We start from the raw sequence: 70,310 nt of genomic DNA, 5'->3' as shown, positions 1-70,310 counted from the left end.
AATCAAACAGGAATACAAAAGGAGTTGAACCCATTGAGACTTTGGCAGTCAGGGATTCATCCGTAGTAAGACTAAGAGGGCAGCAGGACCCTAAAATCCAAGGATACTGCCTGCATCTCTGGCAGAGCAATAAACAGAAAATAGAAATTCTCTGAAAGTAGTATCCAGCACTGAGCATATTCTTTTCCACACACGGCACAAATTGCTAAATGCAGTACTGCATGAAGAAGAGCAGTCCCTGAGACTGAAGAGAGAGCAGGACAGCACCTGTAGTTACCTGGGTTGTGGCTCCTATAGGGAATGCTGCTATGGCCAGTGCATTCCTTACTAATTAAATACAGTCCCTTGGCTGCCAGCCAATTACCCCTGTAACCCTCCCATGGCTATGTTTGAAAACCTGTGGTCAAACAAGGGATACGTGGAGAGCTTGGAAGGTAAGTAAACTCAAATTTAAAGCCTTGCTGCATACCAGATAAAACCATAATATTTCTCTTACTCATCTACTATTTTCAAAACAAAAGCAGCAAAGGATATCTGTTATCAAGCTGAACTCTTACTTCCTATCTTGCAAAGCTACAGCTTGCTTGTAGAGACTCAGAAGCCTGTCCCATTGCTCCTTGCATCCAGGCTCTGGTACCAGCACGGTCACAGGATTGCAGACTAAGGCAGCTGGTGATGTGGCAAACAGGGAGGGCAGTAAAAGAGGGTAGGGCAGTGTTACAGCAGTGCTGCTGAAAGCTGCTGCACTTGCTGCAAGTATAAGATGTAAACTCTTGTAGTCAGTGCAACTCTTTATTGAAGTAGAAGATGAAAATCTTATATTTTTCAAAGCTATTCTTGAAACGCTATACAAAGCTGTCTGTGTATAAGCACTATATTCAGCTAGTCTCTTTCCATTAGATAGTCAGAAGAGTGCTATCTAATTTCATAGACCAGGTCTACACTGTGGCTTCTTTCTCAATTTTTTTTTTTCCCTAACTTCATTAAGATTAATGAAATGTGAGGGCAATGAATGACTTATGAGCTTTAGGGTTTTGCTAACTGTTCCTTCCTACTGAGATTTACTTTCTCATCATAGCCTAATCATTAGTTTTACAGAGGTATAGAACACACACACACCTGTTCTACAGGCAGCTGGCAGTGGCCATATCCTGACTCCTGCCAATCCACTTATGGGAATCTAAATAGGCTTGGTAAAAATCCTCACTTTGTGACCACTCTCCAACAAAGAAAGCACGCAGGCATGATTCTCACATCTAGGTCTTTCCACAGATCCTGTTTTCATGTTAATTTTCGCTTATTGGTACACAAGAGTTTCCTGTATCTTGAGCTGGAAATTGCTTCTGTTACATTTCCAAAAGACATCAGAGGATGTCAGTATCAGTCACCGTGTCACAGAGACCATAAACCGAATTTTAATGTGCAATAGCAGAAAAAATCCTGAACCAAGAACTAGCATGACAAAGCAACTCAGTCCTCCCTCTGAAAACACGATTGCTTATTGCTTCCAAGGTCAATGAAACTATAAGCAAACTGCTTTAGCAAACCCCATGAATTTACATATGTCAATATTCTGCATTGTTAGTTCAGAAGATATTTGAAGAATGATTAAGCTTAGAAGTAGGCATGCCTCAAATACAGCAGCTGAATGAAAACTCAGTGAGCTTGTGTGGCACCAAGGCCAACCTGCTGCTTCTCCACCAGGCTCCCATGCTATCTGAATTTTAGCCAGGGGATTAAACATGACAATTTTCAGGGACCTCAATGGAGAAAGTGTAGGGATTTCTGGCTTCAAGGTCTAGAGGCTATTTGCTGCTCCCTCCAGAGGACCAGACCTTTTTCCAGCGGCTAGAGCCTTGGCAGACATCCACCTCAAAATCCTGCACAGCAAGGAAGAAATCAAACACCTGGCCTGAGTTTCTTAGGGCCTAGTTAGATCTCAGCATCAACAGACAGGAAGAAGCTCTCTGGGTGAGCTTAGATCTGGTCTGGGATCACAACAGAGGGAAAGCCTTCTGCCCAACCACAGATATGGGCATATCAAGTAATTTATCTGTATGAAAGTCAAGCCTTCTGTATCTCAGCAAACACAATAAAGGGGATCATAAATGACCAGCAAGACTGAGAATCAGTGATGCGTTCATATTACTTGTGTGCTTGCCAATATTTTGGTTTAGTGACAAATATTAATCCCAACCATTAACAGTCATATAAACAAACACATTCAATATGCTTCAAATGGTTCAAGTGTTTTATTCTTATTCACTGGGGGAGAAATTGAATCAGTAGGATTCAAAGGCACTTTTGTCACTGAAAATCACAGCTGACTGCTGTTTGCCTCATTTTCTTTACCAGAAAAAAAGTATAATTTTGACTATTGGTTACAAGTTTTATTTTTTTTCAGAGTTTTTATACTTACTGCATTTTTAATTTAAAGGAGGTGACAGTTGCAGCCTGGTTTTAAATGCTTATACAGGGTCATAGAGTAAGTATGTGACAGAAATTACAGCAGAATCTCTATTTTGTTACTTACAATAATGAGCTTTAACCACTCTTTAGTGCTGCCTCCCTTACCCAAATAGGAAATCATAAATGCAGGCGGTTCCAGTTTTCAGATTATACGATCCCAGCCTTCCTCTTTTGTTGTTGCTCATTCATCCTTTTTATGTAACTGTTCCCTTAGCTGTGAAAAACATAAAGGTCAAGTTGACACTGAACTGTATCATTTGGAAGAATTATCAAAATTGTGGATAAAGTTTAGCAGGTTGCCACCCATTCTCCTGATTTTTGGGAGACAAGATGTTAGCAACATTATGCTAAATACAACCACTCCAGTGAACTGCACACAAAATACTTCTGCCATCAAATTTGCTGCCTATGATTGTGTATGCTATCAAGCTATACAGGGGGAGCTGTGGTTAAATGGCATATTCTTGCTAATGACTGTACATAGGGCAAAAGCAAGGTCAGATAGCAGTGCTGTTGTGTTCAATAAATTTGGTGGATCCAATTTGTATCTCACATTGCTATAATGTCAGTGGTATTATTTTATCAACTTTTATCCTAGTATAATTCAAAGTATCTCACTTGTAAAGTGCTTTTTGTTGTCAAAAATTTCTTGTGAGTGTAGTAAGACTGTGGCGAATTTATCAGCATTACTACAAAAAGCACGAAGAATCTAAAAGAGAAGATAGACCAAGTGCTGCATCTATGTGGTCTGTACTTTCAACTGTGCTGTTAGCATCGTATTTGGAAAAGAAGCAATGCAAAGGCTGCACTAAGCCAGAATTTTCAGGAGGATCTGTGCATCAGTTTATGCTGGAAACACCTTTGCCATCATAAGCCCACTATTACTGAAATTGAATCTTTCAAGAAATCAATAACTTTGTCAGATATTCACTTCAGGGGAAAAGCAAAATTTCTGACAGCATCTGGTGTCGTCTCAGTATTTTCCCTTCAAAATAATTTTTCAGTATTGAGCCATGCAGCATAGTGCTGATAAATATTGTATGTACCATATTACAGTGCAATAGATTCTAAATTAAAGCAAATTTCAATAAATCCATAATGCATGTATCTTCTGAAAGTTTCGGTTACACTCCAAATAACCTACTAAACTTCACAAACCTCTTAAGAGAGCCCTCTCCCTCCAACATTCACCGTGGGATTTCCTGTTTTTCCATTTCTCGTTGCTGAGTCAGGAGTTAGGTGGGCAAGTCCTGAAAGGAGAACGTGGCAGAAAGATTGCTCGTGGGCTTGCTGTGATGGAAGAGAACTGCAGTTCAGGCTAGAGCGCAAGGCACCTAGCTTGCACCACGCTCGCTCTCAAGCTGTCACGCTCTCGTCTTTCTTAGCTGCCATCAGTGTGCTCATCAGGCAAAAGGGAGGAGGAGGTGAAAAGCAGCATGTGGAAATGCCAGGTTGCAGCAGGAAAGCTGCTGAGCCCTGAGCAGTGCAGGGGCACAGCGGGCAGCTCCCCCGGCAACTCGCCGCTCCCAGCCTCTGCATGCAGCACGGTGCTGGCACGCTGCTGCTCAGCGTGTCGGAAGCTCTGAAAGAAAGGCCACCAACTTCAAACAGTTCGAGATTGTGCTCCAGCAGGGTTGCAGCTAGTCCTCATTTAGTCAACCTCCGCTTCCTCACAAAAAAACCCACCAACTCGGTTCAGAACCATCCCCTCCCTTGCACTCAAGCAGTGCAGATACTGCAGAGCTGTGGTTAAACCCCGGGGTAGATACAATTCTCCTGCCAGCGTTGGCAGAGGCACGGGACTTTGGTGATGTTTTAATGAGTTTCAAAAGGGAGATTCTATCTGAGCGAAAGCTGGTCGCAATACATCAAAAATAAATTAATTTCAAATCTTTTTTTTTTTTTATGTTTGCACTTCAGAATAAACACAAATTTCCAGGAGAACAAGCAACGTGAAACAAGATTTACAAATGTGTTGGTACAAGCTTGCATACGAGCCAGTCACAGGTGACTGATACGGTGACTGACACCATAATTTAGCATTTTATGCAGCTTAAATGAGCACTCAGTTCTGTACCCTTTAATCACAAAGTGGCATTTCATCTCACAAGTACCTGGCTTTAGCTCAATAAAAGAAAGAGTTCCCAACAGGAAAAGGCAAAGTAGGATGGGGCCTCCAAAAAAAAAAAAAAAAAAAAAAAACAGATCAAAAGCATTATTTGAAAAATGAAATATTAATATGGGCAAGGCTTCCAACCAAATGTTTCATTTGGTATTTGCTCAAGTGAACGTTATACCTCTAGTGGCAGCAGAAGTGAATTACTTAGTATAATGACCATGGAAAATTCAAACTACAGTTAAGTAGTTTCCACATCTTGGATACAGGTATGTACATACAAAAACGTATGTCATTTTTGAAAAATGAAATCTTAAATTCCCATGTCAGTAATTCACACAGCTCAGAGCCTGAAAGTCAAGCAAAAGACATGAGTAGGCCGTTCCAAGTTAAACACTGTAATTCATCCAAATAAAATGACAGAACACACACCCAGTATTCGGATGTGCCTATGGCTTCTGCTGGTTACCAAATACGTCCATTACCTACCCTCAAAAGCAAGTTTGTTATAAAAATGCTAAGGGACAGCTTATCCCTTCAGGCCTGTGGGAGGGCAAACCGCATGCTGCAGCAGTGCTGGAAGACACGTTACGTTTTGGAGTGAGGTGTAAAGCAAGCCTGGTTCACACTGTGACAGTGCGGGGAGCTCTGTCTGTGGACACATATCTCCTCCCAAACCCAGCTGTGTTGACAGAAGAGTCCTCCCTCAGTCTGCCCAGGGGCTTGTGAGCATTGCTTTGCAATAGGTTACCACCCCTCTGATCTGGATATACTTGTTCGAACACTCCCTAACCTCTTTCAGTGACTATCATCAGGGCCAACAAACACTTATTACTTAAAATGTTAGGCCATGCTTGCACAGACATTTTTTCTTCCCTGCAAAGCAAGTTCCAGCTATTTCTGCTCCCTAGTCTTTGGCTGTGCTCTTCAACCCCAGCATCCCCCACCCCCACAGATCAATGCTCTATTTTCTGTATTTTCATAAACTTAAATTGATAGGTTTTAAGTTGGATTCCTTCCATGCCCCTGATTCACTTAACTAAATGTTAAGGTCTGCGCTGACACAATGGAGGATATGCTAAGTGGTTGGAAAAAATGGCCACGAGGTCCCTAGGTCAGATTTGTCTCTAGGAGAAATGTTTGCAGAGCCATGGCCCTTTGCGTTTGTCCCTGGGAAACAACTAGATTTATTTTACAATCACGTAACGAACAAGCTGAATCTCTTGTCAATGTCATGCTCTCCAGATCCATCAAACTGAGTCAGATCTCCACAACCGAAGTTCTTTACAGCCTGAGCCTTAGTGTCAGTAATTGAAGATGTGGCTATTGCTGAACTGTGTCTCCCCATACGTGGTTCAGAATTCATCAAAGCACATCGCTTCTAAAGCCTTGGAGTTACAGGAGTCACAATATTAGCAGATGGAGAAATAAGCACTAACTGCCATGTATGCAGTTCAGGCACAGGTAGTATCAATGCTGACAGTGTCCTCTTCAAATCAGTGTCAGAAGATTATCTACACTGCAAACCTCACAAACTGCTGGTGCCAACAAATGTCAAATCCAGAAGCTTTCTGAATTTCCAGGTCAGAGATCAACTCCAGCCCATATGCCTCCTGGATTTCTAGTTTCTGTAATATGTTCGCCATGTACCAAAGGCTGCACAAACTAAGCACAGGACTATCTGCTATCAGCAACAACAGTAGCTTGTTCTTGGCTCCCAGCCTTTTAAAAACCCTTTGTCCTGCTGACTTTAATAAGGAAAAGGTTCAATAGGAAAGATGAGTGGTTTCCAGAAAAATTCCCAGCAAACCTCCATGCAGGAGCCTAGAACACATCTCAGTTCCACATTCAAGAAACAGAGCGTGTAATGTGAAGAGTCCTTCAGAAAGTAGGTAGGATCAGAAAGAGAAGGACAAATGGTACTTGAGGTCGACTTTTAAAGACAAATCTAAATATCCATATAGGCATTTGCCAGCAGGATAGCAAAGCCCTCAGTAAGGCAGCCCTGCCTCCCCACTGTATAGCTACAGAAAGACTTAAGAAGTTGCACACGTAGAACACTTGAGCAGCGGAGGTGTAGAATGGATTGTACTAAGAGTGAAGCCTTTAATAAGATTTGTAGAGCAATGTTTTTTATGTTAATCTCTAAAGAGTTTGCTTTTGTAACATTTAACTGATAAGCATATAATCTAGTTTTAATTTAATCTCCGCAGGTGTTTCCCAATGGTAAATGTTAAATTTTTATTGCTTCCTTAGGCAGCAATAATAGGGAAAATCTCTTCAAAGCTCCTACTGTCCATTTGTATGCAGATAGCATCATATTTTGTAATAACTGTAAATCTGTCAGGGTAGTCTCTTTCTTTTGAGATAACATTATAAGTAAGTGTCAACCCTGAAGTAAACGTACTTGGAAGGAAAATGAAGTAGAGATGTTATTAGAGGTCTAATGAAACAACCGTAACTGCTTATTTCTAAGAGATGTATGTGCACATCCCTGAAAGAAGCAGAGCCCATGCTGGGTTTGCAGCCTTTTGATGAGCAGGACAATGGAGATTCTCAGCAGGGTCCTACATACAATGCAGAAATAGATCCTACACTTCATAAAGATGATGACTATCCATAAAACCCTGAATGTTTGCTCTCTCTGAGGTTTCTCAATGATTATAAATATCATGGTGTCTAAGAACCAATTATTTGCTTCTTTTATACAGCTTCATAGAACAAAGCATATGTCAAGAACTCCAACATCAATAAGCATAAGTTCAGACACTAAGTACAAAGAAGCAAACCTTGATACCTGTCTGAAGTCTACTTTGGGCAAAATTCACTCAGCATAAGACCTGAGTGAGAGTTAAATGAATGTTTAGATCTTACACTGCCTTTATTCTCAAGAATGAGCATGCACGAAACACTGCCTTTGTTTAACTTTAGCATTTTAAAGTGAGCTATGCTTTAGGCAATAGTTTTCCCAAATCACTGTATCTAGTCTGAAGGAAACACGGCTTCCTGGCATGCTGTACTCACCAGAGGAATGTCACAGAGGCCGTTAGTAGAGGCACAGAGCTAAGGTAAAGGACTTCTGTGCTGGAACTGGCTTGCTTCCAAGGCAGTTTGGAGCATGGGCAGTTGAGAGCTTTCAGATGTCTTTACTCTCCTGTATAGACATGCCTTGAAAGGGATTACACTTTAACAGAGGTTTAGATATTTCCTCAATGGCGCTTAGACATGTGGCTCCCAAGGTCCACATTATTAGTCATAAAAACAAACATTCTAACCCCTGACACAAAAAATACACGCTAGTACGCTTAAGCCCCAAGTGACATAGAATGGGAATGCAGTGTGCTGCCACTGAGGGGTGGAAATTCAAAAAGTTGCCTCAGAAGCAAGTAAAAAAAAAAAGCCAAAACTTTTAATGGGTGATTTAAAGGTAGAAGAAATGTTTGGACAGTATAGGGTCAGCAACTTTCGCTTTTATTGTAAGTCAGAACATTTATGCTGCTTTAGGGAGGGAGTTCGAATGCAGTATTTTTCTTCTTCTGACACTCTTTTAAAATGAAACATATCTTTTATGAAGTTGCTTGTTTTGTTTTGTTTTTTATAAGCTGGTATTAACTAGAAAACTCAAAACACTGTCTACAGAAAGACAAGATAAAAACAACACAAGGTGGGTGTGAATGGAAATAATGCAGATACGTCACCTCATTTCCTGAGGTATTTGAAAGGCGAAGTGGATTTGCAATGCTGTGCCATGGAGAAGGCAACTGTCAAGGAAAAACAAAATTCACAGGGGTAATCGGGCATTAATGCTGTTTTTCTCCCAACTTAAGAAAATCTCCACAACAAATGAGTTCAGAATCTCCCATATAAAGTATTTAAACAGATGGATAATCACCACAGCAACCAAAAACACTTCCAGAGAAGTCATTCAGGAGCATTCCGTATTTGCAGACTCCGGTCTCAGGTTTCTGGCTGCAAGCAGGCACTATTTTATGTAACAGAAGACTAGCCAGTGCTTTTAGGTAACTCACAGTGGTTTCCAAGGTAGGTAGAAAAGCAAGAGGACCAAACATAAGCTGCAGGAACAGAATTCTTTTTTATTATTATTATTTTTTTTTACTCCTCTTCTTACACTCACAGCACCCTTAATGCTTGTAGTGACCTGACAAGCTTGTCGCATATTCACTACTGCATCTTACGTCTCTGCTCCTTTGAATCTATATTTCTGACTTCCTCCTCACCCACATTTGTTTCTCCTCACTTTTTCCTCTGCCTTACCAGCATTGCTACAAGGAGTGCAGCCTCAGTCTGCCTCTGATGCAAAACACAGTTGTTCTGGCAAAATAAAGTAAACTGAGAAGGAGAAAATGAAAGAAACAATAACCTAACAATAAAGAAGAGAATTTCCCATAGATCTGTGAGATAATTCTAGTTACTGCCACACATGGCTGTAGTCTCCATCTCCGATGAGCAGCCTACAGACAGCACATGGCACTTGTGCACAGCTGTGCACTCCTTACAAAACTCTTTTCAGCCCTCTGAAGTACCAGGCATTGCTGGCAAGGCAGCGAGAAGAGAGGCAGGACAGTATCAGTCCAGGTTTGGGCATGCTCCACACCAAAAACTCTGCATCAGAGTTTATCAAGCAGCTCCGTAGTATTTTTGCATGTGTCAGTGCTGGTTAAATAGTAGTGACACAACCATACGTTCAATAATGTATTGTATGAAACGCAATCTCTCTCAAGGGCCCATTATTGCAAAATTGTCAATGACGTGGGGTGTGTGCCCTCTGATGCATCACGCACAACAAACAAGGACAGAGCACTGACTCCTACGCAGACGTAGGCAACAGTTTTCACATTTAACTGGAGTCAACACAGGGCTTTTAAAGTACCAAAATAACTCAAAACAAGGCGTAAGGATAGGTGAGTGGAAAAGGAGTCTGGTGTGATTTCTGATTTTCAACAAGCGGTCAGTAGGTGTAAAATCACTATACAAAGCGTGACTGAAAAAGCAACCAAAGCTGAGTGCTGGGAAACTCAAAGGGAGCTCCAAAACCAGCTCTCAGAGATGACTCAAGTCCGTAAATCAGTTTAAAAACAGTGATTCCAGTTTATTTTTTGAGCATTCAGAAATACTACTATTAGCTGATTGAAACATGTCAAGACACCAAAAATATCACCAGTTTTCACTGCACAGACTTCCAGAAACTGACAGGATTATAATTATTATATATATTTTTCAACTGTAATATTAAGTAATTCGTGGCTCTAAAACTTCCTAATGAACTACCAGCAACTCCGAGACCTGCAGAAGCAAGGATTTGATAAAAGATGAGTGCTAACACATCTTGGCTAAGTTGCAAAATGAATGAATTTTTTTTTTAAAGCATCTTCCATGACTTTAAACAGACAAAATACATTACTTCCTGGCCTGGATTGTTTCACGATGTGAAATGCTAATGGCTGCTGTGTTTGTTTCGCTGCGTAAGTGTACTTGTTTCACCTGTAGGTAAACTCTGGTAATGGGTAAAAGATTTTGCAGCCCTGCTGCCTGGAAGGCTTAATATAAATCTTAATTTTTCACCTGGCCCGCAACAAAAACATATTGCAGTGCCCATCTTACCGCTGCAAGTGATCTCACACGCTGATTATGGGGCTGTATTTTTTGCTCCCTACAGTGCTAAAAAGCCCAAGGCTTTTAAAAACAAAGGTGACAACGGATACTGCATAAAATGAGCTGAAGTCCGCAAACAGCTTAACGAAAACAGAGCCACTGAGTAACTAGGAGGAACACAGAACAAAGGTAACAGCAGGAGGAGCAGCTCGCAGGCTCCACGCGTCACTTAAACCGTCCTGCCGTACGAGGAGAGGATCACAAACGTCTGCTGCACTTGTAACCGCTTTTACTGGACACCCAGGCGAGGCGAGGCGAGGCGAGGCACGCCGCTCCTACCTGGCTGTGCGCAGGCGGTACGGAACCAGCGCGCGTTCCGCTGCTCCTGCTGCAGAGCCCCGAGCTGAGCGGCACGCGGAGCCGCGAGGGCTGGGGAACCCTCTGCGGAAGGCGCTGGGTCTCAGGAACCACGAACTGAGGGAAATGGCTTTTAGAAACGCTCCGCTCTACAAGGGAAGAGCAGGGCCGGCTGCACGACCCCTCACAATTTCCCCTCACAATTCCCAGCCCGCCAGCCTCACATCAAACTTCTGCTGACCGAAAGCCGCAGGACCCCAGCGGCGCTCCCCGATCCCCTGAGGGCACTGTCAATCCCCGGAGCACGACCCAAACCGACCGCTTCGTACTGACTGACAGACTGACTGACTGACTGACTGACATGGCGGCGGGAGGCGGGAGCGCGGAGCGGGGGGGCGGGGCTTGATGACGTCTCGCTCTGACGTCTCGCGATGGCTGGCGGGAAGTGAGAGCCCGCCGCCATCCCGGCAGCCATAGCGACGACGCTACCCGCAGTGACGGGAGCAGGCGGGGGGGGCGGCGGACAAAGGGGGCGCCGCGAGAGCCCGCAGCCAGCGGCCCCGAGCGGTGAGTGCGGGGCGGGGGGAGCCGCGCGACGCCTCTGGGGCGGGAGAGGAACAGCGCCTCCTCCTCCGTGCCTGCCCCGGCCCGGCGCCGAGCGGCCCTTACAGGCCGGGCCTCCCCTTTGGGCCGGGCCCTCAGCCCGCAGGGAGCGCCGCCGGCCGCTTCCCCCGGTGAGGCCTTGCTGCCAGGCCTCAGCGCGGACAGCGGGGCGGCCGGGCCGGGCCAGGACGGGGCTGTGAGGCGACGCTCGGCGGGCAGCGCGCTGTTGCCGGGCCGGGCGGAGCGGGGCCGGGCTGTCAGAACGCTGCCGCCGTGATCTCCGCTGCTGAATAACAAAGGGGATAAATGGAGCGCGTGCCGTCGTTCCTGTTTCTCTGCTTTCAGTCGGTGCGCGTTAAGAGTCAAATTAGAGCGTCTTCTTTCCCGTTGTTTCCCTTAAGGAAGAGCGTTTCCCTCAGTGAACCGGTGGCGTCTTGACATTTGATCTGAGGAGGTGAACCTAGGGGAGAAAGGCCACGTAGCGCTGAGCGGCGCGGTGTGTGTCTGGGGGCCGGGGCGGTGCGCTGAGCAGCCTGCCGGGTCACGGCTGGGTGTGCCCTGGGGGCCCTCACAGCGTCCAGATGGATGGATCAGAAACGGTGCGCAGCTGGGATTCCTGCTTTTGCACACCCCTCAGCTTTGTTAGAACAAAGCTTCCGTTGTCCCCTTGTCGGTAGTTGAAAAAACAATAACACGGATCGAGTAAGTTTTACCATTGGTGTGATTTATGCATGTTGTCGTCCGTTCCGAGAAGTTACCCTGTGGGGCTCTTCCTATTTCCAGCATCCCGAAGGCAGTTACGGTGACACTTCTCATCACTCTGTGCAGTAGCAGAGGGTTTGGGAAGTCCCAGAGTAGTTGTGCCGGTTCAGATGTGACCATCCGCCCACTCGAGTGCTTTGCAGAATACGTGCCTTCCTAGATCAGCAAACTGAGGTGAGGTTAACCGACTTGCTCAAGGTCACGGTGTCGGTGACAGAGCTGGCAATAATGGAACCCAGCCATCCCGACCGCCGGCTCTGCGCTCATCACTGGGTGACTCTCCCAGATAATTGCAGGTAGTTTAAACATTGCATTGCGTAAGCGTGTTTTGAGGCCTTCACAAAGTTTCGGAAAGACAAAATGTTAATAGATCTGCTTCAGATCTTCTGCTCCATCTGCATGTAGCTCACACTGAAACTTAAACTTTTCCTGGCATTGGGAAGAATTTTGGAGACTTCATGGCTCATTTTGTAAATATATGCTCAAAAGTCATCTGTACCTCAGTTGTGCATTTGTTGAGTAAATGGTGTGGAAAAGCTCCTTGTATAGATTTAGGGGGTAGACTGTGGGATAGAACAAACATAGATTACACCGTAATTACAGTTTTAAAAAGGAGAAGGTACAAACTATGGCTGTAAAGAGTCCTCTGAATAAAGTGTTTACCAAGTGACGTTCTGTTATTTGCCTTTGTTTGGAAAAAAAGCCAAACAAGTGTGCTGGGAAGGCACAGTGATGGGCTGCTGGAAGTTAAAATGGAACAAAAATCTTCCCCCCCTTGATTTATTTTTTCTGCACATAATTGTTAAATAAAAACAGATCAGAACAGCTGTCATTTCTGAGCCTAGAGAGAAGTTTCACTTCATGGTTTTTTTCCTGTCAAGTTAAGTTTATGAAGAAAGGGATTTCAGCTGGCAGTTCATGCTGGTGTGACACATGCATTGTATATTTAGTAGCTTCAGGGAGGAAAGATCCTTACTGAGCTGAAGAAAATATCACGGATAATGGTTGGTCTGAATTTCAGAGAGTGCTGGAAAGCAAGCTGGCATCGTTCAGGTGTTCCAATTCAGCCGTGTCCTGCAGGAAGCATTGCACTCGGCAGAGTCCTGCAGCTGTGTGGAGCTGCACTGGTGGTTATAGATAGAGACCACAGGCCTCCGTTTTGTAAAGATCTGTTTGTGCTTATCTTTGTGTTCTGGAATTAATTCTGGTGACCATTGGCTACTAAAGGAGCTGGTAAGAGTCGCTGCGTTGCAGTGCAGCGTGGAGAACAGCGATGGCAGAGCTCCTTTTAAGTGCACTGCCAGCAGTGCCAAGGCAGCAGCTGCATAGCTGTGTTCTGGACATCTGCAGGAGCCCTGCTCTAGGTTTGATCTGTGCAAAGACATTTTGATGATGCAGACTTTCTCTAATTTAAAAAAAAAAAAAAAGTTTTGTCAGTTTGTTGTTGACGAGCGCTGTGTGAAAGGTGTGTGCTGTTATTAATACGAAATCGTCGAATCTCCCCAGCGTTTGTACAACTTACAGCGCCGTCTCTGGGAAAAGTAACTTGTGCTGATATTACCTGCTGAGGTATCCCAGCAAGGCGACCTGTCAGCTGAAATAGTTCTCTCAAAAAGAATGCTTGTGGCTTGCCTAGAAAACTACAACTTTACATCCTGAATGACACTGCTGTGTCAGCAAATGCGGCTGCTAGGGAGCTGAGATTGCCAGATTTTACTTCTGCCAGTTTGAGTGCTAACTTCTTATCCGGCCAAGTTAAATAAGAAAAGGAAACAATAATGGGATGTACTTCTTTTTAGGGTGTGTGGCTTTCAGTGTGAAAGCTTGTGGGATCCTGGAGGGTTTGTGCGCTGTTACCAGTGGATGTGTAAGAACAAGAAGTGCGGGCGGGCTTACGGTGCGCAGCTCTCCTGGAGCTGTGACGTGTGGGCTCGGGAGCACCTGGCTGCTTGCTGTGGGCTGAGCTGAGGGAACGGGAGCTGCGCTGTGAGGCCAGGAATCAGAATGAAACCCGGGCAATGTTTAATGGCATTTTGATGATTTATTTGTAATCACAGAATTGTAGGGGCTGGAAGGGACCCCCAGAGATCATCGAGTCCAACCCCCTTGCAAAGCAGGCTCCCTGCAGCAGGATGCACAGCTTGGCATCCAGGCGGGTCTTGAACATCTCCAGAGAAGGAGAATCCACAGCCTCCCTGGGCAGCCTGTTCCAGTGCTCTGTCAGCCCCAGCATGAAGAAGTTCTTTCACGTATTGGTGCAGAACTTCCCATGCTCCAGTTTATGGCCGTTGAATCATTAAATAAAAAAAAAATGGTTTAGATTTTATTAAATCTAGTCATTTTAAAATACCAGGCAATACTCTGTTATTGGTTGTATAGCAGTTTAAAATACCAATTAGGAAAAAAATTGTTCATTTTTAGAAGATGGACTACCTGTCTGATATGTACAATGTATGCAGTGTAGTATGTTTGAGAACCAGTTGTTCCCATATGAACTCACTGTATACTGTGTTAATTTTGGGGAGGGGGGGGGAGTAAGAAAATAAAAAATCTGCCTATCAGAAGATTTCAGAAGAAATTATTTCCTATGCCGATTATTTGGCATATAGTCTTATATTAATAATAATATATTTTCCATATATTAATCTATTTAAATGGAACAATTAATCTCACTTTGCAGTAGCTCACAAAATTTTGCAGGTTTACAGTTGCTCCACGCAGTGATTTTAGAGCTTGTTCATTCTTCTGAAACAAAATGGATTTATGAAAATTCCAAGAAGCACCACAGAGCCCAAATTGCCACTTTCAGTGGCAATCAGTTCAGTTTCTTTTTCCAGACCCTTCTTAATAAGGTAGCAGAGTGTCAGCTTTGGAATGCTATCACGGGGGATTTGTTTTCAGAGTATTATTAGTAGCATTTCAGTGAAGCGGAAATAAACCTGTGCTCTGAAAAGAAAGTGGACCCAGGGAAAGGCATTCCAGTGAGAGGAGTTCTCGAAGGAGAAGTTGCTATTAAAAAAATAATAAAGAAATGGGAAAGCTAATAAGAAGCACAACCTGTAAATCTTAGGTGGCAGGGACTACTAAAATAGTCTATGTATGTTGTAGCAAACACACGTTTCTGTCGTGTTTCAAATACAAAGCGTGAATTTGGTGCTTGGAAATGTAAACATCATCACGTTTTGAATGCAAAAAACCAGGCTTTTATTTTTGCTTGTTCACGATGCTTTGGCAATTCGCTGCTAGAAATGTCAGAAGCCAAATTTCTTAAGGTGCAGCCAGATCAGGTCATTCGTCTGGAGCACAGCTGGAACAGATGTTTTGTAAAGCTGCATTGAAAGTAGAAATTACAGCTCGTGAGCCAGTGGGAACCTTTTATTCTTTTATGATTTTCTACTGTAGAATAAAGCTAAGCCTCAGAGGACACCTTAAGTTTGATAATAAACCTATAGGAGGTACAGTAAAATCTGACAACCTCAGGGAAAAATTTCTGAAGCTGTTTCACTCTGTTCGGTCTGCAGTGTGTAAGATCACTGGCATGCCTGCTGAGGAATCTGCCCTTAATTTTATTGTACAAATTACGTCTGGGATTGTTGCTTGATCAGGTCAGAGGTTCTGGTTTTAGTTCTGGAATGAGACTCAAAATAAAAACTGTGGGGATGGCAGAGGAGAATTCCGATGGTTATGTTTTGTTTAGAGGCAGAGCTGGTAGGAAACCTTTCTTATTTCTTAGCCCAGTAATAAATCTAACATCAGTTTGGTGTTATTCATCCCAGTTATTTTTTGATTCATTGCCAGTAACTACCGTGCAATCATAACAAGACCTTAGTTTAAACAAAGCGTGAAGATGTTCCCCATTCCTTTGTTCTGAATCTGCCTGTGTGAGCAGATACCTAAGTTACACTTCATCCAGGAACGTTCTGCGTGGGTCACGGTGCAGCGAGAATCTCCCTTTGGTGATGCCTGCTGCTGCCTTACACCTTTGTTTCTTCATTTTGCTCTTTTCTTAACTGTTTGCGTTTGGAGGTGAGAATGGCATTTATTGGTGCTGTTTGCTTTGTGTTACAAAAAGTCACACTGCAGAGCCATGGCAGACGTGGGGCTCCCAGCCTGTGATACGCTGAAGAAGTGCTAATCCATTTCTTTTACAGCAGCTTGTTAAACAGATGTGATCCGATGCGAACAGAAAAAGTATTTCCATGGTTTTGAAAGATGTGTATAGGTAGATACATAACCGAATCTCACGTTCTACTTTTTCACATCTTTGTTGTCTGCCTCAGTTTAATGTAGATTCATGGAAATAATCTTCTTACCTTTTCTCTTTTTTCCCTTTTTTCCTTCAGAATTGCCAAAATGCTTTGGAATTCTTAAACGATTCAAAAACTGAAGTTGCTGAAAATAAAAAAAAACTCATAAGAACACAAGAAGCAGCAAGGAGGATTCAGTGCCAATGCAGCAACAAAGAAGACAGCCAGAGTTAGTGGAAGGAAATCTTCCTGTTTTTGTTTTTCCTACAGAACTTATATTTTATGCAGATGACCAGTCAACACACAAGCAGGTGTTGACTCTATATAACCCCTATGAGTTTGCCTTAAAATTCAAAGGTGGGTTTCTTAGGTTAAGTTGTATTTAAGGATTAGTTGGTGATCTTGAACAGTCCAATTATAGTTCATGTAACAAATCATATTTGCGACAAAACCAAAGCCCTGTCTTCACATATGTCTGTTGATGAAATAATTCAAGTGTTAATTTGTGACTTGCCACCTCTGCTGTCCTTTTCTTTGCAGTTCTTTGTACAACTCCAAATAAATATGCGGTGGTTGATGCGACTGGTGCAGTGAAGCCGCAGTGCTGTGTTGATATGTAAGTAAAAAATGTTTGGTTTTTTTACCTAGTAGCATGACATTTGATTACCTTAATTTCTTTCATTATTGGAAGAGGTAGTAAATGATAGCATACATAGTTTAAAATAAATTATATAAAAACTATGATGTTTTCCTGATCTCTTGTATTCTTGTGGCCATCCAGTCTTTACTATTCTTTTACTCTAGGGTAAAGGTAATGATTTTGAGATATTTCCTTTTATTTTGTCTTTAAGCATAAATAAAATGCTACTAAATGCATCCTGTAGTATACTTTGTAAACCATCAGTGAGAGCAGGCAGCCTCTGAGTACTATTTTGTTATTCCTATCAAGAAGAACAAGACCCCCCCCCCAGGTTGGGATTTCTTTGTGAGAAGTATTTGTTTGCAGACTGACAAAGTGGAAATGTATGAAGTTCTACTGAACACACTTTCCCAGGACGTATTTAATAAAGGTACTTTTGCCCATCTCCCACCCTGACCACCTGTCTTGTTCTCCCTGCTCTCTCTCTCTCCCTTCCCCACCCCCCTCTTTACTTGTTTCTCCTTTCAGGTCCCAACACAATAACAGGAAAAATGAATGCTGGTTAAGTTACTACAATAACATGTAGGGCCTGCAGGCTGCTAGAATTCAAAGTAGAGGAACCAATAGATGTGATAAAGTTGCTCAACTTTTTTCATTGTGTTTGCAGCATTATTTCTGTGAGGTACAGATGGAACAAAATTAATGAGAATATCAGTAAGATACTGTAGTGTTTAGCAGACATTTACACAGTCTTGATGTTTAGTTCATCTTCAGCTTAAAGAAATGTATTTCATTAAATAAGAAAAGTAAGAGGTATGCCTCTTTCCTGGGGAGTTTTTGTGTGGCAAAGAAAACCCCATCTGGTTCCACTGACGTTGTTGTCCAACGTCAGTGTTCACTGCAGAGATGCCAGCAGTTCTAGGTAAGTGTGGCCATTTGCCAGATAAACATATTCTATGGAGCTTCTAATTATGCAATGGTCTCTAAAAAGAAACATGAGAATGTATCTGTTTATAAGGGTCTGCAGAAAACATCTCTTTGCTTGGCAGCAGATGCATGTTCTCATAGCACAGTGTTACGTACAGATCCTGTTTAGGTTGGTAGTACCATGATACTAAGAGCAGAAAAAAACTATAAGGGAAGTCTTAAAGGGAGAAATAACTTAGCAGAAGAGCAGATTTAGTTCTCAGGGTTGTATGAATTAGTGTTGTCGGGGGGGAAAATCTTTCCATTTTAGTGAAAGCACTCACCCAAGCAACACTGGGCTTCTTGAAAGCCTGACATGAGCACACTGTTTTGTTTCTAAAGTAAAACCACAGACGTTCCTGTTCACGTCTTGCTTAGGAGGGATGACTTAGTTTCTGTTTCCTTGTTCTTGTTGAATAGTCTGTTCAAACTATGTACTAGTTATAAGCACTTGCTCTGTGTTTATGATTGTAGATACCTTGTTGTGATACAATTCCTTTAAAAGAAATCTGAAACAAGCATCTGTTTCTTGTAGCATTTTAATGCATATGTATCACAAAGATAGTACTCTTAAAATTGTTTCAAAAAAGCTTACTGTATTACTGCAAATAAAGCCACTTTTTCCCCTCAGGACATGGCAACCTTCTTGAAGCCACATCACTTATCCATAGGTGTTTTTTCAGGTTAGCTATTATTATCTTAGAAATGTAGAGTACCCTCTCATAAAGAAGAAAAAAAGAATGTCTTCCACTCTGGAAGAATACACTTTGCTTTAACTCTAAGAGCTGATATGACTTAAAAACCTGAATATTTTCTTTTTTTAGTGCTAGATGGGTATTTTCATAATGAATCATAATTGCAGAGAGGAGGCAGGTGAGCATAGCAGTGTGCAAAGGTCTGCATTGCCTTTGATCAGTGTTATTTTTAAACTGTGCCTTTCGTATGTCCTGTATATGATTTTTCCCATTAAATACCATAAAACTAGAAGTAATGTAACAACTGTCACAGTGCCTTAATTTTGAAGCTGTTGGTCAACTTGTTCAAAACAGCAGAGTTCACAATGGTTGCTGGACAGTACAAAAATTCATGAAGGAAAAGATGGACTCCAGGCCTGTATCAGTGTATGCCTGCACTGCACTCAATGTTACGATTGCAGCTTGTGGAGATAACAGCAGGCCTAGCTCTTGCTAACTGGTCAGTTACCTGCAGGATCTCAGTTAAGGCTGCAAAACATGCTCAAGGAGCAAAGCTTTGACAGAACAGAGCTCTGCTACTGAGAGCCAGGCCTGCTCACTGAAAGATGGGAAATGCTTAGATAGGTATGTAGCTGTAATTCTGACTGCAGTTCCATGCTGTAAACTGGTGAGTTCTGATTTTGAAGATCTTTTTAAAGCTAGCTGACTGTTATCCAGAGAGAGAATGAGTTTTGCTTCTGAGAAAATGCAATTTTAAAGCTTTGAGCTTGTTTTTCCTCGAGAGACTTCTGCCATCACCTTATCTGTCCGAGTGTCTGGCAGTCCTTCTTTTCTTCCCTGTCTACCCCACATCCCTCTGTATCTTCTGACATCATTGGGCAGCATAAAACAATTTTGCTGTAAGAGGAGGCATCTTTCAGGTAATGGATGTTTTATGAAAATTGGCAGTCAGGTCCCTAATGGTGTGTTCTGAGATAAAGAACTATTCTTTCTGGCCAGCCAATTGGAGCAGATATATTTAGGAACTAGAATACCCTATCATGGTGCAGGAAACACAGGGAGGAGAGAGATGAGGCAAGATCAAATCTTCAAGAACATCGAGTGATGAGGATGGAATGGGGATGTGAATTATTGCAGTGCATCTGTGTGGGGGAAACGGGAAACATTGGCACTGCAGGACATAATTCCACAGGAGACATCATTTTTACTAGCTCCTCTGTTTGCATATTTTTTACTCCGCAGTGTGATTCGTCACAGAGATGTTCGGGCTTCTCACTATGGTGTGATAGATAAATTCCGTCTGCAAGTGTCTGAGCAAAGCCAGAGGAAAGCACTAGGGAGAAAGGAGATCATTGCTACTCTACTTCCATCTGCAAAGGAACCACCACAACAAAAGGAAGAGGAAGAAAAACGAATAAAAGAACACCTGTCTGAAAGTGTCTTTTTTGAGCAGACTTTGTGTCAGCCAGGTAGTTGAAATCTTTATCCCTCCTGTTCTCTGAATCAGTTTTGAACAGCTTAAGTGAATAGAAAGACTAGACTAAAACTTTAAAATAATTCTCTTTAGTTACCTGTATCACCAAGGGATGATAGCGCTCAAGAAGCAAACTGTGACCATTCTGCTTGTGCTGTCTTGATTAGTCATAAGTTTTTTTTACTCCTTTGTCTGAAAAGTAAAAAAAAAAAAAAAAAAAGCAACATTGCTAACTGGAAAGTCTTCATATGTTTTGTATATGAGGAAGCGAAGCTACAGTCTTAGGCAAAGCCTGGACCAAACAGATAAACCAAAGTGGTAGGAAGAGAAATAAAAAGTATTGAGTCTTACTGGAAGTGAATCTGAATGGATCCTCGACTTCTGCTGAATTAGAGCGTAATGTTCTTGTCACTACTTGCTTTTTCATGACAAGAACAAAAATAAATTCCAGAAAACAAACTAACTTGCTTGAGAGTGTTTCTCCTGCTAAAATTAAACTGTTCTAGCACTTACACGTGGTTTGCTGGCTGGCGAAACACCTTTTATGAAGAAAAAAATAACAATAGAACAACCTCAGTGTGCATTGTAGGAGGATACACAGCTAAACTACAGTATCCGTGTGCTCGCAGAACAAAGTGTTAGAATGATGGTTGTTCCAGTACAGAGGGTTTGAACCATCCCGAGCAATCTGATACCAGTCTTAACCCAAATGCTATTTCTCCATTTAAAACCTTTGCTAGTTAAATTATATTGCTTGCAGAAAAGCAACAGCAACTTACGGTCTTTGCATGTAACCTGCAACCTAGAAATAACAGACTAATGGAATTAAAATAGGACACACAATGCTAGTCACAGCAAGGATTGAAAACTTTGATAAAAACATTTCCTAATTTCTAACAGGTGGTTCTTCAGATTGTCAGATGTTAAGAACTTGGTTAGGAGTATTCAACTAACACGTTAACAGCTCTTTTTGAAAATGGTTGAACATTGTGTCATTGAGGAGATTCCAGCCATCCAACTGCAGCACAGTGAAGAGCACAGAGGACAAATGAATGCACAGTTTGCATTTCCTTGTTTGGGTGATACTGAATTTCATGGTGGTTCACTCTCACAGTTTTTAAAGCAAGTTAAAAATGCGACTCAGCTGTGGCATGTGAACTGATCCTGGGGTAGGCCTTGAATCCTCCCCTAAGGAAAGAAGGGAAACTCATGTGGGCCAGCAGTCTGTGCTCCTGCTGTAGCCAAGATTTGTTCTGGAAGTGTAAGCAGATTTTCTGCCTGCCTACCTCCTCTCGGTGTTCCTTCCCAATTGACTACTAATTGCATAGGGAACATATCGATGTCAGGATGCATAGTGAAACCTCGAGCATTGCTGAAATGTCTAACTGTCAGGAGTGTGTATATATAGCTACTAGGCCTGGCAAGCTCTGTTCCTCCAGAAGGGAGGGATTTGGAAAGTCATGCGAAAACAAATTCCAGCATCAGCCTTGGAACAGGGAGCAGCCTCCTGCACTGCAGAATACAAAAAGCTTAGGAAAGTGGGTTTAAGACTTGTTTTCCATCCACTCTAAACTCAAAAGGATAAAGAAAATATCAAGATAGTGCAGCTCTGATGTTATATGGGTGGATGCTCCTTACAAGTGGTACTATTTTGTTTTTCAGAAAACAGACCTGCCTCATCGGGACCTAGTTTACTAACAGTCTTCCTGGGAATAGTGTGTATTGCAGCGCTAATGCTACCTACATTGGGGGAAATGGAATCCCTGGTGCCTCTCTACCTCCATTTAAGTGTGAATCAGAAGTTAGTTGCTGCTTATGTTTTAGGTAAGTATTCTGGATTTTGTGTTTTAGTGCAGCTTTTGTGATTTGGGAAACTCCTCATCTGTTTGTCAGCTGCTTCAGGAAACTTGGAGACAAAGAACTGCCTTGCATTTTCTTTTGCATCCCCACTTACCATTCTGGCTGTAACTTAAAATATATATGAGGGAAAATTGATTACTATAAATATTTTAGACCAGATTCTAGTCAATATTATGTACAGGCCCCTATGTGCTAATTTTCCGTTCATTTGATGACTGGCCAAATTACTAATACCTATAATCATCTGCCAGCAAAACTGAGCTGAATGTACTGCTGTTTCTTATATTGAAATACAGAGTTCGTCTGTTGCAGAACCCAGAGCTCTTCTGGTTTTATTTCTCTTTCCAACCGCCATGAGCTGGTCTGAAAGGCTCTGTTCACTGTCTTCTTGACAAGCAGTTGAAATGTTCAAAAATAAATTATTATTGCTTGCTAAGAGAAAGCTGCCATCCATAACTCTTTCCAATTGTTAACTTGCACCTAAATGAGCAAGCATAGATAAGTTGCACGTTTCATTTGATTTGACTATTTTTCTGTAACTATTTCACATTGGAAGAGCACTTCCACTAAACTCAGTTCTCCTGTCCCACTACCTGGCAGAAATGAGAATTTAAAGGAAAGGAGCTAGGCAGCTTCAAACTGGTAGCTAGAGGTGAGGTAGTGATGGGAGAGGATGCAAGATCTCGTTGATTAAAGGCACACAGTTTAGAGACTGACTTTGGCAAGTTAGTCTGCTGAAAGGGTTTTAAAACTCACCTGTTGCTAACCAGAAGCCTACATCTGCATCTGACCTGATGGTAATGTATTTTCAGATTAGAATCTTGCAGTAAGCCTTGTTTTATTTTTACCTCTAGTTTTGAAAATAGCTCAAAATGTCTGCTGGTGCCAGCTATAGAATTAAACCTTTTGACTTCAAACATTTGCAGCAGCTTACCTGTTTCTAGATGCACTGTGAAGATCCTATAGGTCTTGCTTCTACTGGTAGCAGGGCTCTTACTGTTCATGAAAAGGCTCCTTTGGGTACAACACTCATCTACAACACAAGAATTGCCCTTAAGAAGGTGCGAACACTTTCTTCCACAACGAAGTACAACCAGATTGTTCAGTTTTTAATTGAAAAGGGGGTTTATGCCACACCAGTGAGACTACATGACATTTGAGAAGAACTTGCTTTACAGAAATGAGTTAAACCCATACACATGGTACAGGGTGTTCTGTAGCACCTTCCAGAAGCTTGTAACTCTGCAATGATTTAAATAATCTAAATTAGGGCCTACAGCAGTTCGGGTAGTGGTGATTGTCTGTGCTAACGCAGACCTTAACAGATAGCTCAACTGTAATTCCTCCTTAATGGGATAAAATGTTTGTCTAATGGAAGGCAGCATTACAATTCTGTTCTGTCATGCTTTTATATTTAAAATCTTTATCAAGTGAATAAGTTACATCAGTATGCAGAGGCAACATAGTAAGAGTCTCAGCAATTTCTTTGTCTGGCGAGATCTAGAGGCTTTAAGATCTCTGCTGTGAAAGGCTATAGCAGTAATGCATTCCAAGCCTGAAAGAAAACAAGATTGCCTAAGAACTGATAAATTACTATTTGGATGTTACAGAAGGCCTGTATGTTTTTCCATATGCCTCTTTGCCTTGTACTGAATAAACTCATGGCTAAGAACTTTTTTTTACTTTATCAACACATAATGACAGTGAGGTTTTCAGCATGGCGTAAGTTTACCAACCTTGTATTTTCTGCTTTCATCCCTGGAGTCTCTATTTTAAATTTTTTTTTTAAAACCTCTGTCAGAGCAGTTTTTCCTCCCTTTGTAAAGGTCACAGAGCCTGCAGAAAGCTCCCTGTGCAGACTGCATGCTGATCAAAGACCAGTTTTAGACAACAGTGCTATTCTGCAGAGAAACGAATAAAAAACATCTTCTAGCCCTTAGCTAACCTGCCTTACTGATGACCCAGCAGTTGAATTACACTGCCCAGAACCAGCCCCCATCACAGCTGATGGCTTCCGTGCCCATGTTGAACTTACCCCAGATTTTAGCGGGGATGAGATTTTCCAGCAGCCAGTTTGATAGCTGTACAGAGCAGTCACCGCTCCTTTGAGATGTAGCTACTAGGTAACACTTCACTATAATGTTACCCACTAATTTTTGTCTACATCAGAATTTGGAGCAATGCTTCCAGTATTTATGTAAGAAGCGTATAGAAACTCACTCTGCAGCATTATTTCTGCCGCATTTTCTGCCCTGTGAAACGATAACTGTCTTCTCTATCTTGAAAAACTGAAGTGCCTAGTTCTTCATCCTTTCTTCCAGGTCTCATCACCATGGTTATTTTGAGAACATGAGCAATGACTTAATAGGACATCAAACACCTTACTGTATATTCACATCATGAATGTGGACTGCCTTTTACTCCCATTGGGCTCATCAAGATGCTAGCGACTCTGTTCAGTGATCTAAGATACCTTCAGAAGTGTAATATATTTTAACTATGTATAATAAATGAAAGACTCAAAGCACTTTTAGGTGCTTCTGTAACAGACAGCTATGAAATGTTCAGTGATACCTGTGAAAATAATTTGAAACACTTTTATATTTACGCCTACTGTAAAAAAAAAATCCTTATTAAAGCGACATTTGTTATTTTTAGTCTATGTTCACATCAGTGCGTGATCACTATAAAAGCAAACTGTCATTTGTAAAGTGTTTATTTGGTTTGTGGCTGTACATCTGAGGCTCGTGCCTGACACTTCTGTATACGTAGCAGAAGGATGGGAGTCATGGCTAATCATTGAGGAAAATGGAAAATTTCATCAGTGAAACTATGAAATAAACCATTACATTGAGGTGAAGAAGTACTTCTCCAATTCCTTACTTCATCGTTCCTGATGTATCACTGAGCGCTCATTTTCTTACCTGGGGAAGTAATTTCTGCAACAGACGTTTTGTATCAACTGTAGACAATAAAGACCAGTTCTGGAATCAGATCCTTTCATTTCTTAGGGATGCATGCAATCCGTGAGCTCCGTCCCATTAACAACTTGAACTCACGCTGCACACTAGTACAAAATTCAGCACTTTCTCCTATTTTATAGACCCAGCCAAGAAGAGCGGCAAGGGCATTTGCCCCCCCCACGCCTTACAGCTAAGGCAGGATTTCTTTTGTATGAGAAACTCCTGCTCAAAGTCCAGTGTTACATTTGAGGTGAACATTTACCCCATTTCACGCGACACATTTCCCTTCATCTGACATTTCACCATAGAGATGTTCAATTATAACATGTTATTTCTACTGATTCATTTCGCTGTGACTGCATTTGGTTCATACATACCCATTTATAAGAAGTCTATATAATAAATACGCTTTGATCTGTGTAAGAAATGTTTTGGAAATTAAACTTTCCCCTCCTGCGTGTTACGGGTCACTTTTCTGGACGTTGTGCATGGAAGCACAAGGAAAGCACACAGACATTGCGGTTAAAAAAAGGATGAGGTTGAATTTACATTAATAACCACTGTAAATTTCTTACATGTAACACACTAAGTCTTTAAAGGGCAGTAAAAATGTTACTTCAGTTTGATTGCCAGGTGAACTGAGACCGTGTCATCTATCAACATCAGATGATGGAGAAACAGACACGAGTAGTTCTTTAAAAAGCAGCGTTACTACTGGGTTTGAGAACTTGGTGTTCCAGGTCTGTGCTCCAGCCAGAGCTCTCTTCCAGTTACAGACACAAAGGAGCGCATGGGTCAAAGTCCTCCTGCCGCTATGGAGCTGCATTCTTGTAGCTTGGCTGTTATTTTTAATTATCTACACTGTTAATTTGGAGTTTCATGAGACACGTACTGCCTATGTTGATTTTCAAAGAGTTTAGAAAGAAGTGACTGGCATGGAAAAAACACCTTGAGCAAAGAAACCTGGAACAAAGAGTTATCAGCAACCAAGAGAACTAAAGCACTGGAATGCTGCTGCTTCAAGGTCAAGCCAGGAACAACGCGCAGATAAAGTCTCCACGCAGTGCAACTCAGCAGCTGGAGATAAAGCTCCTGCTTAGGTAGAATAAGCATGAAAAAAAAAAAACACGTGAATTTTGACTTTTCAGGGAGATTACAATATAATCACAGATTTGCTCTAAAATTGGAAGAACAAGACCTGAGCTCAGCTTCAGTTCAGAGCTGGGGGAACGCATCACCTCGCACCACAGCGAGACACTGGGAAGGTTTCACTGGGTGGATGTACAGGGCTTAAAACACGCTCAGGATGTGTCTGTGGATCTGTGTGTACCTCCCCTGGTACCCTGAGGCCTGTTTAACTGGGCTGTGGCAAACACTGAATGCCTTTGGAAACAAGACCTGAGACGCTGAATACACTTCCTCCTAAAACACCAGGAAAAATAGTTAAGTGTTCACGTCATTTCCCATTCCTGACTCTGTAAGACAAAGAAAACAGTCATTTCCTTGAGATGGAAAAGTATTTTTAACAGACAGCTAGGAGTGCTTCAAGATCACCCAGCAGAACAATCAACTTGTTTACCCAGGGCTCGCCGTGGCACTGCTATCTCAGACGAGCAATGCTGGCAGGCAGGAAACGCGAGTGCTGTTAAGATGCTCTCCAGCAGCGTCACTGCCAGCAGCTGGAGGCGTGGTACACGAGCTCCTCTAGGTGTTTGCCTTGCATGCTGAGAAAATGCTTGGATTCCCCCATTTGAAGAAGCGAATCACAGAATGCTCATGACTACAACGGATTCGACACAACCCTTCCAGAGCTCCGGGGGCAGGGAGGGCTCTCACACATCAGTCCATCCCCCCGGGGAGCACAGCTGGTGGATGTCATCAGGCTGGAGAACGGGCCCAGCAGCCTTACACAGAAATCACCTGAAAAAGGACTCGCCCGCTGCCCACGTTTCTCAAGACGTGCCTGAGGAACATCAGCAAACAGTCAGATGGTTGCAGTTCCTGCTCTTACTTCAGCAGCTGAATGGAGGCGTTTGTGGCAGCTCAGAGAAGGCGTGCACAGAACTGTGCCTCCAACAGCAAAGCCAGGAGACGCTTCTCAGAATCAGCTAGCCAAGAATTCTGAAAGTCAACTGCATGTTATCTTATGTTCATACGTAGCAAATATGTGATAACCAGCAAGCCTCGACTAGAGGGGGTCTGCTCAATAGATTCGGCAAAAAAATCGCTGCATTTTGGTCCTTGTTTTTCAGTGCACACTGAACATACACAGCTTTCAACCTCCGGAAGCTCTCTGCTGTAAGCTAACGAGCTGCTCACTTTCCATAACAAACTGAAGCTAACGTATACCAGCTCTCAGAAAGTTACACAGCTCTATAACCACACTGATAATAAATGGTGGAATTAAATGCAGGTGAAGTAGCACATGCTGGTCTTTGAAACAGCAGAGAATAATTACACAAAGGAATATATCAAGCGAGAGCAAAATCATGATTACAGCTGCACAATGAGAGCAATGGCTGCCCTTGGTATGAGGAAAGGCTGATAAGAAGGGCTAAGGAACAGGTTCCCTGTGCCACCTCTGCTGTCTGAATTTACATGCCACGTGTCCAAAACGAAGAGCTACTGCTGAAGTCAGTGTGCTTGTAATGAAAGGATCTTCATTTATTTTTAGCAGGAAGCTTCCTGCATCGGTTTCAGTGCCACCACCTGATTTAAGCTACTTGAAAGACTGGAAGCCCAAACAGCACACTATTTTTGTGCCAGAAAAACCAAGGCAGGATACATACACCATGGTTTTGATTTTCCTCAGCAGAGGGGGGAAGAAGCAATAAGAACCCGGTATCCAAAGAGCAGTACCTTTACCTCTTCCTACTTAAGTTCCCGTCCAGTGAAATGACAAACATTTACATGTCATGATTCATCACAGGAGAAACTGCTAAATAAAGCATTTTTAACCTGATGAGTGCCAGACTTACCTGAGGAATCTTCGTGGCCTGCCTGTTTCTTGGGCCTACATTCATCACATCCAACAGGGATGCTCATTTTCAGAAACCCAAACCAAATGAGGAGTGAGAAGACTGTACTGTTACAGGTTAAGAACAATAAAATCACCCACCACGTACTCCTTGAAAACAGACGATACACAAAGAAGCGAGGTGACACTGTTTATATCCAGCCATTGAAAAGTACGTTTCAGGCAAAGTGCTCCTCTGTGGATTGAGACGGTTTTAATTACAGTATTCTAGCTGTAAACACTCAATGACACCAATATTTTAACTCTGTGCTTCCGAGAAGAGGGATCAACTTAAACTCCATCTGGCAGCTGGTGACAGGAAAGGGTATGAAGAGCTCACATATTCCAACAGCAACTCCTGAACCTCTCCATTTTAAGTTCCAACTGCAACATATGCAAAAACATAACAACAAAGCAAACACTTTTGAAGTGATAACTGCTAAGAAATGCACAAGCTGTTAGGTAGCTTGGAGCTGGCTCCAGCACTCACTCCTGTCTTCAGCAATTTCATCAGCAGCGCTGGGCTCACAAACACAACTGACCTGAGAATCACAAGGTGGGCCTCACAAGAACACATAACACTTTGCAGATCTACTTTGTGCAAGTTAGCTGTCACTTACACCCCAGTCTCCTGAAGAAAGGTGAAAAGAACAAGTTTGGCATTAGGTTCTCATGCTAATCATCAGGAGGACAGCTGTTGAGCATTCAGATGAACCAGCTCGCTGACAACACGCGGAAGACCCCAGCAAATTAATCCGGCTGATGCACAGCCTCATTTCTCCTGGCACTTGTAACACCCTTCCACCATGAAGAATCTATTCCTCTGCTAAATGCACTAAGTGCTCATTCCAAAAATACAGCCCCCTGAGCACTGGCACAGTTATCAGCGTTCCCTGGGCAACTGGGAAGGTAAAGCACAAAGATTACTTTTTGGAAACGTTTGCTTTTATCCCTAGAGTTGTGCTGCAGATTTGAGGGCCAACTTGAATGCTAAGTAGACAAGGGTGGAAACGCAATACAATGTACTCTGATTTAGAAAGAAAAAAATTTAATCACAGATTAAAATAATAACGCAGTTACCTTTCTAACACAGTGCAGAAACAGAAAAACATTTTTTCCATTTATTGGCACTTATTTGAAAAATAGCATAAATATCCAACAGAAAAAAAAAGACAAGTTGACTTACACACAGCCAATAAACCCCCCCAGTGATGCATCTTCTTTGTAAGATAGGAACAGGCACCTGGGGGCTCATTCTTAAGAAGAAAGTAAGATGGAAAAAGTCAGTCTTGCCCTCACCACAGAAGAGTGAGTGCACAGCAACTCTTTGGCACATCATCTGAAACTGCAAAATGGAACTATGCCATATTAGATGGCAAGCAGACATTACACACAAGCTCATCCATTGGCCAGAGGGACAAAGGACAGTCTGAATAATAATAGAAAAAGAATCTGCAGGTAGGGAGTTGGCTACTGCAATAATTTAAGAGGAATTAAATCAGAAGCAAACCATGACATACCTTAGTTGAACTGTGTAAAACTATTAAATAGGTTCTATTTTCTTCCTACAATAAGGATAACTAGTTGTTGGTCCTAAAGTCACTGGGCAGTAAGTCATCCATTTCTACTTCTGATGGCTGCTGTCCATCGAAGCTTCATCCATGTGAATATTTCACAGCAGAATTCAAAGTGGGCTTCTCTCCTACTTGAGGACTTTTCCAAACTTCCCATTAGAAAGATTTAGCGTTCAAAAAACCAAATATTTTGCTTCATTATTGACCTCTCTGGAGAGAAGGCTTAACAACCACACGGTACAGATGCATAGACGCATACAGAGATCCAGCTGGGGAAGTTCAGGTCTATAACAGGAGTCAACCACCAAAATGAGGTTGCCACTGGAATGTTTGGAACAGCTCTCTTTGCTGGTTTGTAGATTTCTCCTCTTGTCTGGGGGAATTTCAGAGTTGAAATCAGGACCTTTCCAATACAGCACAAACCCTGAAACGCATCGGATTTCCAAACTCTAGACTTCCAAGCAGCACCTAAAGCTTACAACAGCAGAAAAATCCTGGTGCAGTTATTCGAGGAAGTAACATCAAGAGATTAAATGCTGAGGTGATTTGATCACCTGAACCTGTATGAAAATGCTCGCTGTCCCTCTTTGTTTTCATCCATCAAAAGTCATATACAAGGACAAATACAGTCTGTTAAAATAATGCACTTCTGGAATATTAAATACTAAAAACTCACAATTAAATGTTTCGTTCCAAACATGATTACTATTTTTCCCAGTCAAAAGATTAATGGAGCATCTACCACTCTGATACATCACGTAAATGAAGAATTAAAAACACAAAAACCCAGACAGTTCCACGGTAACTTTGGGTTTAGTCACAACAGCAGTCCTGATCATGAGTAAAATCCAAGACACACACTTCAGATGACAACACACCAACTTGGTCTTTTGGTATCTAATTAGAACAGAACTGATTAAGGTCAATCCCAACAGCATACGGGGATCAATTATCCCCTCCCCCCAATATTCTCTCTTTCATATGTAGAACAGCAGCAAAACAACCTAATGCACACTGAGGGAATAAAAACAAATTAGTAAGCTGCTTCGTTGGTTCAAGACTGAGGACAAACGTGAATTATGTCACTACACAAAGCACCACTTCATATTAGCAAGGACATTGCCTCTTGTCTGCTGGAGAGCCAAGTCTTCCGCAAGCAGAACGTACATACAGCATTTGTAACTTATACCAACAAGAATAAATCCATAGGAAATCAACAGCTTGTATACTGATGTCAGCATCAAATCTGTTTGCAATTCAAATGCTTACTGTATTTTAGTAAATGTCATACAAATCACTAGAAACGTGAATTCCTCCTCAAGGAACTATTCTGGAAGTTTTCTAGAAATAATGACATTTCTGGAAGTTCCTATGAGGAACAGAATCACATAAAAGACTCAGTTTCACACAACGGGAAGCCTTCTCGATATCCAGTCTGTTTCTTGGTATCCATTAGCAGACATTTGCTTCTCAGTCAATAGGTAATTTAGCTGTAAGATCTACTGGTAAAAACGGAGATCTGGAGTCAGAAAGTGACCCTGGAGAGCTGGCGCTGGTGCCAGCTTCAGCTGGTGAGTCACAGGAAGAGCCCGCGCTGCTTCTGTTGTCATCAAGGGCGTGCGATGACAAACTGAAAACACACCAACGAGATATGGGAAATGAAGTCCTCTAGTTTTTCTCAGAAGTTCCAAATATCTGTGTCTATTCATCATAAACCCATTTCAAAAACACACACCTCTGAAGGAACGGCACACTTCGTATTTGAAAGCAAGCTGTAACAATACACCTTGCCATCTCTTTCAAACAGACCTAACATTCTGCCCCTCTCTCTTCAGCTTACCCCAACACAGTTCACATATTTACAAGCGTTGCAGGCTTCACCTCCATCTCCTACGAGGTCCCCATGTATCCAGATGCTCTTTTCTGCATATTTCACAAGATGCAAAGCTCTGTTTCATCCCCAGTGACAGCAACAAACTGTTTTTAAATATTACCATCTTCTAAAACAAGCAGCAAACTAAACCCATGTTGCTATGCCTACTATGAATAGGATGTGCAAAAAAGTTGTGGTTTTCAAATACACCTACTTTACTACCTCCATTGCAACAGGCTCAAAGCTTGTGCAGACCTATGTACTTCAGATGACACTGTAAACAATCTCATCTTGGTAGCTGTCTGGGCATACCCTAGGTGTTACTACACCCTCCTGACCAAAATACTAAATCAAATTCCCTGGCTATTTCATATGGCTATTTTTTCAGTAGTGCTTTTTACCTCCCCTTTGCAGGGATGGTTGGGGCAGTCCGATATGACTAGGAACAAAGTTGGAAAACAAAACAAACAAAAATCCCGCACCAAACATTAACATTGACATTTAATTACAAAAAGGTCCAAAGAAGGGCAACAAGGCTGGTGAAGGGCTTGGAGAATATGCCCTACGAGGAGAAACTGAAGGAACTGGGGCTGTTTAGTCTGGAGAAGAGGAGGTTGAGGGGAGACCTTATTGCTCTCTTCAAATACTTGAAAGGTGATTGCAGTGAGAGCGGGGCTGGTCACTTCTCACTCGTGACAGGACAAGGGGAAATGGCCTCAAGCTGCGCCAGGAGAGGTTTAGGTTGGATATCAGAATAAAATTCTTTACAGAAAGGGCTGTCAAGCACTGGAACAGGCTCCCTAGGGAGGTGGTGGAGTCACCATCCCTGAATGTGTTTAAAAACCGTTTGGATGTTGTGCTCAGGGACATGATTTAGTGTTGGGTTGTTAGGGCAGCATGGTTAGGTTGTGGTTGGACTTGAGGATATTTAAGGACTTTTCCAACCTGAGTAATTCTATGATTCTATGATTCTACAATCTGAAACCGGATTTCAGAAGTTGCCTGCCATAAGGGATCTCTTCCTAAAGATTTTCCACTCCTACATTCGTGAAGTATCCATCTGTTCTACAAATTCTGAAGTTGAAGCGAACGGCACCGTCTGCTTACCGTGATACCTTCAGTGCTTCCAAAATACAGGATGTTTGCACTAATTAAAAAAAAGAAATACAACCCCAAGTGTGAGCATTGCTAGATGAAAAAGGGACTCGTAGTGCCTCTGATGCAACTCGCACAACAAGCAGTGTGGCATTTACCATCCGCTAAGGTCCGGCCGGTGTGAAGCTTCAGAGGAAAGCATGTTGGTGGGGCCCTGGAACAACCTTTTTGGATGATCTTCCATGTCGGTTACACCTTTAGTAAAAGAGAAAGGGTGATAAGAATTACTACTCGTTTAAACTAACATCTTCCACAAAGCAAAAAGCAGAAGTTTAGACTTACAAAGTAACACTCAATAGGCTGTAATATGTAAAACAGGAGTTTGAAGCTGAAACTTTAAAGATTATTTCATTTCATGAATATCTTCTAGCCTAAGCATCAGGAGAATTTGATAAATTATGGACTGAGGTGTAAATACCAGATATTTGGACTTAAGAAGAAAACGTTCTCATTTAATTCAGCTCAGTCAGTTCACTGACTTCTACCAGCAATGTAGAGAAGCTAAGTAAAGCTGTTTTTCCTCTTGTAATTAATGAAGTTCAGGATTAATTATCATTAAACTTACTATTAAATGACTACAGCAATGGAGACGCATCAGGTCAGAAGAAGCTTCACTGAACAGTACGTATTAATTTATCACTTTATCACCACAAACAGCTCTGTTCATTTGGTAATCTGTAACACCCTCTATTTCCAGTCACTGCATCAGCCAGTGGAACAGAATTACAAAGAGCTACATGAATTATGGTAAAAGTAACCACTTTGCCTGCAGTCCTAGTGGAAAACACACACTGTACCTTTCCTTTTCATTGACCCAAGAACACTTGGTCGAATGCAGTTAATTGGACTCTGGCTTCTCCTGCTAAAAGAAGGCAGATGCTATAGTGATATCACCATTAACACAGGGAGCCTGAAAACATGTAAAAAATCAAAAGATTTTCAGATAACAAAGTGCTACATGGAACACACTAGGAAAATAGGCATTAAAACAGCCTCTCCAAAATAGTTTTTTGTCGTTTTATTTGCATTTATTTAAAAGAAAGACGAGGGAGCAAAGACCTTCACAGAAGAAGTTAGGTCTCAGCATTTCACAATGGGAGCAGTCTAAGAGCTCAGGCAGCACTTTGCTGAAGCGTCACGGCCCAATGAAATGTAATGGTTTTCTGCCTACATCGCTCAGAACAAAACAGAATCCGTAACAAATCCTAAACCTGTTGGTTTTTTTCCCCCTCAAAATTCAATCTAGTTACTCAAAAAGCAATTAAGAGCAACATAGAGACTATACTGCAAGGACAGATGCTGAAATGTAGCCCACTTTCCTGCTGTTACGACATAAGGATTTTAACAGCCATTTTAAGACGCTGTAAAAATCTAATGTTCAAATGAGAACATCAAGTTGTTTTTGTGATCAGAAATATATTTTAATTATTTACATAACATTCTGGTATTTCAAAAGCCTTGTGTGAAGAAGCTGGGCCAGTTTTCTACTGCTGACATGATCTGGAACTTACCTTGAAAATCGCCTGGTCGGACTTGGGCTGGGACTTGGAGGTAATCCACTGCTACTCACCAAGCTTTGCAAAGATGGTGAGAAGCATTGCTGAGAGCAGAAGTTCATGTTATTTACATTTAGTATCACACCCATACAGTAGAAACCAATCCTCATGCAGGTAAATAAGCAACCCATTACAAATTTAAAGCAACCCATCTGGCTGGGTATACCAAGATAGCGCTTTTGGTTACTGAGAAAGAAACTGAAGTTGGACAAATTCCATTTTCATGCAGAGTGCATGCAAGTTGACAAGCATTTATTTCATCCCAGGCTGGTTAAACAGACTAGTTAATAAAATAAGAACGTATGCCTCCTCCTCTTAAGATGAGAGCAAATTCTATTTATTAACCACGGACTAGCGGTGGAACACTCCATTGACATTCACACCAACAAGACATACAGCTGCTAGCTGGGAGTTTCAGTTTTGGAGTTTTAGGAGGGCTGGGTTTTTTGGTTTGCTCTGGTTTTTGGTTTGCAGCTGATGTAGAAAGGAGCAGGTGGCTTGCTCTTGTGCTACTAATTGGATCGAATTTAGTTAGCACTGCTGTGGACAGAACTTTTATTACCACATTTTGCTCACCTTCCCTATTCCTCTGGTAGGTGAAGGAGCTGGAGAGACTGGGACAAAGTCTACTTGCTTTGGTGATGATGATTTTTCAAAATCATTGTTACTCTGTAAACAGTGCATACAGTTAATCTCGTGAGCAAGTGTCTTCACATGGAAAGGACTGTTTGGTGTGGAACTGAGTATGATTCAAAAGTCATCACCCTTCATCCTCATGATTCTTTTTCTTAGGCAACTATTTACAAAATAAGCCTTAAGCATTACTTGTTAAGTATTAGAACACGGAAGAAAATTTGGACATGCAGACATCCATGCAAGTTTCTTTTGACATTCCAGCCCAAGGAACCCACAGGTATTCTTGAGCAACTCATAATTCTGTGCCTTACTAGTGTGAAAAACTGCTGGCCAAAAGCAGTGATATATTAACCACCTGAACTGTGCTTAAACTATAAAAAAAAGCATTGACGTAAGTTTCTCTAGTGTCCTGATACTGATAACAGGAATACAAATTAAAGCACAAACGCATTACCAGGCTCAAGCTCTCCTCCCATGACTGGCTCATCTGCATTGCTACTTGCACTTCTCTATAAAGAAGAAAAGAAACGTATTGCCCTAGGCTCATAGAAGGCTGGATTAAGTAAGCTAGCTTCTCTTAACACTTACCTTTCATGCACTGTTTCTCTGTTCATCAAGTTCATTCCTTCTTCCTAAAAATTAGCAGATGAAAAATTATGGCAAAAAAATGCTTTGCTACAGAAAAATCAGAAAAAAATGGTTTTATTTTACTTCAGTATAGAGATTTTCTTCAACTTGGTTAAGTAACAATAACCCTAAGCTCTCACTAGATGAAGAGAACTGAGAAGGAGAGGAAAGAAACATGTCAAGAGAGATCATCAAGAAATCTTTATGGGAGCAGGCAGTTTCTCACATAGTTGTTTTTTTATTATTATTATTTATTTTCACTTCTATCAAAAGCTACTTAGAATACAAAACAATACCAACCAGAAATCCCACACATACTAGAGTATCTTTATTGACTCTTGCAGAATATTATTTCTGGAAGTAGAAACGTGGTTAAGGACACAACTGGATGGCTAGAATAAGGAACACCCCTTATTCTGTGCACTAGGAACCAACCAGACAGCATCTCATCTGCTATACAGCATATGCAACAAATTTGGGATTTGGTGTTTTTTTTTTTTTTCTAAAACATTCATACAATATTATTAAAATGGATCAGAGATGAGGTATTAAACAAACATTAACATGACTTAATCCCCTAGGTATGTGTGCATCATTCCTTAAACATAATGAACACCGTGCAGTCAACTGAGTGAAGGAGCAAATTCCCTAATTCAGTGCAGCTGAAGAACAGAAGTTGAACTAAATACATTCACAATGTTCATCACACATAGGGAGAGCCTTACTAGCACAGCTAGCTGTGTGCTCTGCTGGGATTTGGAAGAGAAGAAAAGTAGTGTGCATTGCTCCCATTTGTGCTGGTAAGCACACAGCACAGAGAATTTCAACTTGTGGATTTAACTATCAAATACAAGTTAGGAAACATCAGCATTCAACCTCATAAATTCATGGAATAATGCTGAATACAAAAATATCTGAAATCAAAGCAATCTGAATTAGAAAATTTTATTTCATGTAATAATGTAGCAAAAAAGACAGTCATTCATCTCCTTGTTCTCGTCATATTCATCTATTACTCCTAAGTTTTTTATATTGATAAAAACAGCTTTAAAAATGACTTGTGTGCTTCAGAATCTCTTCAAGCCAGTACACTGTTTACATAGCAAACACAAGCAGTTGACTTCTTCTGGGTTACCAGTGCACAGACCTTACGTATCTGGGGTGGGATGCAGAAGCACTTTACACCACTTCAGACATCAGACCCTGAAGATGCTGTCTGAAATATTTAATTATTCTTGCAAGGTAAGAGAAATAGCCTATCCATTGAAAGCTTGAAAATTTAAGAAAGAAAAATCAAGTATCTTCGAGTTAGTTGTATAAGTACTCCACTGCCAAGAAGTCAATATTTAAAATGGAGGAGCCACAAGAGTTTGAGCTTGCTGGTTTTTAAACATGCATCTTCAGCCTGTGCTCTGCTGAGGGTGGCAGTGCTACTTAAGCCTGCCCAGACATTTGCTACACCCCTAAGTATTTGCTCTTATGCCCTTCCCCTCAAGCTCTAATGGCACAACCAGTGATCTGGATGAGAATGTTACGCAGATGAAAAGCCTCCCAGACAGGAGAGTCTGAACTATTTGTTTGCCAGATCGCTTCTTTATGCAGTTCTTTTTCTGGCTGCAGTGAATGCTGTGCCAACACAAGTTGTCATTAGCCCTAAGTATTTATGCTGGTCTGACTGCCAAAAGCTCAGTGAAACTTTATCGGAAGGGTTTACGTTAAAGGTTTCCTTCCTAAAGTGCCAATTCCAAGTTTTTTTTCCTCTTTCAGTTCAAGTCTTCTCACTGTAACATGTATTTGGCTTTTTACGGAATTTGGAACACTGCAAACAAGATACAGTCTTCACTTTTGAAAGTACCTTGAAGCAACAGAGTGCTGCAGACTCTGCACTGTTTCATAGCAAAACCTGAAGTCGTTTGAAGGGCAACACACATTAAATGCAAAAAGAAAAATCACCAACCCAGCCACCTATAAGCAATTTCATATTTAGAAATTAGAACCTATTCTTACCTGTTTGATTTGATGAAGGCGGCTGCTAGGAATGCGGATAGGAGATGATGGCACAAACTGCAGAACAAAGCAAAACACAGCGGAAACACACTTAAAAACCATGGGAGAGGGAGGGAAAGGTGTGGAAATGTAACTGTAACACTATTCTAAACTCAAAATACATACTCCAAGGGTTTTGTTTGTTTAAACAGCATTTGTAACACTCTCAGTCCATACAAACTCCATGGAGCACTTGCAAGAACACAACTATATGTATTTCCATACTATACTGCTGTGTATGCTCACAGGTAAAGTTTCACTGGTGCCACTCTGGCAGACAGCACGACCAAAATAAGCAGCCAGCTGCCCCCGGTGCCACTGCCCTTTCATTTCTATCCCTGCACTGCCCTCTCTCTTCTGCCAACACAAGCATCTGTGGGGCCTCACAGCGAACCAACAAAAAAGGGAAAAACAAACCCAACGAAAGCTGCTGCTGAAACAGTGGCTAAACATTTAACCACAGCCTAAAATGCTTTGCCTTAAAAGAAAAAGACAGTAGGAAAGAAAACCACGGCATTTACTCACTAGATGCCACTGATGTGTTCTGAAAGGAATTAAACAGATCCTGAGCACAGCTGATCCCTAGGCAAAGACACGCATTTACCAGAAATGGCATAGCAGCCCCTGGAGATGTCATTATAAAAGAGTCAGAGTCTGAGATTTGGGAAAGTTAGTACAGAAAGAAAAGCTCTTAGAGTTCAGCTAAGCAACCGGGACAAGCACTGTAACAGCCCAGAGATGGTGCCAGAACATGGCCTGCTGCTATCAAAGCACTTTGACAGCTCCCACCATCCCCATTAGAGTTAACACAGCACATCAGAAAAAATTACTTTTTTTTCCCCATTAAGTTTAACATAACATGAGATGTCAGACAAACAATTTATCTGTTGAAATACTCTTTAAATTAACAGCTTCAGTCATTTACTGAATGCTGTAACCATCTTTATTACTGCTTAAAGTGCAATAAAACTTAGATTAATTTTTCTAAACACATAAAAAAAAGTATTTTGAAGTACATTTTATCACCCACATACTGTGAAATTAAATGTATCAAAGCAGATGTCAATCTAGCCTCTTAGAATATTCTGTTTAAGACCATAAAACTACACTTCTCTTGCTCTAGCAAGAATATCAGTGGAAGTTGCTTAGGGTGCTTAATGCTGAAGGTTAATTATGTTCCAGAAACTGTTTAGCTGCAGCTGATCCTGGCTTAAGGCAACAGAAGGAGAAGATAATCTCTAAGTTCATTTCCAATTTCATTCCCCTTGCCATGCTCAACAGAACCAGAAACCAGCCCATAATTCAAAGAGCAAATTCAAAGGGACCAGGCACTGATCTAGCTGCCAATGAAGCACCTGATTTTCAACACAAATTTCAGCTGTATTCTGTCAGCATCTGGTCAGCATGGAGGGAAGAATAATTACAAGCCCAAGAAACCAACTTGTATGAGGCCACAGGGCCAGTTCCTCATGGGGTCGGTGTTACTTCAAGTCTCCGCTGTGCGCCTTGTGGAGTCTAAAGGGAAGGGCTTGGAAGGATGGAGTCTCATAGAGCTCCAAATGCAAGGTAAGCATGGAGGAAAAGCTCTTTGTACAAGAAAATGTATGGCAGGTTTAAAAAGATGGCAGAAGAGTCCTATCCACCAGCTTTGGAGCTCATGGTCTCTTCCTGAAATGCTTCTGCTATAGGCAGGACAATGCAACCCAAACACAAACTGCAAGCTGTTCCTGAAAATTCCCTTGTTAGCTCTAAACCTGTTTTCGTTCTTAAGCACCACGTTTGTCTTTCCTAAAAAAGATTCCATTCTTAATAGAAGAGTATACCTCATTTTCTGCTTCTGGGACAGCTGTAAGAGCTGCCCATCAGCACACCAACCAGCTCCTGCTTCTCAGCAAGTTACAGGCCACACTCCCCAAGCAAGAATCATTTTTTTTTTTTTGCCCAACAATGGAGGAACTTCAAGAAGTGAACCTAACAAAGTGAGCTTTCCCTTTAGTTTGTTTCTCCTTTAGTCTGTCCATAAGCACAAATTTACTCTAAGCTGCAGCCCTAGAAAATACAGGAAAAAGAGACACCTAAGAATTTTTTTTTTTAAACCATAGTAGTCTGTCACACTTATTTCTCAATAATTTTTCTAAATCTTCACATGAAGTATCCTGGATCTGTTACAGACACAAGCCTTTACTGAAGTAGCTATACTGATTTTAAAGCAGAATCTTAGCTGAGGGACATCAGTCAAGGAAATATGAGCGTGTCCCTCTTCAGCCACTAACATGGAGCTAGCAGATTACTTCTAAAGCATTGTCAAAAGGCATCTCAGAAAGAACAAGGTAATTGCAATCAGCTTTACAGGAGACTACAACACTGCAAAAGAAACCAAACATGGATATCCACAAATGAGAACACACTGGAAGCCATTATGGTAGCATCACTGGGTTACTGTGTTGTCCCCTGCCCCCCCCCAAACTTAATAGAAAATTAATGCTACTCCTCTCCTACCTGAACATTAGTTTTTCCAAAACTTAAATAAGATATTGATTGCAGCTGAGTGTTATCTTCCATGTATGTTTTTCCTAAGGCTGTCTTCGGGGAAAAGCTGCATGAAGCTGAGAAAACTCCTTTTGTTGGAGGAAGTAACTACCCAATGTACCCCAGCCCTTTTGATAAGGGCCAGCAAACTAATATGTGCAATCCTGTGCAGGTGTTCTCAATTGGTGATTATCACACCCTCCTATCACAATTCATGAAGTACTAAAAACACAATATTTAGACAAACAACACTTTCCTGGATCAAACATCTGTATTTTCAAATTGATAGCTAACAAATTCAGATTTTTGGGAACTGTAGTAACAAAAGTGTAATAAAAATTGAAATGCTTCTAAGAGGTAGAATCACTCATTCACAGGGTCTCAAGCTCTGCATTCTATCAGCCTGTTCTATCTTGTTAATTCAGCTGTAGATTTCAGCAGTATAATTGACTTTCATAGAAAAAGAACTTAAAATTGGAACATCGCTGCACTTATTTTCTAAGCATCAGAAGTTACGAGTACATTGGTTACTGAACAATAACACTTCTATACAACCAGTTTTCTCTGCTACCTATCTTACCCTTAGAACACCTGCACGCATTTCCTTAATCAAGTTACAATGAGAATGAAATGCAAGTACCCTCCAAGGCCAAATGGCCTGCAGAGAACATTTCACTACAGCTACAGTACATTAACGTCAGAGCAGAGCCCCGTTTCTGAAAATACGGTGTTAGTTTCACAGATCACAGCCTCCTTTCTTTCTCTCCTTCAGTTCGCACACTGCTGCTCTGGGCCCGATGCGGTTGCTCCGGTCAAGTTCTTACCAGGCTGTGACGATTCATAACCGTGGTGCTGTTCCTGCGGGTTCGCAGAACGCTGCCCTGGAACACCTGCGAGTTATCACTGTGAAAAGAAACATCTGTCAAAGGCAAAAGCCACTGCCTTCCCATCAAGAAGTACCTCTTACGATAAGTTCAGTTTCAAATGCTACGACAGCTATCATCTCAAGGAGAAGAACAAGCAGGTCCCAGCTACTATTAATTATTTATCACACTGACCCTACAAACTAACTAAAACATTAAGACAGACGCCTACCTTTATTTTCCCTTGCAAAACCACTAGAACTGGGCAGGTGTCACACTCACCTTCCACAGAAATTTGTTACCGTTCCCAAAAGACTGATTTGGCATGAAAAGTGGAATCAAAAGTTCAGCAAAAGGCAAATTCTGTGATCTAAGATATGCCACCTGGAGAAGTTCTTACTAGATCTGTTACTGGGAAAATGGGGTCGGTAGGCAGCAGAAGAGCACAGCCAGCTGCCCAGGAGCACGAGCTTTTGTTCCAGTTTACTCAACAAAGCCATTCTGGGAATAAGTGACGTCTCTTGCCAAGAGCTGCAGTCTTGCAAGAACAGTTCTCTGCTGGAAAATTCCTAACAGGCAAACCACTGCAACCACCTGCAATTAGCTCTGCCGGGTTTCAGTGCCATTTGCATAAGCACCTCATGCAGTGGATGCAGTTCTAAGGCAAGAGCTCCGGCTTACCTTTCTGCCTGCTCAGAACTTGAATTAAACAATTTGTTTACAGCATGGTTAGGAGATTTTAGGTTTTTGTTTTGTTTTTTTTTTAAATGAAGAGTCAAAAGACCCCACTATTTGTTAAAAAAAATAAGTCATAAAGCTGAGATGAGAAAATCACCTCCGACTCAGCTACATGACACGCTGAGCTGCTCAGAAGCCTCCCTGAGGAGCAGCCACCGCTCACAGCACTTCGGTCCTGCTCAGAGCTGCGAAGGGACAGCCGCTTCCTTACAGCGACATAGAAGAATTACAGTTATGCTTACTTCCCTTACTTTAGGGAAGGACCCTAAAGAAGACCCAGAATTAGCATCAGCCCAAGCAGCGCACAGGACAACGGACGCCGCTTCGCGCTGAAGTACAACAGCTGCACCGCCGGGCCCACGGAGCGGCGTCACCGCGCGTCACGGCGCCGGAGCGGAGCGGAGCGCGGGGGCCGAGCCCGCAGCCCGGCCCGGCCGCGCTCACCTGAGCCCGTGGATGAGGGGGGCGCTGTTGGATCTCCTCAGCCCGCCGCCGTCGCTCGGGGCCGCGGCGCTCCCCGGCGGCAGCTCCAGGTCCAGCTCCATTTTCTCCTGAGCCATCGCGGCGGCGGCTCCGGCTCCTCCCGCTCCGCCGCGACGCCCATTCACTGCCGCCGCCCGCCGCGGCTCCTCGTGCCGCGGCCGCCCCTACAAGCCCCGCGGGCCTGGCGAGGGGGGCGGCCCCAGCAGCGCCCCATGCCGGGGGCGGCCCGAGGGCCGGCCCCTACCCACAGCCGCTCTCGCCGCGCTGCGCGATACCGGCGCGACCTCCGTGGAGGGAGTGAGCGCCTCGGGCCGGACGCCCCCCAGCACACCCACCGCGCATGCGCCGCAGGGGGGCCTGCACAGCGCCCCGAGCAGGGGACCCGCGGCGGCAGTGCGCATGCGCAACGTCACCTCAGCCCTCGGAGGCGGGGGCCGTGGGCGAGCGGGACAAAGCGTGTACGTCTTCATTTGCCTTAAACATCTTATATTGTTTTAAATATCAACGGTCGCATTTATTTGGCAGCATATCACAGAATCACTGGGCTTGGAAGGGACCTCAAGATATCACCGAGTCCAACTCCCCTGCTAAAGCGGGTAATATATTGACCAAAGTGGAGTCCATACTGTAGATTTTCGTCTGTTTCTCTGTACATCTGGTGGAGCTGCAGATACCTTTCTGTGTTTAGCATTGATCAGGAACGTTCCAACAGGTGATGCTTATGATTGTTACTTCTTCTGTCTTTTTCAAGGAAGATTTTATGGCTTTTGAATGCTGGGATGAAGCAGCACACCGAGAACAGCTGAATATCAGGGATGGAAGAAAGAGCGATGGGCAGAGCAAAACAGATGTTATTGCTTCTTTCAATTTTTTACCTTGTTGCTCTTCAGATGAGGTGGGAATTCTGTATCATTTCACAGAACAGTGTCATTAGTGGCTACAAAATATCATAAAGAGTGGCTCAAGGTTGTAAAATGTTTTCCTTCTTCACCAAGACTGCAGGGAATTTGGTCTCCATTTTTTTCAGCGTAAACGCATACTGAAAAAGCTTGAAAATACTTAAAATGGTGTACATGTGGGGCCCTGTTCAGTCATCTCAGATCCATAATAGGCACAAGTTCTTCTGTAGTGTCAGTATAATGCAAGAAACGTAGGCACCAGCAGAAACTGTTCATTAGAAATGAACATTGTCTCTGGGTGTAGAATAACGGGATTCAGTCTGGGTTAATAAATGCAAGCAGGTGCCAAAACTAACAGCAACCAACAGGAGCAGCAGTTCAATTATCTGCAACCATCCCCATTCTGTCCATTGAAAGGAACAGGATAATTTGTGCAGCTGTATTTCTTACAATTGAAATGGTAAAGAATACCAAGTTTTCTATCCTTTTTTTCTGTACACAGCAGCTTTGAAAAATAGCGGGTAATTCCCAGAAGAAAATGAAAACCTTCCAAAATTAGGGGCTGGTAAGGCCCTTAACCCCCAAGTGTAAGAAGCAAATGCGTGTGTTGAAATTGCTATTATAGAAAAGTATTTGAACAGTAAATAAATCAGCAAGCACAAATGTGAATACTTTGATCACTTGGAACAGAGGGAGAAAAGTCAGTCCCAAACCTAAATACTGCCAAGAACTGGAATCGCAGGGGTCATAATGAACTTTATGCCGAATTTTGAATGCGGTGCAGAGACTCATAATCACATAAATCACCGAAAAAGCTTCTCTTGTTAGTGGCAAAACAGAACTTTGGACAGACAGGAAAAAAATACTGGAAAAAGCTGCAGGATTTACGCTGAACCCTAGCAGGGCTGCGGAGCCTTCCTAGCCCCAGCTGGGCACAGCAGAGCCTCGCAGAACGTCCCAGGGTTCCCTCCCGCCCGTCACTGCATTGGAACCCAGAGCCCTCCACGCGGCGCGCAGCCCGCCGCTCAGCGCCCATTGCCCTGTTTCAAACAGACTCCCTGCCCCGCCGGCCAATCAGCGCGCTCTCTCCTTCCAGAGGCTCTCGGGAGCCCGTCCGGGGCCGGAATTGAGGTTTGGGCTTGACGTGCCCCCCGTGGGCATGCGCAGTAGCGGCACGCAGCGGCAGAACGCGTGCGCACTGGAAGGCGGTTGGCCTCGTCTCCGCCCTGTCTCCCACGCATGCGCCCTGGGCGGTGGCAGCGGGCGCTTGGACTGCGGGGGGCGTCCGGCCCGAGGCGCTCGCTTCCTCCACAGCGGCGGCACCGGCACCGCGGAGCGCGGGCGGCGGCGAGAGCGGCAGTGGGAAGGGGCCGGCCCTCGTGCCCTCCCCGGCATGGGGCGCTGCTGGGGCCGCCCCCCTCGCCGGGCCCGGCGCGCCCCCGGGCCCTGCCCGCGGCGGCGCCCGCGGGGCCTGTAGGGGCGGCCGCGGCATGAGGAGCCGCGGCGGGCGGCGGCAGTGAATGGGCGTCGCGGCGGAGCGGGAGGAGCCGGAGCCGCCGCCGCGATGGCTCAGGAGAAAATGGAGCTGGACCTGGAGCTGCCGCCGGGGAGCGCCGCGGCCCCGAGCGACGGCGGCGGGCTGAGGAGATCCAACAGCGCCCCCCTCATCCACGGGCTCAGGTGAGCGCGGCCGGGCCGGGCTGCGGGGCGCTGCGTGAGGCGCGCGGGGTCCGGCGGCTGCGGCGCTGCCCTGCCCGCAGCGAAAGCGCTGCTCCCGGTGGGTGTTTTCAATGCGCTGCATCCGAGCGCTGCGTTGCTCAAGTAACGCACACCTCAGCAAACCTTTTTTTTTTTCTTTCTTTTTTTTTTTTTTCCTTTTTTCCCTTCAGTGATAGCTCCCAGGTTTTTCAGCCTTACGTATTGCGAACTCGCAGGAACAGCACAACAGTTACCAGCCGGCACAGCATGGTAAGGAATCCCAGGCACGTTGTTTACCCCTAACGGGGAGGGGGTGGGATGGAGAAAGGAAGCTGAACTTGATTTGTATTTGCACTAAGCGTCACGGCAAGCTTCCAGACTGAGAAGGGAACAATGTCTGAAGCTCTGAGTAATTTCTGCTTAAGTTCAATCTTAAAGTTAATTCCATCGTGGGTTGGAAGAGTAAACTGCTATTGCAACTGAAAGTCTTTAATGGTTGTCGAACTTGTTATTCACAAGGAACTGACAAGTCTTCATTCACCTGTTTGCTTTTGGTTATGTCTTTTTTTGTCAGGGCCACTTGTTTTCTTGCGAAGCCTGATCAGGCAGTAGAGATTCGTATGAAGAAGAGTATTTTGTATGCCCAGCAATGTTTTGCCCTCTATTATATAGGCCTGTTTTTGCACAATACTGAACTTCTCCAAAGCGTTGCGTTTCTTTTCTCTCCCATTCCTTATTGTTACCTCAGGGACTTATGTGCTCTTTTCCACTAAAATTTTTCTTTCTCATTAGAGGGCATTGAAGTTTAAGGTTTGTTTTTCTCAGTACCTGTGGACTTTAAGGTCTTTAAAGTATGTATTTTTAATATCTTTTTAAATATTTTTTTTAATTGCTGTTCTGTGTTTTTGATCAGGATAAAAATGAGATGGAGTTTTAGTTCAAAGCTTTCCATTGCAAGTTTTCTTAAAAAAAAAAAAAAAAGCTTCCAAGATTTTGGAACTCGGATCAATAGGTGTCACAGTAAACAGGACATCTGGATTGAGAGCTGTTGGCCTGCTCGGTTGTGACAGCAGCATCCAGAGGGAATAGATGCATAATACACTTTACAATTACAAAAGTAAAGTTTTGTGAAATGCTGTTCACGACAGAGATGAAACGCTATAGAATTCAGCTGGTTGTGTAAGTTAGTACAGGAGCCTATCTTCTTAACCTGGCCACGAGGGAATTAGGCAACATTCTCAGCTCCGTTTATAATGCCTGTCTTGTCTAAATGGCACACGTAGCTATTTGTGCACTTGAGATACTAAGCAGCACCTGCGTGCGACTCTGCCACTTGCTGAGTGACAGAATAAATTTGTAAGCAGTAAAACTAGTCCTTTCTCTGGAAGGTCAGTGTTTTCTTTTTGCAACATTATTTGAGTCATCTGTATGTAGTTGTACAGCTCATTTTTAATTCAAGAATTAGCTGATGCTAAATGAGGCGTATGCAAGCTGTTGATGTGTGCTTTAATTGTTGTGGCTGTCACTTTTTTCAGTTGCTGTCATCATCTCCTATTCGTATTCCTAGTAGTCGACTTCATCAGATCAGAAGGGTAAGTGCTTTTTTCAAACTATGTATCTAGTAACAGAATGAGAAATATTTAGATATAATACTAAAGTACTTATATACTGGGAGTTTTTGCTACTGAGTTTTTCGAGTGCTAGAAAAAACAGCTAACAAGGATTTAATTTTGATGCAGAAGCATTATTGTGAGGCTTATTATTATCATGTTTAAGTTACCTTGCATTTTTAGTGTTGGTTCATTAGGAGAAATGCTGCAGTAGGCTTGTAGCAGTCTTTTCTTTCTGCAGTGCTCCTACTGTCCGTATTTCAATGTTAAGGGCAATTTCTTGAGTCATTATACCAAGTACTTACGTTGAATCAAATGTTATGGGAAAACTTAGAATGTTTGTCTCCTGCAGGAGGAAGGAGTGGATTTAATGAACAGAGAAACAGCACATGAAAGGTGAGCATTATTGAAACAAGACAATAAATTGTCAGTTGTCCTCTTTGTATCTACTGATGGGATCTTTTGTATTCTAGGGAAGTGCAAACAGCAATGCAGATAAGCCAGTCATGGGAGGAAAGCTTGAGCCTGGTAATCTCTTTATAGATGTTTTGTGTTCAATTCCACTTCTGTGCTCAACTGATGAATTTAAGGGGAAGAGAGGAGTAACTGTAGAAATAATTTAAGATAAACTTAAGTTCATCTGTTTTAGCTCTTTTGCACACTTGGCCTGACAACTTTCCATCAGGAGGTTGTGGCTTGGATTGTAAAGTAATGCTTTATGCCAGTGTTAAGTTTGAAACCTTTGTATTTTCAGAGTGACAATGACTTGGACAAGTCTGAGAAATCTTCCTCCCCAAAGAGAATCGACTTCATTCCGGTTTCGCCTGCACCTTCGCCTACAAGAGGAATAGGAAAGGTAAGAGAAGTGAAACACCAAACAGAAAACGCATTTTAGAATCTAGCTAAACTGTGAAGCTGTGAAACTTCACAAATTGTTGGGCAGTTTAAAAAAACAATGACAGAACCCAACCCAAATCCACATTTGATTGGTTTCTGAGAATCAGATGCTTATCCTTGAGCCTGTGGAGTTGAAGCAGTGTGCGACTTCCTTTACGCTGCACATTTTCACTTCTGTAATGTTTGGGTAAGTTAGTGTTCTGATTCTCAGGGAGCCGAAAGAGATCATTGTAGTAATGGTTGTGATCCCCAACTGTGTAATTGGAGCATGCTGGAGAAGAAGCACCAAAATCTGAATACATCATATGTGGAGAGGAAGAGAGTAGACAGAGACTAGGAGCTGCGTATCTATGTGGTGAGGAGAATCAGTACATGCCCATCAGGTATGGAAAGGAAAGCATAAACTCACTCAGTCAAGAAGTACTGAGCTTTGAGCATGCCAAATCTGCCCTGAAAACTGATGGCAAATGCTAGAAACGGAGAAAAGTAGAACTTGGATGAACTTTTTTTCAGTAGGAACAGGAAAACTGAAATGTAGCAAAGAGAAACTGGCAACTGTGTTGTTTAAATGTGGGCTGCTTGACCTTGTTTCCACCCTCTGGTGGTTCTGTTTTTGCAGTGCTACTGTTTCATTGCAAGTCAGTTCCTAATGTGACTGTAATATTGGATGCTGGAATTGGAACTGTATGGCAGTAGTTAACTTCACAAATGTTTTTGTGCTTACTTATGGGTATTTGTGGGCTAAAATCAAATTAGCTGTGGATCACAGAGCTAAATGTACTGTTCTACTCAGGCATACTGTGTTAAATTTTCGGGTCAGGTATTGTGAGTAAACGCAGCTTGTTTAACAAATGTGTAAGAAGTAGTTCTGAGTACTGTACTGCTACCTCTAAATGTGAAGGGAAGAACAGAAACAACAGTTTTATTTAGAAAACGGTGTCTATTTCAATTTTGGATTTCATTTTTTTAAATTTTACGTTGATCTGTGAGCACTATTTCATTAGCCAGTATATCTTTGTAAGCTAGGTTTTAATTCCTCGGTGATCGCGTTTGATCATTTCTACCTTATTCTGTTATTAAGTTTTCTCTAATTAGAGATATTATGATGAGGGAAGGACACTTTGGTGTTTAAATGGGAATTCTGAAACATCTTAATGTGACTTCTTCTGCAGCAATGTTTTTCACCATCGTTGCAAATGTTTGTGAGCAGCAATGGATTACCTCCAAGTCCTATTCCCAGTCCAACAAGGCGATTCTCCAAGTAAGTAACTTCTGAAGCAACAGGTATACATTGGCTTAAATCCCAAGGCAAGCACAAGGATTAGTTAAAGCTGATGTGAAAGCATTAAAGAGACTTCATTTTTAGAATAGCTGAAGTATTGCCACGTAAAAATGCTCTGCAGGCTCAGCCTTTACCAGTGGTAGCTTCACGTGGGTGGTCTTAAAAGAATCAGTGTTGACTTTAAACCAGACTTAGTACCTTGCAGGGAAATTCCTGGGTGCTTCAAATTAGCTTTATTAATTAGGTAGCATACCCATTTTGTATAAATATATTATACTGAATCTAGAAATGGATTGAAGTGAGTATGTGATGCACTGAGGACAAGAGAAGACCCTGGAAAGCTAACCACAAATGTATATGGCAGATAATCCAGTCTAATAGGCAGCACGTCGTTGTTTACAGATTCAGATTTCTTGAGCATTCCAGTTCAGCTTTAGAGAGTGATATGATATGTTTGTGTTGATTTGATGCAAGATATGGTAGTGTTCAAACTTGAAGCCTTTGCAGATCTGACTATCAGTATTCTCTCTGTAGCAGGAGGAGTCAAAGTCCAATCAACTGTATCAGGCCCAGTGTTCTTGGCCCCATTAAAAGGAAAGGTATGTATATTTAAGTTTGAGGTGCTTTAGTGTGGATGTTGTTTTGCAGCAAGATGCGTTTTTCTCTTCTTTGTTGTACTTGTTTCCAAGGTGATCTGGAATTTACCAGTAGTAACTTACAAATATAAGGTAAAGCAACTAGTTCAAAGCACAAGAATTGAAATCTTTAAAACAGCTACTGCTTGAAAGAGGCAAGTTATTCTTCAAATTAAATGTTTATGAATATTTGTAAGCCCTGGCATTCCTAAGAGTACCACTATGCAGTGCACACCCCTCAGATCATCCTAGGAATGTTGCTTATCATTCAATATCTTCTAAACTTAGTACTGAATGTTTGTTTTTACTCTGAAAGTTCAGAAGGTGAGTGTTTGAGAATGGGAGAGAAGTGGAACCAACTGGTCTTCTTTCCTCCTGAAGGAGGAAAACTGCATTCTTTCTTGGAAGTATTCTGTGTTATGGATATTCGAATTACGTCCTAGAACAGTTTTCTGTAGTGGAACTGTAAGATTAAAATGTGAAAACGTGTGTCTCTAGCTATATCTATCCTTTCTGGATGTTTTCTTTTAAACTTGATATTGGGAAGTCCATGGTATTTCCAAATGTCTGTTGTACAGGAGCTATTAATGAGCTAGACCATTCTCAGGGCAGATTATACTAAACTGATTATATGAATTCTGCCTGTCGTGTTTAATCTTCCAGTGTCCGTAGATGAGTACAGGTACAAAGATAGTCTGATCCATGATGAGTGATTGGAAATGCATACACATGCTAATTTCTTTCTATTCAGCTTTTAATTAGAAGTGTACATACATGACCAAATTTGTTTTACTCGAAAGGGTGAAACTGTACCAAGCTGGAATTTCTATTTCCATAATCACTGAGAATTTTAATCTCTAGATTTTGGCATATGCCAGTTGCCTTATCTCAACTGCTTGCTTAAAATTAAGTCACAGTCATCAGTTTGCTTTAGATTATTTTGTTTGATTATATTCTAAAGTACCAAGTGCCTGTTTTGATGTCTTTGAGATCATTGTAGCCCCTCAGATATAGCTGAAGCATTAGTTAATTTAAGGAATGGGCTGGATGATTAAACAATAGCTAGAACAAAATGAATTTCTTATCCAAGTACTTCAGGGCTTATCATATTACAAATGCAAGCTTGCTGTATTATGGGACAAACCTCTCTTATGTTAGGCAAATATTAAATGGACATTCCAGAGACTCAAGTGAGTTTGATTATTTGCACTGTTTTCTTTAGGTGAAATGGAAACTGAAAGTCAGCCAAAGAGACTTTTTCAAGGAACAACCAACATGCTTTCTCCAGATGTTACACATCTGACGGATCTCAGTTCCTGGTAAAATATTGTGTGCCATGAAATACCAAACCTGGGAATGCACATTTATTACAAGCACTGCCTTTTAGGAAAAAGAAAAAGATATTTTGTATGTAGCTTGCTTATCTGTATTAGTGGGAACTCCTGCTATGATAGTGTAGTGTGGTCACATTCCTGCCTGTCTAATCAATTCCTTCTGGGCAGACAGTAGCCTAGACTTCATGGATCAAAACTGTCGTTCTGAATGTGTTTGTTAGAAATCTCAGTTCATAAGTAAAGTTACTTTGTCTGGAAGCTGTTCCATCATATCAACTCTGTATTACTGTAATTTCAGTTTACCTATGGAATTGGAATACCTAGAAATATTTTGTACATTATATTTCCAACTAAATTCCAAGAGGATCTTTTTATATGCTCTCTGGAATCGTGTATCAAGACTTCACAATTCAAACAAAGTAATTCCTTGCTTTAAAAGGAAAAATGCACTTCAAAATCTCACTTCGATTAGCGTAACATTGAAATATATGCTAGCTAGTTAATGACGTATCAGCTGCATTGCTGATGAGTTTCTTAGTATTCCTTTGCTATAACCTTTTAAGTTCTTGTTAGTTCTTCTTTCTATAACTGGTTCAAATCAGGGTTATATTTTATTCTGCATGTTTGAAAAATAAAAATTCTGCTCCTTATTCCCTTAAGGAGCACGAATGTGTCTATAACATGCTACAGAAAACAAGGAGTCTTCAGGGCTGCCAGTCTTCAAGTAAAGGCTGAGTGGTAGTATATGTCTCCTACATTTCTTCCTTTGAAGGAGAAGGTACGTTAGCTGTGTACACAAAACCACAGTGCCTGCGTTACTAAAGAACTATTTTCTCTTTCCCCAGCCTGTCTTCAGATATTCTTGATGGGAGTAGCAGCAGCGTTGGCTCTTCCTCTGATTCACTGACTAAAGGCAGCATAACCACTGAGTCGCCAGTTACATGCTCAAACTCATGCTCTTCATTCATTTTGATGGATGATCTCTCACCTAAGTGACTTAATCAGTTCTGAGTCAGTGTTTGGCTGTGCTGTTCCCTTGCTGTACAGAGAAATGAACTCTGATCCTTGAACCATTAATATGAGGATTGTTAAATGGAAAATTAGTGTAACTGTAATCCTTGGAAACTTTCCAGTGATTTTGATTTATCCATTTAATGGACATTGTAGACCATATTAATGTCTGGTTTTGCTGATTTATTTTTTAAACAAGATGTCTGCTCAGATTATACTAACTTCTTGCTTTTGAGAACTTGCATACACTTTTTGACTCTGAGATAGGTATCTACCTATTAGTGTTGCAGTTTTGAGGAAAATACTTCTAGCGTTATCGTGGTCGCTATGTCTAGGGAAATAATTTGGTTCTGAAGGATTTGAAAATACTAATTTATTTTCTGGCTCTTCAACCAGTAAGTAAAACTATTTTCCTGGCTTTTTTTTTTTTTTTTTTAAAATTCAGGCACTAGCCTCAAGTTCTTTGCGGAAGGGAGAAGAAAAATCTTAACGCTGCTAGTAGTTTTCAATACAGGAGGCCACGGTGGGTCTGGAAATCTCACCATTACATTAAAAAACCCAACAAAGTAGCAACTGACCGTCACTTTTGCTGACGGTGAAGAAATAACAATACAAATGAACGTGATTAAAATAGCTGCATAGTTCTCTCCCCACGCTCTTCATCCTATGGATTATATGAAATGAGGTCAATATTTAGCAACGTTTGGCCAAGGAGAATTAATCCATGCCTCGATCTAAGACATACCATGCAGATAACTAAGTTATTAAAACTACTGTGTAGGAGAACACGTATGGCACCATCAATGTCTCCTGTGGCATTGAGGTCATAGGTATTTTTGTGCCTTAGGGGACATTGTTACAAAATTATGGAATGTAAACCGGAGGGGTGGGTGGGAAACGTCCTTTGTGTACAGCTTGTTTATAGCGCGCTTACCAGAACCTGTCATCAGTGCTGCTTTCCTTAGTGTTCCTTTCCAAGGAGCGTGCTCCGTTGCAAGGTGCTGTGGGTGGTCCCAACAAGATGGCGGCCTGGGCAGTGACTTCGGAAGCCGCTGCGTTCAGCGCTTACGCCTCTGTGATGAGCAGGGCAGGGGGCAAAGTGAGCATCCGATTTCTAACAGAAGACTTCAAAGCTGAGGTTGAGTGGAAGCTCTGCGGGTTGGTTTGGCTTAGGAGTTCCATTGGAGCTGTGACTCGTCTCGATACAGTACTTTGGTCAGCCTGAAGTAAGACAACAGAGAATTTACTTTCTAAAGACTTTAACGGGGCAAAATAAATCTGTTTGTAATCTACTGTGTTATGCTATTTATTATTTATAACTATGTAAAAAGTCTGTGGTGATGAATTATAGTATTTTTTTATGATTGAATAAGTTTTTTATGTTCGGTAATTGCTGGCTGGTTTGTATTTAATACGCAGCATTGTCTGCCAGAACCATAAGCTTCCATTTCTGAATGTTTGTAACATAAACGCTTTTGTTATCTCAAAGTACAACTTCTGATCTTTTTGAAAGAAAATAGCACTGAATTTTAAGTGAGATAACGTGCTTTAAAAGTGGGCACAATCTCTGGCAATACTGTCTGGCTAAAAAGGGGGAGGGAGAGAACCGTAGTCTTTCTGTTCTGAAGAAGCTGTCGAGTTTCCAGAAGATGTGTACATACCAGATTATTTTTAACAGTGTTTTCATTACATTGTAAGAAGTACCGTGATGGGCCAACAGTGGCACTATTATTTGTATCATTTTCACCTGTGGAGCGTTAGTTCCCCACCTCCAATAAATGTGCATATTGTAATATATTGTCCATTGGTGCCATTTTTAAATGAGCTCTGCAGTACGGAATGTTAGTTTTATTTGTATATGCCCAGTGCTATTTCTTGAATTTTGGATGTCTTAAATGGCTTAATTATTTTTTTATTCATGCTTGTGTCTTCTCTGCCTTCTTGGTGCTAAAGAAGGCTGCTTTTACATTGGCAAAAATGTCGATGAACGGTCTGTGATGAAATTCAACCTGTTACCTGTGCCCCACTTTGGTTATACTGTGCTTTGCTGGTTCTGTGATCTAGAAACCTGAACAAGGGGTGGCAGAGGGAGGGGGGGGGGGGAATATTGCATGCTTTCTTAAATCTGAGAAGAGCATAGCTGTCGCTTATTTTTGGCTGACTTACCTGTACAACTGATGTATTCCAGATCTGTTTGTTAGTGGAGAGTCCTATATAAGTGCTGGCCTTTGTAAACGTTAGAATGTAAGCTTCATAAAGCAAACGCACAAATATTGACTCTTGTTACAGCATTTTTTTAGCGTTCTGGCTATTCTCCACTCTTCAGGAGGCGTTGCTCTTTTATAAAATATATGTACAATGCACACGTGCTTTGTCTGTTGTTTCAGAATGAAGTGTCTTGTTGTAATTGTAATAGGTCCCCTCTGGGACCGTATTCTCATCCGTACCCAGCTGTAATAACCACTTGTTTGTGTTAAAACTGACTGGGGGAAGGCTTCTCCTACTCTGATAGCCGGTATTTGCACTTAACTGCGTGTGAGTTTCTGCTGCTTGCAGAATCAATCATGACTGCGGCGTAAAGGCTAGGACAGCGCGCTCTGAATGCGCTGACTGCAAGTTGGATTTCAGGATTTATTAACTGTCTTGTGTGTAATGAGTTAGATAGCACTTTGGGGAAGAACGCCAGCTGGGGCTGGGAGTCATCTTGAATAGATAACCACTGACACAGCACGGGGGGTTCTTATGACTTGTGCTGGATTGCTGTAATGCGTGTCTGAGAATTCCTGCCTTTCCTCGCCCCCTTCATTTATTTTTGAAATGGGAAACCATTGCTGCAGACGTATTGCTGAGAATGGCCAGTGGTCACAGGCCTCTAACGTTGTGACTGTGGAGAAGTGAACGTAGCAGCCAACACCAACGCTGTTTAAGCCATGTTTTAGATGCAGTAGTTTCAGTATGTGAATTAGCACGGTGTCGAGATGGTGCTGGTGCAGCTCGTTAACTTGCACTGCCCTTAGCTTTTACCTGAAGGACGTGGTTCCGTGCAGCAGGCTTGCATGCTGGAAAGGTTTTACCAGTGGTTTAGACAAAAAAAAAATCTGTCAGCTGTGGAACTCTGTGCTGATAATATCAAATGTTCTGAATCAGGAAATGGATCGCAGTTATGCGTGTTTCATTTAATTCATTGCATTCCAGATTGGGGATCCCGGGCCCAAAAGGCTTTACTTAAAGGGCTGTTTTTCTGACTGCTTGTGATTAAATGCTTTCTTCTGCAATGAAAGTAATTAAACTGTCCGTGAAGATGTAAATCTGAGTCCTGCAGGTTTTATTGGAAAGCTCATTCCTGGAATGTCCAAGGGAAGTTGGACTGTATAAAAACATTAAAGTCCGTCTTCGAAAGATTCCTAAAAATGCTCATTGTAACAACTTGAAATGCTGAAAGCATTCCAAATGTAAGGGCTGGGCTTGGCAGGTTTCTCTAGGCAGGGCCTTGGTGGGGGCTGTGTGCAGAGGTTGACTTGAACAGACTTAGGTTCAGGAATTACCATGGCTGAGCACTGCAGCGGGCAAATCTTGGGAGGTTATTTTTTGCCAACGGCTGCACGCATGTCTGCAGACCCAAGCGATCCGCTGTGTGACAGCAGGGATGAGAACTTGTTTTTCCTGGAGGAATTTCATCTGCGTATAATCTTGTAGCTTCGTAACCAAAAAGCTTTGCGTTAACATTGGTTCAAATATTTCATGAAGTAATTGGACTGAGGTCCAAGAAATACTTCTGGAGCTATACAGACCGCCTCTTGTATTCCAAGGCTATTATATAAATGGCAACAGTCCATCACAAGAGGGAAGGGACTTTGCCTACCATTTGGTGTTCCAGTCTGGATCAGGATTTGTTAAATTGTTCTTAGCAAATGTGACTGATGCAAGGTGGGTCACTGAAGGCACCGGGCACGCAGTGAGCTGCTGAAGGACGTGGTAACGAGCTGCTGGAGTGTAGATTAGAGCTGTAGCCCTGAGCATAGACCTGGTTTATCCAGCTTTCAAATAAGGAATGTTTCTGGCATCTGAGACTTTCATGAGGGCATGGGCTGTTCCAGCTTACAGGAAAAGGCTCCTTGACAAATCTAGGAGTGTTTTGCTCAGTCCGTGGCCTTGCTGGTCAAAATTGGAGTAGACTTGGCTTGCTTCTACAGCCTTCTTCGGAGAGGCATGGGGCTGGCGCTCACGCTTCTCCAAGCACTCTGCTTATCTAACTCACAGCTAGGCCCTTGGTCATCAGGCTAACGCTGAAGTAGATGACGTTTTAGGGTAGGTCTGTTTTCTGAGGGAATAAACAGGCTGCAGAGCTGGTTTATTAAGCTCACACTTCCTGCTGCAAATGAAGAGTCTTCGTGCAGGCAGTGAGTGGAGCTGCTGGCTTGGCGCTGCCATTCCCTAAGCACAGAGGCACACGACTTCCCCTTCTCACTTGGACACGTACCTCTAGGCTATCCTTTCATTAGCACATTGGGCACCTAGCGGAAGTCTCTTATTTCAGTCCAAACCATTTTTGCATTAAAGCTGCTTTTTATTACTCGCTTTTAGATCTTAAAGCCTTTTGATATGGGGCTGGTAGGGTTTTGAGTCCTGACTCTTAGCGTGCCGGGGGCAGCGCTTTCCTTTAAACCTGGAGCAATTTGCTTCGTTCTTCTTACGTTATAAAGTCTGGAAAGGCCCAGTAGGTAGGTCCTTGCTGTTACTGCCTCTTACACCAACACTGTTATTTGTTGTTAATGACCACAGGTTGACTTTCTTACTGTGGCTGTGGTAAACTCCTGGTGGACTTGGCGAACTCCTGCATGTCTCTCCTTGGGGGGTATAACGGAGTCTGGGATTTGTGATGATTTTTCCGATAATGAAATGTATGTCTTCTAAAAGAATTATCCATTGTGTTTCAATTCTGTGGGGCATTTGGTTATAGTTCATGCAGAAGTCTGTCTAAAAGCAGCTCTCGTGTAACAACAGGAGCCTTCAGCGTGAATCCTGGGGACACTGATGGTGTTTGTTTTTGCAGAAGTTGACCAGATTAACCCTTGCATCACCTAACCAAGCCCCCTGCGTTCTGCAGCAGTCTCCACTGCTTGCAAACTTTCCCCAAAATTAAATGAGTTGGCAGCAGAAGTGCCAGGCTATTATTTGTATTGGGGTTGTCTATAAAGTGAATTACGAAAACCCTATTGTGTGAGAACAAAAAGAGTTTCCTTGCCCCAAATAGTTCACAATTAAAATTTGTCGTGAGAACTATAATGGTTTATCAGTGCAATGCATGGTCAACAATTCTTCCACTGTAGAAAAGTCGGGATCTGTAATACACAGGTAAGAAGTGGGTGGTATCAGTAACCAAAGTTAACAAATCCAGAATCCAAATCTAAATGACAAAGCAAACCCTTTGCTCTCTGAGCACCTAACATCATGGGGAAAATCCACAAACCTCCCCGCTCATTCTCAACCCCAGTTAAGTGTCGACATTATTTATGAGCAGAACATCCAAGAACTGGGAAGACAAAATGATGTGGCAGGGAGAAGCAGAATGAAAATGCCTCTGTGCCTGTGCTGCATGAGTACGGGTTTGAAAAATGATATGAAGAGGAAAGTGCAGTGAGTTGGGACAAATGTGCTTTAAATAAGTTGAGATGTGCTATGTATAGCACGTGTAACATCTTGTTTGTGTGCAAGAACAGACTGGGAAAGGAACAGCTTTGCTGGTGTGGGAGAAGCAACATCAAAGAGATGGCAAGGACCAGCGCTGTAATAGGAAACATTTATCTTTTGAGGAGTGTTACTGCTGCTGGTCACTTTTTTTCCCTGTGTTAAAACACAGCGGGATGAGCGATGCAAGTGGTGCAGGCCCCGAGAAAGTACAAGCAGCTCCCACACCACCACTTCCCTTGCACCGGCTGGAAGCGTGAGCTCACGCAGTACGTATCGGACCGTGTTGGTGCTGTGGGCCAGGAGCACCCAGTGGGTGCCTGCATGACCACTGGATGGTGCCATGGCCTGCGAGCGTGGGCCGGTGCTCAATGAGCAGCGTGACCTCAGCTGGGGCTGTGTGCTCCTGCAGCTTCTGTCTGTGTTGTTTTCTTTCTTTCCACGCTGAGGTACCCACCTCCTCCCAGAGCTGCTGATGGTTGGACCTCGTTATACTAACAGCATTCAAGCTGATTAAAAAGAGGTGGAGCTCTTTGGTCGTAAGAAGCACGCGTTCCCATACTAGAGGGGACTCTGATCAGCGTACCGACAACCTGAAGGAAATGAAGGGCCATACTCACAGGGGAGCTGTGCGAGGGCTATTTTGCCTGTGGGCTGCTTTCCCCGCCCGGGAAGCTGTTTGGAAGCACGCTGTGGCACACTCCAGCTCGTTGCACTGAATTGCAGCGTGCGAGCTGGGCTCTTTCTCCCAAAGTGCTGATGCTGCAGCATCCCGTCAGACCGCAGGCATCGTGCTGCTGCTCCTCTGTGTGGGCACATGCAGACCTTGGAGCATTTACAGCAGCTGCAGCTTTGCAACCTGCAGCACGCTCAGCGAGCACCCATGAGGGGCTGCGTCCAGGTGAGCGCTTGGCAGGAGCACAGCTTGCTGCTTTGGCCGTAGGTTGGTTGGGAGCTGCCACCAGCTCCCTCCTGCTGCTGGGAGCTCTGCCTTTCCCCCAGCCCCGCACGTAGCTCCGGCTCGTGGGGAGCGCTTCCTCCGCTCGTTCATAGTTTGCCTTCTCCTTCGCACGTCTCCAGCAGGAAGTGCAGATTCAGCAGGCATTGTGTGCTCGCAGCCTGCCAGCTGCCTGGCTGAGGCTCATTCACAATTCAAGTCACTCCTGATAAGTTTGCAAACAATGCACGGTGATTTCTGAGCTAGATAGCGGCTCAGCCGGGCTCCTCCGCTTCCAGCGTGGCAGCAGGACAGGGCTCTGCACTTACCCTGCAAAGCCCCCGGGTCAGACCTGCCCTCAGACTTAATGCTTTGGGTTTCTGTGATGTTCTCGAGATCTCCTATTTGTTGAGGAACAGTTTGCAATGAGTGTTATCAGAGGAGCGTGCAGCTCTCTATCTCGGTCCCTGTTCCTTTGCTGTTGGTCCACATCCATAGGCTCAGAGCTGCCAAGGAGATGATCTATCGGATAAGAGATTTGTAGGCGAGACTGCGCCCACTCCCCCCCATGCATGGAAAATGGGCTCCGAGAAGAGCATGCGCCATTTAATCTCACTGACCGTGTTATCATGAAATGGAATCCTCATGATTTGATATCTCAGCTTGGCAGACACTCGTTTTGTTCATGCATACATATGGTCAGAAGTCAAAAGCATAGCAGCCTCGATCCGCAGGATGGATTTGACCGTTTTGTGACACGTATCGCCCCTGCCAGGGGACAGCATGGTTTTGCTTATGGGTAAACCTATGGAAGCCCACCTGGGTGCACTTCCACAGGCAGACGGACTTGCTGAAGTGGATTTGTCACCGTGCCATATGGCGGTTTGTTGTACTTTTTTTTTTTTTCACTCCTCCTGTAGTATTGCAATTGGAAATTCAATCTGGAGAAATGTGAAAGCAATTGGGCCTAATCCATTCCTGTTGTTACTCCTTTTGTTTTCACTGGAGTTACTCCAAGGCTGAATTCAGCGCTCGGTGAACAACTTGTTCTCCAAAGCTGGAACTTAGGGGAGAAGGTTTTAGGGCTGATCACGCAACTCGACGGCTCCTCCAGCAGCTGAACCTCCCACGGGAGGGACAACGCATGCTGGGTTCAGGTTATTGAATGTAGCGCAACGTATTAGTAATTAGCCCTCCAGTCATAATAATATAGTATTATCCATTAGAACAATTACTTGAATTAAACCCAACAGTTGTATACTTAGGAAGCAGAGTGAAAGAACCCTTCATTTTCAGCAGGAAAATAAAGCAACTTACAGTCTTACTGGCTTTGGCTTACTTCTCTCCACAAAAGTAAAAGCGCTGATCGCAGGTTGGTCAGGGGGAAGGATGATGAGATGCTGCTCTGCTCGGATCTGAGGAGGGTTTCAGGACAAGGCAGAAACATCAATGCATTCCACACCACCACTGACCTCAAGGCTCAGCAGCCAAGGAAACCAGTGGGAAGAGTTAAACCTTACAGAACACAGCACCGAGGGATTATCTCCCCAAACCTTGGTTAAAGTTCACGTAACAAAGAGGATCTCTGGCTTCTGAGGAACTGCAGCTCCTACTGTTCGTGCTCCACAACTTCCCAAACACGTCCTGGTCTGGATTATCTGGATCATCATACTTTGGGCCAACGTTTTCAGAAGACTTCAACACTAAAACAAATGTGTTATTGCCGAGCTTCAGCCCAGGCTGTGTTTTCCCATCCATGTCTGTGCATCTATCTGCAAGGCACCCCAAGCCAAAGTAACTCTGGGTTTATGGAGCTCAAAGCCAGGCCCTACTCGTTTTGTCTTCTCTTAGGGTTTTTGCTTTACTTCCCTTTAAGCATTTGGCTCCAGGAGCTGGAGCATCTCATCCTTCACTTTGAAACTCTCTGTTCCTTCTGGCTCTAGAGTCACCTGGGAGTTGCAGCTCCTAAAACTTCAGAAAAATAGAAGGTTTAAAGAAAAAAAGAAAGTAGAAAAATCATATTGGCTTAATTCATGATGAAGGTAGATTGTAACTCGTGTTCTTAAAAGCTGTAGTTAAGTGTTTATCCCATTTCTCCCATAAGCTAAAATTGTATTTGTTTTGCGCTGTGAAGTATTTGCCTAAGGACTTTCTTCTGTTCCCAGATTAGCAGTAGTGCCTGTGGAGAAGGATTGGTAGCTCCTTAAGCACAGGGCTGGATTGGGGTGGGGGACACAGATATGCACAAGCACCCTGGTATGTGCGTGTGGGGGTGGTCTGGATGATGTTTTCCTCCTCAACAGATGCAGTCTCACCCTGCACTCATTTGATCCAGACATGACCTTTCCCAAAAAAGGGAAGTTTGCGTTCTGGGCTCAGCTGCACGTTGCTATCTGGATGGGTGTCTGTGCCTCTCCTTGAACCAAACCGTGGCTCAGTCCAGGCCATCGTGACGCCGGGCTCCTCCCGGGTGCTCTCCCTGTGCCCCCTGGGAATGCCATGGGAAACCCACTCTCCCATCTCCCCCAGAAGGAATCCATGAAGGCTTGGACCTGCTCTCAGCGTTATCAGGACAGCTCCTTTCCAGCCAAGCTTTGCTAATCAGGAATCTTGGGTGGGAGCTGCTCTTCTCATGTTTCACAGATGGCCTCAATGAATGATTTACTAGGGGAGTAAAAGATTAGCCAGATTCCTCCAACTGCATCCCAAGTCATGTAAAGCACTGGGTTTTACAGGGGCCTGGCAGCTCCTAATTCTGTAGCCTCATTAGGCTGTGTTACAGCAACTAATTGCCCCAAGCTCCCTTCCCTGGGCTCTCGTGGTGGGGAAGTCGCACTCCTGCATGAGCTGCTCCCATGGCTTCAAAGCAGATGAAGGTTAGGATGTCACCAGGGTGGAGATGGTGAACAGAATACTTACAGTACACAGCGAAGTGTTTCCATAAAATTATCGAGAGCTTTGCAGAATCCTGCTATGGAGAAGAGCCATAGAGACGGCGACTGCGGTTGGGAAGGGCAAAGCCTCCTGCTTCAACACCTCCACCGAACTCCAGGGCTCTCCCTTCTGGGGGAAGGGAGATTACTCCATGTTTGCCTCTGATGGGGTTTCTCACATTTCTCTCTTTTACATTTGGCAGCCAGAGCCCTGTGTCTGACTCTGTGGCAATTCCTGCAGAGTCTGGCTGTTTTAAAGGGCTGCAATACTGACTTAGGCATCCAAATTGGAAAAGCAGTGTTTTGAGTGGACCTATTTTTTCCCTTCGGAGTGATACTTGTTAGAGATCTTTGTTAAATTATTTACCAGTGCTTTTGCAAGATCAACAGATCTTTCCACTTACCCACTAGCATGACTTCCATCACCCTTTTTTCCCCCCTTTCCCTTAAATAAAAAGGAAAAAAACCCCTAAAATTATGAGTAGCCCTCTCCCACCCCACCCCCCCCACCACCACCAAGAAGATAACATCTGTGAACTCACCAGAAAGATGCTTCCCATGCTCCCCGCCTGGATGTCCTCCTGGTGCACAGCTGGGATGCCCCTCTGCTCCTGGGCTGCCTGCTGGGCTCTGCTTCGTGGCTTCCAAGGGCTGTAGGCTGCAGGGAAGCTCCCCTGGTCCTCCTGCGCTGCTCAGAGCCTCACCGCCTGGATCTGGCCCCATCGCCCCGCCTGGGACCGCTAGAGGGCTGGCTAGGATGGCTTTGTGCTCCTACAGAGGCATGAAGCGCACAGCAGCACGGGGCATGTGCTGATCTCGTGTACACAGCCCCAGGTTTATAGCAGTCAGAGATGGGCGCTGGGGGAATCAGCCCCTAGCAGAAATGTTTAAGCGATTTGGGTTTTAGCCAAGAGGTTGAGAAAGGAGGGTTTGTGTCCCCCTTCCTCGCTGCTGTGATCTCCTCATGGGCATTGCTACGTGCCCCGAGGAGCAGCCCTGCCAGTCTTGGCCCTAAGGCAGCCAAGGACGCTGCCATGTGCAGCCTGCCCCAGCAATACATGGGTAATAATATTTCCTACGTTTCTGATTTTTGTGTTGCTGTCTGCCTGCAGAAACTGGGGCTGAGCCTCCTCTCCTCCCTTTTTGTTCAACCCGTGGCATAATGGAGATGGGGTCCACTCCATAAGAGCTCTCCTAACACAGCCCTTCAGGGCGATGTGCTGTGGGAGCTCTGCCACAGCCCATAGCAGGGAGAGGGGAGAGTTACAGAAAGTGCAGCAATGCCAAACCCTGTCTTCTTCTTAGTGAAGATGGAAAGAAAGCACATGTGCATGTTTCCAGGACAGGGCCTGGTGTGGATGAGCTGTGCGTTGGCGTCTGTTGGATGTACAACTCTTAGCACACAGCTGTTAGCAGCACAGAACCTGCAGCACTTACTTTGTGTCCTCCCCACAATGCAGCCGATTCCTTTCCATCCCCTTAGATACACCCCAACACCAATAACCAGCCTGCCACTTTACAAAGCAACATCTAAGTGGGATGGAAGAGAAAGTGGTTGGTAATGTAACGAGTTCTGCCTTTTCATTTTCCTGCTTGGTCGCAGGAAGGAAATCTGGCTGGTGGTTCATTTGAAAGCACTTCTGGTACTGATGGCATAATACACATGGAAGATCAGAAGGCTCTGGCAACTCTGAGTACTGAGACTTTCAGATGAGGAAATGAAAGCTGCCTGTAACGGATTCCCACTCGTTATGGGAAACCCAATGTACCATGAGACAGCTGCTTGCTGGGATCTGTACCTCCGATGAGAGCAACCAGAATAGACAGCGCTGTGCTGAACAAAGACCACTACCCAAGGGGCTTGTAAATCATTATTTTTAAGGAAAAAAAACCTCATCCGGATCCCAGGACTTCCGAACCTCCTTCTCTCCACTTTCAGGTCATTGCTTCAAGCGAATAAGACAGCAAACCATGTAAATAAGGGATGACAAAGATATGAAAATTAAACAGCAAGATGAACCAACCTGTGGGTCTTCCTTTTCCAACGTCTTCATGGTTGAATTCATGGAATTGCAATCCGCGGCTTAGGCTGAGGGAGGGCAATCTGCACTCTGCTGCTAGAGATTGATTATTTTAATGTAAACGTTATCTTCTTGGGCAGCCTTCAAGTCACCCATGTGCGACTTCAGAATGCTTTAAATTACATCTGGAGGCTCAAGGTGTGTTAGTCATTCCCCATAGAGCGTAATGGAAGCAGGGCCCTCTGGTGTTATTGCTAGCATCAAGCATTTGGTTTATGTTTATGATTGATTCGGTGGTGGGAGGCAGATAAGGAGCCATCTTGGACGACAATCTGGAAAAGACTGGGGTTTTCAAAGGTCCAAAGCCACGGTTAAATCACAGTTAACTTCAAAAGAAAGATATAATTTGGCTGTGCTCGTTGAACATCACACAGCACTCACGAGGTTGGATGACATTTCTGGAGGCAGCGTTGGTAGCTCTGGAAGCTGCTGGTCCTTCTGATGTGGCTCTGGCTCTGTCCAAGCAGTTCAGCTTCCGGCAAGAGCCAGGCCAGAGAGAAATACACCATGTTTCTGAGTGCTGCAATAATTCAGGAAATCCTTTCTTCAGAAAGATGTAATGCTTCTGTACTTTGAAAGAAGGGCTTGAATCCCAGTAGGGGAAGATGGGCGCGTTGCCATTGCCATGAGCATCTGACCATAGTTCTTTCAGTTTTGGAGCCTTTTGGGGATGTCCGGAATGTGCAGCAGCGCTTTGCAAGAGCTTAGCTGAGATTAGGGAAGAACCTCTGCTCGCTTCTCCCAGTGCCTGGTCCTTGGGAGGAGTGAAATGGGCCTTTCCCCCACAACAAAATGATACATCGCCTTCCTCTCCCAGCAGAGCACACCTGTGAGCAATGAGGCTCATCTCCTCCAGGTCGTGGTCGGCCAACCTTGAGTGGAGGAGAGGCTGAGGGCAGCCCCTGGCTCCATAGAGCTCACAAAGGCACAGAGGAGCCCGATGTTGGCACGGCACCCTCAGAGGGCTCATGGGGAAGGAGCTGCCCACCCAGGCCCTCCCTTCCTCAGTGTCTGTGCGCCATGACCAAGATGCCACGGATCTGAACCCAGTGCCAAATGAGGAAGCAACAACGGTTCATCTGGATGGACGACACCTACATGCAGTCACCCCCAAACTGGAAGAAATAACCCGCATTTGGCATAGGTTCACCTGGGGCGAACCCTACGTGCGCCAGCTGGACCACAGCTCTCAGTGTAAGCTGGTCTCACCTGGCAAATGTCCCAGGGCTGGACACAGCACCAACAGCTGCGATGTCCCATGGTGTCCCGGTCACGGCGTGAGGACCAACCCGACGCCCGGCGTGGGAAGTTTGTGAGCTGCTGGAGGGGAGCCAGCTGCCCGCGTCTGCTTGAGGCAGAAGAATGTCCCAGCGCTGGATCCACCCATCCCGGCAGCGCGGGGCTGCTTGGCCAGACGGCAGGGCTGGCTCCCTCTGCAAAGTGGACGAGAGCCAAAGGGGATTTTTAATTTCCAGATGCTTTTAAAATAAAAATAAAGACTCTGCTGTAAACTGGCTTTGAATGGGCGCCTCTCATTTGGCCAAGAATTTGGCTGATAGGGGCTCAATGAGTGGGCAACAAAACCCTTTGGTGTTGGCGAGCTCTGTGAGCCTGGGGCTTGTTTTCTCTCTTGGAGGGTTGGGAGCTGCTTGCTGGCAATATCAGAGCGGGAATGGAAGGGTTGGGAGAATATTGTCCTGAATGTGCAGACACATTGTGGCAAAGCAAAATGCTGCCTGGAGCCAGGCATGGCAGGCAACACGGCGATACGGTGACACTGCAGGACCCCTCTCTGCGGCCAGGGATGGTCACGCTGGGAAGTCGCGTGTTCCAGAGGTGTCTTTTCAGGTGTGGAGAAAAGGAGGGCTGAAGCAGCACACCTGGGCCACAGCGTCCCCCATGTCCCCATCCTTCCGAGCAGGTGACATCCTCCCAGCTCCTCTGTCTGGGCATTGGGGTTCTAATCATCGAGGCAGCTCACAAAAGGCTGAATGGGCAGCAAGCGTGAAAGAAAAGTAATCCTTGTGCTGGGAATGCCATTGAGCAGCCCTGAGCTGGCTCTGCAGGCATTGGCCGGCACAGGGGATCCATGCAGCTCAGCTGTGTCTGAAGGTTTGGTGGTGGGAGGTGGGGTCCTGCCTAAAGCATTTGGGTTCTCAAATATCAGAACATGCATCCGTGTTCATCCATATTGCCCCTTACACAGTTCCTCACTTGTCATGCCTGCTCATTAGGTGACAACACAACAAATTTGCTTTCTTCACCCTCTTGTTTAGTTCTTTAATGACACCTCCTGTTACACCACGCTCTGGCCGCAGTGGATCCAGTTGAGATCTCCTGAGCTCTGCATACTGCACCACAGATAGCAGCACATCATCGTTTAACATAGGAATGCTGTCCAACAGTTTGATCAAATCTGAAATTGCCTTTGTGCCCTGTGCTGACCCACTGCGAGTGCCGAAAGTGAGCCGGGCTCCCGAAACAAAGAGCGATTGCAGCCCGGCCCTTTGCCTGCTCTCTGCACGTAATTTCTGAGCCCTGCCCCGTTCCACCTGCTCCGGAACGCTAAGCTTATTTATGAATCATTTCTATGCAGCCCACTCCTGGCAGGGATTTTTGGAGGAGCTCTGGGAACGAGGTTCTGGCCACGCACGTTCCCTTCCCGCTCGGCGGAGCCGCAGCAACAAATGCTTCATCAGCACTTCCCCGAAACGCCAACGTGCAGAAGCGCGAGTGCCGTGTTCCCCGCGGCCCGACCCCCCCCGCGGGCTGCTGGGAGGCAGGAACGCTGCTTCGGGGGATGGGGCCAAGCGCAGCTCCTCGCCTCTGGGTGGGATGCTGCGGGGCGGCTCGCTGGGGCGCACACCTCTGTCGTGTGCCGGGTCCGGCTGCTCGTCACAGCGACCTCGGGGCCGCGGGAGGAAACAAGCGGTTCCTGGAAAGCATTGTTCAGCAGTTTTGTTTGTTCCGTGCCCTCCCTGCAGCTGCAGAGGAGGAGGTCACGGTGCGGTGTTTGGTTATTGCCGGGTAAGGGCACCCAGCAGCATGCTGGAGCGGGGCACCGCCGTTCTCACCCGCTGTGCAAAGCTCTTTTCTGCACCAGCATCTCCAAACCTGACTCACGTCAGTAGCCAAATTGGTGGAGAAAGGGGCAGAATGGGATATTTCAAACCCAGCGGGGATCCCAGCAGGGCACAGCCCAACAGAGTCCTCTCCACCTGCTGAGCGATATTTCACACCAAGTCGCCGTGTTCACTAGAAAATCTGGTGTTTATTAATGCTTTCTTCAGCCATCCCCCTAAAAGCTGCCTCAGCAACCCTAACCCTAACCCTAAACCATCCCTTGGGTTCCAGTTACTTTTTCCCTCAGGGTTTCTCAGCCCCACAAGCACTGGTCCTTGCAAGCAGACATCCTTCTGCACACCCAGCCTTGAGCTCTGCTCTTCATGTGGGAGATGCAGGGCACAGCCCTGGCACCACTGCAGCCAGCATCCCAACAGCCCCATGCAGGCGCTGGTACTGCACCTCTGAGACATCGGTTGTGGGCAGGCAGAGGCAGAAGGAAAAAAAAAGGCAGCCTGTCTGCTGAGCAAAATGTCCAGGAGGAGGAAAAATAAACACGGGAAAAGCCACAATGTTCGAGAACGCTGCTGGATACTCAAAAGATGCCAATGTCCTTAAAAACTGCTTGTGTCTGCAGAAATGTTTCTGAAATGGCATAAATTCTTCATGAAACAAAATATTAGAAACAAGAGAGCGTCACAGTCAGTATCTGGTTCTGGTGCTTGTAATATCATTGCAGATGTGGTGTCCAACAGCCACAGAGCTCCTGTGATGTCAAACGGCGCAGTCCTACCTGCTGTGAGATGGGGAAACAGGGGCATGCTGCAGCCCTTCCCCCAGGATGGCAGCTGGAGGGGTCTGCCATCACCCTGACACCTCTTCCCACCCCATCCAACCATATCTCATCCCATCCCATCCCATCCCATCCCATCCCATCCCATCCTATCCCAGTCTCTCCATCAGCATCCCATCATGCTGGGGAGCCTTGGGGATACCCTGCACGCACTCCAGATGCTGCCCCAGCTCTGATGACAGGACTCACAGCAGCATTTGAGCTCTGCAAAGAGAACCTGAGCTCATTCCAGCGCGGCACATCTCCCACCCAAAGCTTCTGTATCCTAGTGCAAAACCAGCTCCTGAAGCTCCCAGTTTTGCCCTGGTTTGTTCTGTGTAGGAGCATGAATGGAGTATGGGGGAAGTGAGTAGGGTTCGTTTTCCCAGTAATTGCTGGCCTGACATGGACAAATGACTCCTCTTCTTAAGATATGGCGAAGACTATTGAAACTATGACTGATAAAAGGCAAGGAGCTGGGAAAACGGACTAGACTGGGCTATTTTTAGAAGCAGTGGCATCTGGACAGCATGAGAATTGCTTTGCACAAATTTAGTACAGCTGAGGTTTGAACAAAAAGTTTTGCTGGATAAGCTGAAATCGCGCAGCACAGCTACCTAGAGAAATACCAACCGGCCAAGTCATCAGGCAAGAAAAACACAGCCAGGAGCCACCCAGGGCCGAGGTCCCCTCGTGTCACCGCCACATGATGCCAGTGGGGATGGCCCCTGAACCCAGGGACACTGCTGGGCCACCACGGTGCCTGTGCCGGCCGGTCCCTGTGCTCTTGCTGGTGACAGAAAGGGGAGACAGAGCAGAAGCGGCCCTCCCCTTCCCCAGCTTGAGCTTGCTGTGGCTCATTTTATTCATTGTTTGTATTTGGACAACCGCTGGGTGTTGGTGCAAACCCTCGGCTCCCAGACACACAGAGCCTCATAGTTTTCATCACCAATGATTATTCATCCGAGAGCCCAGGCCAGAGTGTGGGATTCATTATTCGCTGCTCTCCTGCCTCCTGTTTGAAATGTTCCCAGCCCAGGAGCAGCAGCAGATGCTGTGTGCTCGTACAGCCCTGCACAGCCCTGCACACGGGCACTGAGGTGTCTGCAGGAGACCCAGCCCCGCTCTTCCACAAAAGGTGACTCCACTCGCTGTGGTTGTTACCCCTCTCTCCATTGACAGCCATTATAAAGGAGCAGTTATTCTCCATCCCTGGAGGATGTGATCATGTCCTGGGATCAGAACCAACAATTCCTGGGGCACGGCCACTGGCCAACAAGGGTTTGGGGCAGTGGCTGAGCAGAGCTCGAGGCGTTGTGGAGGAGAGTCCCCGCAGGGCAAAGCAGCGTGCATCACTGTCAGTCCCTTGTTCTTCCTGCATGTCCCTGCTCTACCCTTTCTATCCACACCAGGTAAGTGCACAACAGCAGCTCCATATGCAGGGCGATGGGGTCTGCCTGCCCCGTGACCCTGATTTTGCATCCCCGCTGTTTTGAGCCAACTGCCGACCAGAGCCAGCCTGACATCAGCCTAAAAATAGCGGTGTCTGGGGCAGCACTCTGCGGTTAGCCCAGGCTCCCAGCACCCGCGCCGGGCTGGGTCCCTCTGCTCTTGTTATGGTCCACTTTCCTCCTCTCCCTCCCAGTCCTCTGGGGATTCGCCAGCAAATAAATGGCTTCACATGGGACAACAATGTCTTCTGCCATCCATCTTCATGAAATGTGGTTTGGTAGCTCTGCGAGAAAGGAGCCAGCTGCCAGCACGGCCCCAAGGAGGCGGTGGGGGGAAGGAGAGGCACTATGGGGCCGAGCAGCCCCTTCTGTGCGGAGCCGGGGGGTCCTGACCCCATCCCTTCTGCCACCCCAAGCAAACTGCCCGCACAGCCCGCAGCCGCCCGAGCCCCAGTCAGCAGCACCGAAACACAAGGGAGGTGCTTGAAGGCCTCACGGGCCGCACTTCAGGTATTGCTGCTATCCGGGCACATCCTCAGAGCCCGACCTGGTGCCGTGCGCACCACGCGACACGCAGCGTTATTGCTGGGGGGAATGCAGCTGGTCATCCACTCGAGATCAGTCCCTGACCCTGCACACGACCTGAGCAGCAGTGGCACTGCTGGCTCCTGGTGTGTGGGTGGGAAAAGCACCCATGCTGACTTTGCACTGCAGGAGATGGGCGATCACACCCCGCAGCCCCCGCAGCAAGAAAGCAGAGCCTCCCGCTCACTGCTCGAGCAGGACACGCCTTTCACAGCCAAGCGGCCTCTGTCTGCTTGGGGGGAGCGTGAGCTTATCTCTAATTTATGTGATTTATTTCTGCAGATTAATGCATCGCGTTGGCTTGTGACCAAGCTCTCAGTGAAGTCTCCCTTTTCGTGGGACTGTCCCGAAGCACAAGAAGTTTCTCTGCTTGTTTGTTTGCCGACACGGAGACGAGGTTTTCTTTATCTCGACGGTAAAGCAGGATTTAGGGGGGGCAGACACAAGGCAGCCAGCACTGTTTTGATCTGTGAGCAAATGACAGCCCGCTCCGAGTTCAGGGAAGGCTCTTAAAGCAGTCCTCACAGAGATAGGGCAAACAAAAACAGACGGGAATGTTTCTATTCATATAAGAAGGCACGAAAGCAAAGCAGGGGAGGCAAGTTAATGATCAGCTCATGGGGCTGTTTACTTTTACATGCCACGGGGGTAAATAGAGCCATGTCATCCCCCCAGCCTGGCCCTGTTTATAAATATACAATAACGTTTATGGCAGAGCTGCCTGCACTCCCCTGGGCCCAGGCTGCAGGAGCCGGCCAGATCAGGTCCCCAACCTCTGTGTGGGATGAGCCCTCCTTCCAGGCAGCCCCACCATCCTGCTCAGCATTTGCGCCTGTGTGTGCTGGGTGGCACCAGCACACCTCCCAGCACAGCCCTGGGGAGATGGCTCATGGAGATGCCCCACTGGAAATGTCTCGTTGGAGATGCCCAACTGGTGATACCCCAATGGAGATGCCCTGCTGGAAATGTCTTGTTGGATATACCCAACTGGAGATGCCCCAATGGAGATGCTCCATTGGATATACCCAACTGGTGATGCCCAATGGAGATACTGCTTTGGAGATGCCCCAATAGGCCAACTTACTACAGAGAAAGGATTTGGAGTCATGGCTGTTATCAGCGGCAATTCCTACCCTTCAAAGAAATCATATGACCCCTAAAAAAAGCAAAGTTCCTATAAACCTAGAAAATACAGTTCCTGCAACAGGCAGGGTGTGCTGCAAGCAGGAGCGTGAACCTCCGCAAGGACACGGCGCACGCTGCCGTTCCCTCCCCGCAGGATTCGTCTGAGCACAAATTTGCATTGGCTTCAACACTGCTGCAACTCCCTGTACAGACATGACCACGTTGGTTTCCAGTAGACTTTTTTTGTGGCTTATTTCTAACCTCGTCCCAGACAATTTAATTAGGCATGCTCTGCCTTAGTGCAAGACCTAGTGGTGCCCATCTAGTTTGTTGCTCCACGTTAAATTTTGCATTGTTAATCAGTGCAATTCCAGATGTGCTGGTAGAG

General features: G+C 44.3%; 3 protein-coding genes across 8 annotated transcripts; 2 read left to right on the top strand and 1 right to left on the bottom strand.

Annotated features, from left to right (window-relative positions):
* On the top strand, window positions 10,984-24,792 carry MOSPD1 (motile sperm domain containing 1). 2 transcript variants are annotated; one of them, XM_021406195.1, is made up of 6 exons: window positions 10,984-11,122; window positions 16,264-16,524; window positions 16,708-16,783; window positions 19,711-19,937; window positions 21,605-21,766; window positions 24,124-24,792. In XM_021406195.1, exons 2-6 carry the CDS (start codon window positions 16,371-16,373, stop codon window positions 24,153-24,155), a joined length of 651 nt encoding a protein of 216 aa, XP_021261870.1. In that variant the 5' UTR covers window positions 10,984-11,122; window positions 16,264-16,370; the 3' UTR covers window positions 24,156-24,792. The 2 variants fall into 2 exon arrangements, with proteins under 2 accessions (XP_021261870.1, XP_021261868.1); XM_021406193.1 differs by having other exon boundaries at window positions 19,711-19,940.
* On the bottom strand, window positions 28,810-42,258 carry LOC110403196 (protein FAM122A). 5 transcript variants are annotated; one of them, XM_021406192.1, is made up of 11 exons: window positions 41,823-42,258; window positions 40,602-40,680; window positions 37,210-37,266; window positions 35,164-35,207; window positions 35,030-35,084; window positions 34,516-34,608; window positions 33,895-33,983; window positions 33,181-33,245; window positions 32,482-32,578; window positions 32,336-32,375; window positions 30,831-30,985 (listed from the first exon to the last, which is right to left on the bottom strand). In XM_021406192.1, exons 1-11 carry the CDS (start codon window positions 41,936-41,938, stop codon window positions 30,965-30,967), a joined length of 756 nt encoding a protein of 251 aa, XP_021261867.1. In that variant the 5' UTR covers window positions 41,939-42,258; the 3' UTR covers window positions 30,831-30,964. The 5 variants fall into 5 exon arrangements, with proteins under 5 accessions (XP_021261864.1, XP_021261863.1, XP_021261866.1 ...); XM_021406189.1 differs by lacking the exon at window positions 32,336-32,375 and having other exon boundaries at window positions 28,810-30,985; window positions 33,181-33,242; window positions 41,823-42,244; XM_021406188.1 differs by lacking the exon at window positions 32,336-32,375 and having other exon boundaries at window positions 28,810-30,985; window positions 41,823-42,239.
* On the top strand, window positions 44,227-53,022 carry LOC110403195 (protein FAM122A-like). Its single transcript, XM_021406187.1, has 10 exons — window positions 44,227-44,440; window positions 44,650-44,728; window positions 45,994-46,050; window positions 46,421-46,464; window positions 46,542-46,596; window positions 46,823-46,924; window positions 48,138-48,226; window positions 48,782-48,846; window positions 50,105-50,201; window positions 51,062-53,022. Exons 1-10 carry the CDS (start codon window positions 44,325-44,327, stop codon window positions 51,210-51,212), a joined length of 855 nt encoding a protein of 284 aa, XP_021261862.1. The 5' UTR covers window positions 44,227-44,324; the 3' UTR covers window positions 51,213-53,022.

The sequence above is a fragment of the Numida meleagris genome, chromosome 8, assembly GCF_002078875.1.
Source record: "Numida meleagris isolate 19003 breed g44 Domestic line chromosome 8, NumMel1.0, whole genome shotgun sequence".
NCBI lineage: Eukaryota > Metazoa > Chordata > Aves > Galliformes > Numididae > Numida > Numida meleagris.
The sequence above is the reverse complement of the archived record's forward strand: the minus strand, read 5'-3'. Positions and strand labels throughout refer to the sequence as shown.

What these genes read in the sequence shown, in the direction of transcription:
- MOSPD1 (XM_021406193.1), top strand. Translation starts at nt 16,371, where the DNA reads ATGCAGCAACAAAGAAGACAGCCAGAGTTAGTGGAAGGAAATCTTCCT. An exon ending in GACTTTGTGTCAGCCAGGTA is followed by an intron (nt 19,941 to 21,604) that starts GTTGAAATCTTT and finishes TTTGTTTTTCAG; the next exon opens with AAAACAGACCTGCCTCATCG. An exon ending in AGTTGCTGCTTATGTTTTAG is followed by an intron (nt 21,767 to 24,123) that starts GTAAGTATTCTG and finishes CCTTTCTTCCAG; the next exon opens with GTCTCATCACCATGGTTATT.
- LOC110403196 (XM_021406188.1), bottom strand. Translation starts at nt 41,938, where the DNA reads ATGGCTCAGGAGAAAATGGAGCTGGACCTGGAGCTGCCGCCGGGGAGC. An exon ending in GGGAGGAGAGCTTGAGCCTG is followed by an intron (nt 34,609 to 35,029) that starts GTAATGCGTTTG and finishes CACTGTTTACAG; the next exon opens with AGTAACAATGATTTTGAAAA. An exon ending in CGGCCGGACCTTAGCGGATG is followed by an intron (nt 30,986 to 32,481) that starts GTAAATGCCACA and finishes GTGTGTTTTCAG; the next exon opens with TTTGTCATCGCACGCCCTTG.
- LOC110403195 (XM_021406187.1), top strand. Translation starts at nt 44,325, where the DNA reads ATGGCTCAGGAGAAAATGGAGCTGGACCTGGAGCTGCCGCCGGGGAGC. An exon ending in TGGCCCCATTAAAAGGAAAG is followed by an intron (nt 48,847 to 50,104) that starts GTATGTATATTT and finishes TGTTTTCTTTAG; the next exon opens with GTGAAATGGAAACTGAAAGT. An exon ending in CTGACGGATCTCAGTTCCTG is followed by an intron (nt 50,202 to 51,061) that starts GTAAAATATTGT and finishes CTCTTTCCCCAG; the next exon opens with CCTGTCTTCAGATATTCTTG.